At 39.5% G+C, this 72089-nt stretch overlaps 2 non-coding genes across 2 annotated transcripts; both read left to right on the plus strand.

The window, feature by feature from the left end:
* The first annotated feature begins 48485 nt into the window (after window positions 1-48485).
* On the plus strand, window positions 48486-48558 carry TRNAV-AAC (transfer RNA valine (anticodon AAC)). Its single transcript has one exon. It is a non-coding gene; the product is annotated as a tRNA-Val (tRNA).
* Window positions 48559-48754: 196 nt separating this feature from the next.
* TRNAV-AAC (transfer RNA valine (anticodon AAC)) lies at window positions 48755-48827 on the plus strand. Its single transcript has one exon. It is a non-coding gene; the product is annotated as a tRNA-Val (tRNA).
* Window positions 48828-72089: the final 23262 nt, after the last annotated feature.

Consider the following 72089-nt stretch of genomic DNA (forward strand, 5'->3'; position numbering starts at 1 on the left):
TTTCTAATCAAATTGAAGCACAGCGCCCTTGTATTGTGAAACCATCATTATATAACTCCCAATAAACCAAAAGCAATATCAAATACCTTCTCACCATCCGCCAGAAGAAGGAGCATAAACTTAAGGGTAGGACCTGGGTGGACAAAATACACTTCGGACCATCGCAACGCACTTGGTTTGCCTTATTATGATCCCCTTTTATTCCCACCGCCTGAGTTTCCGATTATACACCATCGAGAACACTGTCACGGAAAAAAACAAGAAGGGTGCAAATAAAAAAAGTCACCGTAATGAAAGAAGAGACTGTTGAAATAAATGATTCCCTACGAGTCCAGAGAGCAGGCAGTTTCATTGTCTGACCCCGAGGCATATTCCATCGCACCGCAGAGTTCCCCGCTGAGCAGGCGCTTCCTTATCTTTAACTTCCGAATAACGCCGCTGAATGTAATGAATTTGAGAAGTTGAGTCAGTTCTCGGTCCCATTAGTAAAAAAAAAACAAATTCTCGCAAAATAAATCCCTCGGAATTACAGTCCCGGTCATTTACATCCGCAGAAACTTATTTCGGTCGCAAATTTTATAACGCGGCACGATAATATGTTTTGGTGGGAAAGTCACGGAGCCGAAATAAAGCGGTCTTTTGTATGAACTCGTGACAGACCCTCCTCTGGAAAATAAAGCATCTCATTTCCTCCAAATACTCAACCACTTACACACTTTTCCACCCTCTTGGATTATTATTTGACTGCAATAATTTACGATTGTTTTAACTGCTCCGGGCAACCTGATTACCTTCAACGCACTAGGGGAGTGTGATCATGGTGGAAGGCCGAAATTTTCGCGCGCATGCAAATCCGGAGGGCAGCACTAACTAACCATGAAGAAAAAATCATCAGTTAAGTTAATGTGGGAATCGGCATAAATATAAAACGTAATACACCTCGACCGGACCAAGGTGGTCTTTCAAGTTTAGACAGTGATTAGTATAGTTTCCTTTAAAGCCTTTGGATACCATATTTACCAGGCATATTAACCATATGAACAGGGCTGTAAATTACTGGATAAACTTTTATTTCGAACAAGCATTTCCGTTTCCTATTGATTTATAGCCCACTTATAATTACCCAGTTTCAATGAAATAATTAGAAAATGGATATAGACCGCTTTTTGAGATAAAATTACTTGTGTGTGAACTACAAATAAATCCCATACCAATCCAAATCCATTTTTTTCAAAGCTTATTCTTGATATCTTTATAATTTTCTAAATATACTTGAATTCTATGAGGTTACTATAAATTTCGACTCGAAATATCTCTTCAGCGAAAGAGTGTTATATTTCCTGAATTTAACCTCTCTTTGGTAAAAATTATCATTGCGTTAAAGAGTGTAATTATGCCCAGGAAAGTATTAAAAGAACAGAAATAAAAATTTGAAGGAAAAAAGGAAATACCATTACAAGGTTCTTGCGAAAGATATTATTTTGAACAGGTACTTATATAATGTTCAACTTTTTACCCAACTTTAACATTTTCATAATGAAGATGAAACGATCTGGTATGCTTACGTATGATCACAACAACACAAGGAAATAAAACGAAATGACACGTAAATGTAATCATAGGTATAAAATTAAAATTTCTCAAATGAATACATCTATTGTAATCTTCATTTATTTATGCTAAACTCATCAACATAGTGGGTTATATTTTTATATTCTACCGTTTAAAGTATGCTATCCATTTCCTTTCCCTAACTGGCTTGCCTGACGCTCTCCCATCTCTTATACGTACATTCTATCCCCAATTAAAACGCTCTTTATTCACCTTTCCTTCCTCTTTTGAATTTTTCCCAACAATCCTCTCACTTCCTTTACATCCATCGTTCTACTTCTAGTATATCTTCGTTTTCCGTCCATTTTACCATTTTAATCCTTTTCCACACCCTCATATCAAAAGGCAAATCTCCAAGCTACGCCTACGCTTATTATCCTACCTAAATGGTCGTTTCCGAATCTTACAAAACTTCGCCCTATACCAAAGATTTCCCTTAGCATCCTTTCCATAGTTCCTGTCAATCTCTCCTCCTTGTAAAAACTTTGTATGAATAAATAAAAACTATAAAACATATTACACGGTATAGCATGTGAGGCTATTAAAAAACTCTTTAGGGTTTGAAGCTCTTTGACACACTTCAGCGTCCCAATATTTCCTGTAATTGCAACAATTTCAAATGTAATCCGTATACTATTAACTAATGAAGGAAATTTCATTTCGTCAATGTCTGACGGATTAATCACTATCCTAAATCTTCAGCAAGATTCCGTATAGCCCTTATCCCTTATCCAAATATTATCTTTCCTTTCGAGCCTCTCATCGATTTTCACCCACGCTTCAAATTCTCGAGAACATGCTATTTCCTAATGGAAACGGGGACCGCGAAGTATTCCCTTTGCGGAAATGGGACTGGACTTTCTGTGTAAACTTATTTTCTGCTCAAGAAGGCTCAATATGTCGGTTTGAAAAAAATGACTGAATGGCATTTCTCCAAAGGGTATTTTCTGCGAAAATATTGACTCTTAGTTTGATGCCATGTTAGAATTTTTCCTTGGAATAGAAAAAGAGTGAGTGTGCGATAAAACAATTTTGATCAAAAAATGCCCCAACTGCGTAAGGTCCATACATAGGAACTAAGTACATGTCGTTCCTCCATGTTCCTGTGAAGTAGGCTCTACAATTTTTATTATTAGTGCAAACCATCACTCAATTACATTTTATTTAACGTGATTAAAGACTAGATTAAATGCTTTTCTCTAGAAAGTATAATTATGTACCTATGTGTGCGCACTTTCATTGTTATTCTATTTACACATACTACTAAATAAGAGAAATTAGATAGTCACATGTTAATTCAAAATCTCTATTGTAATCTACCTCTTATTGCAGCATGTTGTTGTTTGTACAAAGTTCCTTAATTTCATTTTAGATGCTTAAAACTTTCTTTTTTCATGAATGAAAGTAATTTTGTTTTGTATCAAACGCGGTTTTTGTTCAATAACAAAGGTAATCAAAATTAAGTTAACGAGCAATATCCATATCAAGTTTCCCTCTTACTCTTTGAAGCTTTGATACTGGAATAAAAACCACAGGAGTGTTTTTGCTAAATGAAATAATGAATTTTAAATTAACCCTCTGGCATCCTCTTTTCACCTCCCTCTTTCCACCATGTGTCCTTCACCATTTCACCGCCGATCCGTGACATTATTTTATTTTCTATTGACCACCCTTGAACTTGCTCTTTTTTGACCATCCATTCTGCGTAATCCCCAAAACACATCCCCTCACCTGTTTTCTTCTTTCGGTCCGGAATAAATCCCCCGTTCTCATCATCTTCGGCCCTTCCACACCGGGTCCCTAAAACCCTCCCCACGTCCATTTTCCTGAAGGTATTTAAGTGATTGCTTTCAACAAATTTTATTCACAATGCTTTGAGAATGCCATTCACAGGTTGAAACTGCGGTTGGTGCTTAATAGAATTCTGTAAAAAAATATAATTGTTTTTGTTATAGTTTATGGATCAGCTTCTTTTCAGGGGACCAATATAAAACGATTAGTAAGCCGGTTTTTCCTTTCGATGTGCTGCAAGTAAAAGATTTGCTGGACACCGAATAAAGTTATGTGAATAGGGATGGAACAGATTTACTGCTTTCGACAATTTTTAAATCTGTTTATCCCTGATTATTCAATAGGAGTAACTAAATTCCATGGCTTAAATTCTCTTTGCTCAATTTTTAACCTTATGCGCTTGTTATTATATAATCCTCATGTGTTTCTCTGATGACAATTTAATTTTCATAACTGCGCCCGAATCAATCTAAATGATTATTTCATATTATTTAACGTGTGTAAATAATTTAAGGACATTTTATAATTCTCGAATCACTAAAATAAGGTCCGTCACTTTTTAAAATCAATTATTTCATCTTTTATTCTATCAACAAAAATTGATGGCTGCTTTGTTCTGGGTGTTTTTGATGACCGAAGACTTTCCTCTGACGCATTTCCTATCCCCCTTCCGTTTTAATCGGCCAGCTCTTCTTCAATCTGACATCTCCATCCGTTTTAACTTTTCTCTCTACTGTTCATCCGCAGCATATACGCGTATACCGTATATGAACAAAACATCCTCCGTCATTCCCTAAAGGTTGCACTCTGACAGCATGCGCATCCCTATATTTCCTATTAAAATAGTTCCTTTGTGGGTAATCGTCATCATATGAGTTGACCAGGGGTCTGTAAGTTAATATAATGTTTACCAACTAGAAGAATTCACTATTAATACGTGTGTATCATGGGTGCGGAGTTAGTACATTGGTTTAAGACGAGCACACGTACGGAATTTTGCCTTTTTAAAAATATTTTTTACGGTGATAGAATAGGAATGATATTGCCATGGAAGCTGTTGGGTTGCTTTAAATTGACTTTGTTGTGACCACTAATTTTTCAGAGGGTAAAGCAATTCTTTAAATTTTCCAGTAGGGGTGTCAATGTCTCTCAAAAGAAAACCCTGGCGGTTTATTTTGTAGAAATAAGGTGGGGTCTGAATTGTTACATCAGTTTCAAAATGAATTTGAGTACCCCGCACTTGTCTTAAAGTTTTAGTATTGCGTGCTTAATTAGAGAATGGAACGAGTCCCAAATTGATCTGTATTTTCTCATTGCCCTTAAAAGCCATTCCTCGTAGCTGTTTATTACAAAATCTAGTCGATCTTCCAAGATCTTTATCTAATTGCTTGACTGACGCGTCCCTAATTGTTGTCGCATATCCATAATACGACTAAAGGTGACTGTCATATCCTCTGTCTGACTAATGACACTCATATGCATACAACGTGTTTGCTGTAATTCCGGCTTCTACGCAAAATCAACATACTTCAAAATACTTTAACAGAATTCACCAAGATAAATTTTTTACGAACTTAAGTTAGAATTACACGAGGACTTTAAGAGAAAAACACGATGATTTTTAAGCCATTAAATCTCCTCGATTTCCCATTGCTCAAGATTTATGAAGGCACAGGCTTGATAATATCTACTGAAGTTTTCTTATCTTCTTTTTCCGCCGTGGTACTAGCTAATGGTCTGGTTTCCCTTCCCAATGGAGCAGATGATTTATGCCTTAACGAATTCTGCATGGTTTCTGACCGATGTGAGATTACCCTTTATGCCATTTTCCTTGGTCTGCCCTTATACCTTAGCTTGGGGCACATTTCCGGATATGTATCGCATTCGCATGAACCGCAGCGTTTTCCGATTCCCTCGGAGATTGTTCTTCCGGTGATACTGTGATGGTATTAATTTTTCATGATTTATCGCCCAAAAAAATCGTACACAATCACCTTAATCCATCCATTTGATGTTCGAACACTCAAATAATATTCGATAATAGCAAAGAGTATTCGGTTTTGACCAACTTTCTTAATGATACTTTCTTAAATATTGACACTGATGAATCATTTCTTTCATTCTTTCATTTATTCATTATTCTAAAATAAAACTCAAACTTCATGGCCTGCCGGAAGGTGTTGAACCCATTTTTTCTAAAATAACCATCTGCTCAGTGCTTAAGTTGAACTTTATATCCCCCACTACACGATTGATCGACATTTAATGTATTTTCAAACAAAACGGGATTTTTTCTTACTACTTCGTACATAAGCATTCATGGATTATATATCATATAAAATATGTCCTGAGGAGAGAAAAAAGTATGTTGGATTGAAGAAGGTGTAATTACAGAGTCGGTTGTCAGGTTGTCTTTTGTAAAGGGGGGTGATGCTAAGAAATACATCGTTGCTCAGTCAATCTATCATGCGAAACCTACCTTAAACCACCGAATAAGCATTAATATTATGTGCAAAGTATCAACTACCCTTCACAAGCCAAATTAGACTTCCTTGCAATAATCTCTTTCAGGATGCGCTTAAATTAAATGAGTACCTGGTGGAATAAGAGTTTTTTTTAAAGCGATTATGTTAAAACTTTTATGAAGAGTGAACGTAAATCCCTGACGACTGCTTTAAACAAACTACATAGTTACGTAATTAAACTAATACGGTATTAAACATAGCTATCGTAACTTTTCTTCATGTTTTTGAAGGGCATATCAAGTTAAAACATTTTTAACATTAGACTAAACACTAAGTGGAACATATCTTCCCAAGTCCGGGTCTGTAAAATGAAAATATTACGTACATTTGTTTTTGATGAATTACCCCAGAGTTGTAGGTTCCATAAAATTTGCGATGCGACCGGTTTAACCACCTTTGTGACATCTTGTGGGTGCTTTACGCTGTCACAAATGTGATGAAACCTGTCGTACCGCACTGAAGTTTGATAAAACCTTCGAAGTTTTTTTCTGAGTCCTCAAGATTCGATTTCACAAGATTGAGCCTGATGATATTAAATAGCAAATATTTTTAAATCCACTAATAACACACATTCGAAAATAAAGCCACTTCAATTATGCTCAGAAAATATCGCTTACAACTACCAATCTTTTCACTTTTTGAACGCCAGCGCATACTACTTGCAATCATTTGCAACGTCTTCCGTTGACCTAATCTAATAAAAGACCCTGGACAAAATGCTAAGTTGAAGGCAAGACGTCAGACAAAAAAGAAATAATGGAAAATAATTAGTTCCCGTTGAGAGAGGAATTATGCCCGTCGCGATACACGACGGGGGAAGTAACATAGGTCTTGAATCAACCCCTCCTCCTCCACCCCCGTAACCATTTCACCTTCCCAACTGGGACGAAATTTTCCTCCCCCCATCACACACGCAAACCACACGGCACGCGCGGTGCTATATAATTTACCGCTCCTATTCATCGATAGCTACGAAGCCGACAACAGCAAAACATTACCCGCTCCGCAATTCCCGAGAACGTGGAAGGCCATTGCAGCCAGCCGAGGAGGGTGAAGTCGGCTTAAATAGTTTCCCTTCACCGACGTCGTGGTAACAGTTTGCAAAGCAACACTTTATATGCGAGGAATCTTCGCCGACGTCACATGGCGGCGGGCACGAAGACACCCAGAGGGAGGATGAGAGAGAGAGAGAGGTTACGAACGGACGGTGGCAGGGGGATAGGTGTAAGATGGTTACTCAGGCACAGATGACGTAATTGACTCCGGGGAGCTGATACCCCGCCCCTATCGAGTCCCCCACTATTACCCACACAACCAGCCACAGAAATCACTCCTTTTCACCCAGACCGACGGCGCGAACAGCACGCGCGGGTCGCCGACACGCCTGGAGGAGATGCATCGCCCCGGGCGCACTCCCGCGAATGAATTGATTCGCTGGATAGGGGGGCTAATGAGGAGGGAAAAAATCCCGTCGTCATTTCCTCTCGGTGGGTCTCCTCCTGAGCGGGTGGCCTCTAGGAAGATGGATTCTACCTCAAACCACCCCTCTCCCCTTGCCCGGGGTAGCTGCGGGGAAGAATGGGCTCATCGCGGGTGATTACTAAGTTACAAATGTTCACTCGCTTCGCTCCGCAAGATCGCGTGATCCGGCGAATTACTTGGACGGGGAAATCATGAAGGAGCACATTTTCATTCCGACCTTATATAGAATCCTATCCGTCTTAATGCGATTCCACGGCGATGCGGCACTGCTCGCTGGAAATCCATTTTCGAATGTTCGAGGAAGAAAATTAATAACATTTCCCCGAACAAGTACATAAAAGGGTAATATTCACTTGCCACCATTTCCTTGAGCTTCGTCTGCTCATTTATTAACTTGAACATCCAAATTTTCCCAAATATGTGAAAGATATTCACATTCATTCAAACCGATCAGCTAAGGCACTACTTGAAGCAATTTTATGCATTGTATCTGCGCGTTTTGTTTTAATTTGACACGAAATATACAATTCTTTCCGAAATAGTTCCTCCAAGATTCCTCTTTTAACATATATCATTCAAACGACACACTCTTTAGCAAACAGAATACTTAAGATATTCATTGTACACAATGAAACAATTTCAGAGTTCAAAAATCACTTGCCTTGATCGGAACTGATTTTTAAACTCTGAAATTGTTGCATTGTAATGCGCATACAGTGGATGACTCTGTTGAAAGTTACTGTCACCGCATCTCCCGCAGTTTCTTGGGGTCCATTATATGATTTGCATGACCATAGAATAAACGGTATACGTAGTCCAGACATTTATTTGAATTGAATTTCTGCTAAATAGTCTCGTGATTTGAAAAATACCCACTCAGCCATGTATCTTACATAATTAACGCAGAACCCCTAAAATAAATTACACCTACTTTAGAATAAAAACAGCCTGCGCTCATTTAATATGATATAAATATAATATTCCGAGTGGGTAAAAGAGTAACCCTGATTGCCACTTAAATTTTCTTTGACAAATATAAAGAATTTTAGAGAATTTTTGAACTGTAGAAAGGATTACTAGCATAGTATATTGCCCGGGAAAACGTGCGGGAAATATAACTATATAAGCCCAGAAAATGTTTCACAAGATATGCTTCAATAGCAACTGACACATAATGTCTCATATATTTGGTAAATTTCCTCGGTTGGTGCAAGCAATACGAATATAAAATCATATCAGCGTCAAAGCGGAGATTTATGATCCCATCCATAGAAAAGAGCGCTCTGTACTAATAAGTCATCACTGTCTCCTCAATGTGATAGAATGCTGGGAATAATTCAACAAATCTTTGAAATGTGTTTTATGAATAGGTTTTTATGCAACTCTTATACGCTCTAAAGAAAACGTTGGCTAAAAAAGAAGTTAACGGATTCTGCATGCCAGTCAAGCGAGTGTATACTTCAGCTGAGTAATGAGGATGGTGTATCTTTTTAGATCCTCTTGTAGAGGGAATTGTCTTTTATTCTACAGAGCTTCCTACAGATCACATGTTGTACTAAGGTGCGTTATTTAAAGCGCAAGGAACAGCTCTTGCTAAGAAATAATTTTTATTTAATCGCGGTGATTTTAGCTGATTTATATTGGTCACAAACTTAATGTGTTCCCTTTGGGTATTAATGGTACCATTAAAACTCATTTCGTATTCGTCAGAGCCGACAGAGTTTTGATTTTCATTTTGCTCCTTCACTCGAGGGATGGTAAATTTTTCCATTAGGCTTTCCTGAAAATTCCTGGCTAACCTTTAAAAGCATAAATAAAAGCTTAGAATTCAGAGTTTTGATTGTGGTGGGGAAAGTAAAGCAGCTTCTCTTTCAGTGAAAATCCGGTGACAATCACCCAAAAGAAGCTAAAAGGGAAGGTGTTTAGAAATTTTATTCCTTTTTATAAAGAAGTCTACTTTTACTTTGTGGCATCGGAAGGAAATCCTGAAAAGTTATCAATTTAAATTTGTTTATGAGACAATTCCTTACCTATGCGGAATTTTAGATGCTGTGTTTTTTCTGGATCGAAAAAATACTTTCCACCGTAGAAAAATTATTTCATTAGACGATTTTTTAATTCTTAGTTCCAGTATCTCACAATACTTTACTTGTGAGACCTTAGTTCCAGGTCATCCATAAATAACTAATGATGTCTACCATAAAATTCACGCAGTGTAGAGAAAAATAGGTCAACGAAGCACGGAGATAAACCAATACTGCGCTCTACAATATGGAGGATGGGGTTAAATTAAAGCTCAAATTAATTGAAGGGGACAGCTTAGGACTTACTGATGGATTTTCTATCGATTCGTACACTGAATATCTAAACGCATGCGTTACGTTTTGATTATTTATTGAACTTTTTTAGTAATTAATCAGTAAACCATTCAGATTACAAGTCTAAAGGGTCACAAGTTGATACCAAGTTTTGAATAGGGTATCATTTCCTTTTCATTCCCTACCTTCTCTCTGATTCCACCACTTCTTCTTCCTCTATTATTTTTTTTCAACCATAAGCCATTGAATAGTGACATAATTATTTTTTATTTAGTCCCATACACTCGTATAAATTATAAAAGCATTATCACATAAATTAATTACATTGTCAATGGAGATCTACAATGCCATAGGAAAGGTTCCATACTTTGACTGCTCGCAATATTCCATTTATCTTGTGTGATCCATCATATAGAATGGGTTTAAACCGGTAGATAGCTAAAGACAATTCGATACTGTTAAAATAGGGTTTCTGCAAATTTATATGACCTAACTATTATCTTTTATGATTTTCACCACATTTCGTCTCCCTGAAAAACTGTATTTCTTGCAATTGTTTCTGGAAATCAGTGTATTAAGAAAAGTGATAAAATTGCTTTCGTCGATATAAGGTAGGATATTTTGTACAAAGAATATTATACTAATTTATTCAAATCACGAAGTTGAAAAATGATCCATGCAGTTAAAGGCGTTATTTTAACTCATCAGGTAAGGAAACATGAAGACGCCTGAATATTTCTACTTACGCTACCGTGCTTACGAAATTTTAATATCAGAATAACTAAAAGTTACCACCGCTTGCAAGCGTAATCTCTCGAAATTGCAAGGAAATTGCATTTACCGCTCATATTCCTAAGATGAACACCGTCAATCGTGATCAAACACTTGAGAGTTAATAATATTCATGTTGTTTTATTTTTCGATGAAAGTGAAATATAATTCTATTTTTTACATAATTTCCCTTATTTCTCGACGAAGTAAGTTAATTTTGTTGTTCCCGCCATTAGAAAGATATCGGAGTTTTATTGAAATGTGACCCCTTAATGAGATGATATATAATAAACGTTCGATCTTTGAAATAACTAATAGCTAATTACAACGGATAATAATCTTACGCGCCAATTGAGATACGGTTGGAGGCGGTTTGAAAATATTGACAGCAAATTAGTCATTCAACTCGAAAAAAAAACTTCGACTGAGCTCGCTGAATGGTGCATCATGATGAGATGAGGGGTTATCAGCATCCATCACTCTTCACCGTTGAGAAGACGATCAAACCTGAACCCTGCCAGAATCGTTGGATCCTATAGCCTCCTAGGGACTCCCATTCAAAATCCCTCGATAAACTCCGACGTGGCGAATGATTAAATTAGATCCTAGCCCCATCCCTCCCTTCCACTGCTCTCGCAGGAGCCGTGAGTGGGCTATGAAGGAGCTGAATTGCCGTTCCCTGAGAGGGGTAGTTCCCGCCACCTCCTGCTTTCTCTCTCTCTCTTCTCTCTCTCTCTCTCTCTCTCTCTCTCTCTCTCTCTCTCTCTCTCTCCCCCTCTATCTCTCCCTCTCCACACCCGCCCCCTCCCCCAGGCCCTTACGAGATGGATGGAGAGATGAGCACGACTCCCACCACTCCTCCCCTATTTTTCCACTCCACCCCACTTCGCAGTGGCGCTCGTACTCCTCCTTCCTATCCCCCACTGCCTTGCCCATCCGCCTCTTCCCATTCGACCGAAAGAGGAGACCACACGCCGCCCATGGGATTTCGGTTTTTCCTCGCAAAATTCTTGCCCGACCCACCCCCTTCTCCCTCTAACCCCGGAGGCGAGTTACACTGACAGAGAGGGAGAGACAAATAGCACACACAAACTCGTGAGCACTATAACAAACGCACACACACGCCAACACACACGCGGAGTACACAACTCGAAAGATATCCGCGGACCCAAGGGGGGAGATGGGGGGCACAAACAAACCCCACGCGTGCATGTATGGAGGATGGAGGGAGAGAGGGTATAGGGGTCATATACACGAACATGAACCGAGATGAGTGAATGCGACCCAGTTATTTAGGATTTAGACTAGTAGGGGTGGCGGAGGGAGAGATGGAGGACACCCGCGGGGGAGATGTGATTTACTACGAGAGGGATTATGAGAGATATTTATGTGTGTGTATATATATATATATATATATATATATATATATATATATATATATATGCATATATATATTATATATATATATATATGCATATATATATATATATATATATATATATATATATATATATATATATATATATATTTATATATTTAAACACATACACACACGCATGTACACATATCTTCATATACACGCACACACATCTACACATGCATAATATATAAACACTGATAAACATGTGTTGTGTGCATACAGGAATATATGGATAAGGAGAGGGAGCAAGCAAAAAAAGGCGTACAAACGGTTTTATCGGCTTTGTTTACGTGACATCAGGGGTATATCGCTCCCCTTATTACATTATGCCTGTCGCCGCTTTGACGAAATATTGTTCGGTTTCTTTCTTTCTGCCTTTCCCCCTCTCTCTCTCCGCTCTGTCTCTCGGTTTTTGTTTGAGGGAATGAGTAAATCACTTTGTTTGTTTTGGGAACAAACGAAAACTTCATCATCAGTGATAAAAGCTGTTCAAAAGAAATATTCCACGGATGACCTCAAAGGGATTCGGAGCGTCGGCGTCAATTTTCATTCGTAATGTGTATCTGAGGGTACACAAATATTTAACTACTGGGTTCATTTTCGGGACATATCAAATCAGACATGTATAATGTACTAATTTATTCATGTGCTCGCTAGTATATTTTTCGAAAATACCTTAATTACGGTGAATTGTACCCTCAAGGAGAAAGGGGATCAGTATTTGGCGGAAAAAGCAAAAAAAAAACTAATGAAGTTGCGATGCTGATTTTATTATTGGTATGCCCCCAACAGCTGCGTCAGCATTATTGACCTAAATATTATAAGTAATTTCTGTGACGCGTACCAAATAACATAGATAATAAAATAAGACTGATTTTATTATTGTACATAAATAGCTCGTAGATAATAAAAGCAGCGGCCTTTTGAAAAAAAGGAACCGTATTACCATTCGGCTAAGATTGCAAATATGTATTTTGAAAATGAACACAATCTATACCGTATTTTAGTTATGAAACATTTGTATTCAGGATTTTGATCATGGTAATAATGTAATTACTTTTTTACGGAGGTTATAATATGAATATGAAAGATTTTCAAGGAAGAAATACGATATTTTCTACATGTGCTCCCTTTTCCTCCGGCACGACACACGTTGTTGAGGGGAGATATTAATTACGATTAAATGAAAAATTGCTGAAGGTTATTAGCAAAATTTATGAGATTTAAACTTTTCTCTGTGATCTGCTTTTTGCCCTAAGATATTTCGCTTCGATATCAAAATGAAAGACAAACCTATTATGCACAAAAATAAATTAAATAGATATTTTTGAACATTATTTTATCATCGTGTATGGTAAATTAGGTTGAAAAATAATTCCAGAGCATGAAGATGAATTCGATAATTACTATAAATATGTTTATATGAAAGAACGTAAGCAATAGCATAATAGTGAATTTGTTGTTTTAATATTCTTTGGCACTTATTTTTTATTACCGGTAGTTCCTTCAAAATATTTTAGACTGTATGGTCGTTTCAAATGAGGCAATATATTTCTGTGAATTACGAGGATTTGACCGACCCTCTTTCGAATAAAATATCATGATGGATGCAACACTATCACAAGTACGTTGAACATTAAGTCGAAATGACGGCAGATAATATTCTGCTTGAGATATACGTATTTTAGGCTGTGGTTGTCTATGAATGACATTGCGATGATTAGTGGAAGATTATTTTTTATCTCCCGTTGTGTATTTCATGTTATTTTCATAAATTCATATTTTAGATTACAATCAAAGAGTAGCAAATATTTTTCAAAGGGTTAATTTTATCCATTCATTTATATTATTTTACACGCAATGTTTCGCATGCTAATTTTAAACGTCTGGCATATTTTGATGAGGGTTAATTTTTGTTGGGTTAAAAACACTGACGTTTCAAATATTAAGTCAAGATAAAAAATGTTACATCATCCTATTCCAGGCCTACTTTTCATTACTATGGCGCCATTAAAAAAAGATAAGTACCCATCGTCAGTCACATTTTTATGACCTCTATCCTTCCACATTTTCCTCCACTACTTGGAAATTCACCAAAAAGCCAAACTAATCCAGCGTACTGCTGCAGAGATAATTACACCGGGCATGGAATAGTATAAAATTTCTTTCTCTAACATTTCTAAATTTTTTACTAAGTAAAGATAGATAAGAATCGGAGCAACTTTACTCAGGGCAGGATTTATATTTTACCCTCCAAATCCGAACATAGTGAAATGACGACTCTTCAAGCATGAAAGCCGGATTTATACCTAGCAATTTCTTTTAGATTCCTAATATGGTTTTTTTCAATGTATGATACAGGATTAAGGATATCATAGCCTTCCAAAGTATCTTTGAAGTCAGTGGAGTGAATTATGAAACAATATAAAATCATTTGGCAATACAAAAATCACAAAACTAAAGGGAATCGGATACTGCAATCATCGCAAATATAAAATAAGCAATCCCTTATATCGGCTACAAATGGGGATGACACGTTAGAAATATCTGCAGAGCTGCTTTAAGGAAAATTGGCTCCATCAAACCAAACCTGGTATGGAGATATTAGATAAAAAATTTAAGAAAAGTTGCTATTTCGCGCTGATTAGACCAAGTATTGAAGAAGCATTTAGTATTTGGTGTCCAGAATTTAGGAACCTAATCTTGTAAATGAAAAATGCACACTTGTTTCGTGTAAAATTCTCTGAATTGAAGACGTAGCATCTCACAAATATTGGAAATCTTGGGTTGGTAGCATTTCAAAAGCGAAGCTTTCATCCACGACTTATAGATAAATACAATTGCATAAGTTTAATGCTGATACATAGGAAATATTTCTAGCCCCGTGTACCATTATTAAGAATGAAAACTACAGTAGTTCAATAAAAATTGGCTTTTAAGATATTAATATGAGTAATACTTTAACCTTTGCAAATTCAAGGCTGCAACAACAGAAAACATCACCAACAGCAACACAAGCTACTCGAAACTTAAGCAATATGAAATACTATTAATCAGCATTTATCATGACTACTGATGACTTAAACATCCCCTGCCACACATCGTGAAGATTTGAATGATAATATGTAGATTTAAAGTTTCCCATTTGTCTTTACTTTCATCGTCAGCCAACGCTCTTGTTGGATATACTCGTACAGCCAAAATCATCCTCGTTTATTAGCTGAAAAATTGCAGCACTAACTGGTCATAGTTTAAGATTAATAAAATCTTAGCGAACGTTCTATTGAACCTATCAGGGGTTATAGTTTCCGTAATCTCAAAGGATATCACCTTTAGCATATTTATCTTTAATTCACATTGCCCCTAAGCTTTTTACACGAATTATCGGTCATTTAAAAAATGCAAATTTCCCATGAACATTTTTCACATAATTATATTTTTGAACTTCCAATTCTTTTACTCAACATATTTGTTTCAGCTTGTCTTTTCTCGTTAAGTCTAGTATACAGCCCTGGGCTTGAGGGGATAGGGATCGGCGATGCCCGATCCAGGTAAACCTAATAATAAATACATTATCTCACCGTGTTTCTCTACTTTACCTAATATCAACAACCCACTGTCCAAGAAAACCAATACTCAAGTTACGAAAGTAGGCGAAAGAGGGTGGTAGAAGTGAGCCGCTACTCTATCAACTGCGACGTAAAACGTTTGCAGTGAATCTTGTAATGCTAGCAAATATGAAGATCGGCCTAAACAATCTGCGCCAAGGATTTTTACGCTGTGGATTTTTATAAACTACAGCTCGACATGTAATGAGCACAAACATTGATTTAATCTTATTCCAACTCTCTCCATGCGTATTTTTGATAAGCAAGCAGCTCGACGATTTTATGTATACGAGCAACAAGGGATTTACATCAGCACTCGTAGGAATGGTCTGCGCCTGTCTTATCACGCATACATGTGACCAGAATTCGCTCATTCACCAAGCCACGCGCCGTGGGAACTTGAACACTGGATTAACACCTCTCACTCCTACCTCTATCTATCCCGTCGGGGCGTAATACTACCTCCCTCTGTCTCTCTCTCGGCCTTATCTCATCCCCAACCCATGCGTTCACCATCTCCTATTCCCGTATCACCCTTGAGAAAATTATTCCATTCGTCCCAGTGAGCAAACTGTCTTTCAACATAAGATAGCATAAAGAAGCAACAACGATTGTGCGACGTCTTTTGCCGTCGAAACGGAATGGCATTTCATGCTTTGGGAAACACACTTATCTGTATTATTTCAGCAGCTCTTATTCTCCTCTTAAGCCGCGATTCGAAAGCTGAACATAGTGGGGCGGGGGGAGTGGAAAGAGCGCGGCTCGGGGAGACGCAAGACTACAAAAGAGCAGCGAAGGGTCTTTGGGATGGATTTTGGTCAATGAGGCCTGAGGTTGGAGACTGCGTGGGGTGAAACATAAGGAATATTAATCGAATGCGAAGAAACAACACTCATTTCCCCCTCGGAGTGGTGGGACAATATGAGGCGTTGACGAAACCCTACATTTGTCACGCGAGGAAACGTCACCGTCTCTTTTTAATGGTGCTTTTATAACGCTCGGAGCGCACCCAAGCCCCTTTCCTTGCCCTCTAAAAACTCTCACAACCCTCGCCCCCGGATAAACTTCAAAGCCTGTTTCCACCCACCTCCTACCCACTAACAACTCTCTCCCTCCACTGACACCCCCTGGCCGCAAAATACCCCTCGCCCACCACTCATCCCCCTCCCAACCACCCACACTCGTTTGTTTTTAATGATTGGGCAAAGTGCGGGCATTGGCGGGCATAATTAATGCAATCTCCGCGGGTCCTCCCCCTTCGCCCCGCGGCTGCATGGACTCCCGTTGCTTTTTATGGATATGACTTTTACGGTGTAGATAAAGGCTATGCGAGCGGTGTGGGTTAAGTAGGGGAAAGGGTGGGGAGGGGTGGTAGATAGAATGGCGGAGGTGGTGGAAATAAAATGACGTCAACTTGGGAGGCGCAGTCGTTAACTTTCCTTTTGCTTTAATGCTCCAGTCTTTGAGGCTCCCGAAGCGACGGGAAATAAATTATTAAGTGGTCACTTGCTACCCACTGGTGAAAAAAAATCTCAACGCTACCACTTTTATTGGATACGTGTCATTCTATCGTGTTTTTGCGTTCTGAGATGGATCAGTGTATCCGCTATGAATACATGAGTATCCTGTGTTTTCAAAGAATTTAAAGACTTTACTGTCTGAAATGCCACGATTGACTACCAACTATGGCTCAAGGTTGTCGGAGAAAGTTCTATTACATCGTATTTATTTTCTATTGATCACGTTCAAAAAATGAAGTTGTCATTATCTTGACATCATGCGGTATATACACCAATTTTCATTTATTAATTCACTATTTGGTTTACTCAAGTTTGCTTGCAATAAACCAGTTGTTCATTCATGAGACCATACTTTGCTCGTACGTAAATAAGTACCCAGAGCCAAACAAAAGTGAGCTCAGTGTCGTTTTTATACCATGTTGGCGAAATTAAAATTCACTAGAGCGATGTGATATGTTAAAATGTGTATTAAATGTTTTAAAATTACCCCTCCAAAATCTTAACCCCACATTAACAGGGAATGAAACAATAAGCAAATATTACCACATCCAAATCGAGTGATGATGTCAAACAAAATTTAACTAATGAATAATATTCGATAGTTAAAAATGTTCTTTGTATGAAGATTGCTCTACGTAGCCTGGTCAAAATCTTACAGAGCGTTTCTGATTTCAGCCGGAATAGTTCCGACGAATATTTCACATGAAAAATGAAGTTCACAGAATTCTCAATGAAAATTGGTTTCGAATAAGTGTGTATGAGATGATATTTCCAAAATCTGTCTTGAAAAATAAAAACATATAGTATACTGTGGTTAACATATACTAAACAAAGTGGCTGACTCTTTTTTACATGAATTAAATGACTTACTAATCATTAGCGTGCAATTTATAATCTGGCGAAATATTGAAATATATTTTTGGCTACCTTTCTGTGCTCATGAGTGAGAAGTTGTGTTTAGATAACGAAAAAAATATTAGGAAACGTAATTATGCACAGCAAAAAAATGGAGAATTTACCAAATATATTAACCATCAACGCGATTATTGGATATTCCACTGTAAATTGTTGCAAAAAATTTACTTTGTTTGCTCAGCTATACACGTACATATAACAAAGTTTTCTACTATGACGGAGTCCAATGCGTAAATCCATAATAACATCGGAGGGCGAGGGAAAATAAATATTTTGTTTAAATGTATATATATTTATGTGTGTATATATATGTATATGTATGTATGTATATATATACACACATATATATATATATATATATATATATATATATATATATTTAAACAATATACAATATAATTAATACACACACACACACACATATATATATATATATATAAGTATTTGTCACACTGTATCCCCAACAGAGCTTGTCGCCGTTATCCAAATGCGCGTTTGGATTTACATTTACATTTACGTTTACATTTAGATTTACATTTTAGCCATAAAAACCTCGCTCCGATTTATTCATTTTTTAGAAACAAAACGAAAAAAATATCAAGAGAGATAACTGAAAATTGTGGCAATAAAATAACTCTTTTGAAAAATTTGAATTTTTCTTCGATCCACGAAAACAATGAAAGCCCAACTGTTAGTGAAAATAATTATTCTTGGACTACTGGGAGAACCGGACTACTGAGAGAAATCGGAGCATCAAGTCTTTGGTTCTTTAGCATTCCATTAAGTTTTAGATCATATCATCCTACTAATTAGTCGAACGAACGTACAAGGCTTTCTTACAAGAGAGAACACTTTTTGGGACCTGTGTGCATAAATAAAGAGTTTACACTCATTCCATAAATACTACTAATTACTACTTACGATGGTCTATCCTTATATAATTAATGGTTGACGGAGGTGGCTATTCAAAATGTAGTTATATTAAGGATGTTACATAATGATTCTCACACGCTATGGTTTCACTGCTCGCTTTGCGGAATGAAGGTCAATGGTGCGTGATGAAGTCAGAAATTTCACAGCTGGAAGATAGCCTCTCACCCGGAAAGAAATTGTGCCATACTCACGAAGAATTATCAACAGTTTCTTGAGTTTTACAGAAGAATGACGAAACTTAATAAATTGACGAAGATGACCATCAGGGAGAAAATTCAGTTAAAACATGCAGAAAACAGAAACTGTTAAGACGGGGTACCTCATTGGATATATCTCCTTATATCATTAGAATCAACTAAGAAAATAGAAGCGGCAGAAAAACTAAAGTTGAAGACTAGAATGATAGACATGAAAACAAGAATCGATGGAATATAGGGAAAAAATGAAAGGCACATACGAAGCGAGTGGAAAACCGAGAAAATGAGGGACAACGTATACTCGTAAAAATGTGGCAACCTCAATTCTAAAATGCAATAAAAATTTCATTTTTAATTGTGTTGATGATTGGGACACCAATTTTACAAAATGAAGAATAGCAATCCAAATGAATGGTGGTTGCAATGCAAAACTTTCAGCATTTTTAATTCCAGGCGAAAACCAACATTCTCAAATGTGAGCATAAACTTTCTTCCAGCAGCGATTCAAATGTAGCGGATTATATGAAATAAAATTTGCAATCTCATTAGTTGTCCTGATTAGCTTTTGTCAAAAAAAAATAAACTGAGAGTTTCGGTCAGTATTTATATGTCTCTCATATGATAGTGTAAGGGGATATTAAAGTTGAAGAAAATTACTCCGTTTCGAAAAATTAATGACTGACTCACCGCATTAGTTCTCCACCCGAAGGCTGATTTTTGGCAGTTGAAACAACAGCTCACAAAAGGGTAAAGTTAAGTTGTGTTAAAAGAAATGTTTTACACCGAATTGCAGAACGTTTTCACTCGGTATATATTTCCCTTGATTTTTCATAACCAGGATACTCAGGGATCCGTGTTTTTCTCCCTTCGAATTTGAAAACTCCGCTACCTACCAATATTTCCTCCACTCACTTCTTCCGGTAGAAGTTTTTGTGAAGACGAATGACGAAAAAAGTGATTAGATCATTAGTTATAGGTCTGTAGTTGGGTAAAGCTAATTTTTTGAGAATGCAGGAAGAGTGAAAAAAATTATAATTGCCATCAAGTGACCTCAAAAGGATTCGTTGAAGCGGAAAACGCGTAAATGTGCAAAGGTTTATTTAATCGCGCCCATTTTCGGCGGATAGTGTAGTGCACATGAAGTGATCTTCATATGGCACTCAATTAGAATTTGGATACCTCTAAATGATTCTGTCACCGCCGAGATTATAAACCAGGGCCCTCGGGTTGTGAAGACAGTACACTATCCATCAAAACTTCCTAATCCCTCCACGTATTCTGTCTGCCTTCTTCGGATTCTACCTAGCAACTTCCTCTTTTATGAAAAACCAGTAGATTAGTCTTCCTCTTTTCCAAATGTAATTCTCGATCTCCTCTAATCCATCTTCATTCTCCTGTCGCAAAGACCAGGTTTATCATTCATGCAACGTTCCATATTAAAATTCCATTATTAGCAAATTAACTAAAAATTTGCTTCTCTTTCCATCAATGTCATTCAAGGTAATACTGAGAAGCTTAAATTTATGCAACATATCTATCATATTTACATTTATTAATATTTCATTGGAACTTTAAATAAATAAAATTTGTCAATTTCCTATTGAAAAGGCTCTTTTCAATAACTGCGTAAGTTATAAAAGTAAGTAAGGGAAATATCAGACTGTACATTTATAAAACCTCATAGTAAAAAGAAAACTATGGCATTGTGTGTCGTCTAATATCTTATTTTTTTATCAAATATTGGAAGATTATGAAGGTTTATTAATTTGAGTTGACACCATTCCATCAAAGAGTACATTAAATTGATAATTTTAAATTCAATTCAACTTCAGCTGTTAAAATTCCCAATCGCATCATTAATTCCTTGAAATTATACGAAAAAACATTATTATTAATTTTATACTTACCTTAATTGGAAAAAAATTGATAGTATTTGATTCTACAATATAAAAAATAATTGAGTTTTCTACAATATAGAAATAACTTATGCGTTATGTAAACATAATTTTTCTTCATTTAATTCATGAAAGAATACGCTCAAAACGGTTTTTATCGTTAAATTCATTTCAGTCATTATATTCCAGGAAAATTTGGAGCGGGCTCTAACAAGGTTTTGATGACACAAACTGTGTCCGGCATAATCATATATGCCATGAAAGAAGCTAGCCTTTTCTCAGAAGCAGTAACGATGCCAACATTTTTATCACTAATTAAATGACATAAAGCGGAAAATTTGACACGATTAAAACAGCCACGCACTGTTTCGTAGAGTTTTTCAGAACAAAAAACGCACTAACGCGAGGAAGGAGGGGCAGAATTAAAAAACTCGGAAGGGATGGTTTTATGAAAATAATTGCGATCTTGATGAATTAATCGAGTTCCGAGTAGACTCTTGATGATTTTGACATTTGTTTCAGACAGGTCAGCCCCGCCATGGAAGAACCAAACTATAAACAAAGAGACTTTTGAAAATAATAAAATGCGTCATTGAATAAGGAAAATAAAACTGGATGAAATTAAATATTAATTTGATGAAAAGAATACCCTTTTCCTAGGGGTCTAGAAACGAGGGCTCTTGACAGACATAAACTCAAACTTCAAGAAAAAAGATAAATATTCATCCATAAACCCTAATGGGATACTCGTTTGTAGCAATAAAATGCAACAGTAAAATCATTCACTCTCATATATTCGGAAAAATAGCATCCGGAAAAGCACTCCGCTACAAACATTTACGGTTTAGATGTGTTCCCCTCAATCCATGCGATTGCTTTGCTTCAACCAATCTTTGAATTTAATACTGCTCTGTCCAGTATTTTCACTGTTCCCTTTTGAAACAATAGATCTTACAGGGTTCGTCCGGAAAATAAGTGTACTGACTCCTGGGCTGGGCGCGCCGCTCCAGGCGCGCCCAGCACCGCTCTGACGGGCTGCGATTGGAGGGGGGTATGTTGGCAAGCGATGCTGAAAAAAGCAGTCGGCTCTGAGATGTGGTGTAGTGAGGAGCTCTGTTAACGCGAACCTCCGCGCTTGACCCACGTCACGGAACGCGATGCCGAAGTTTTTGGAGCAGCGTTATTCCATCAAATTTGCGGTAAAGCTTGGGAAATCGTCTACCGAAACTGTCGGTATGATTAACCAGGCTTACGGGGAGTCAGCCATGTCCAGAAACATGATCTTTCGGTGGCACAAGATGTTCGTGGAGGGCAGAGAAGAGGTCGACGACGTGTCTTCGAGAGGTTCCCGATGATGCCTTCGCGGGAGCGTTCCAGGAATGGGAACGCCGCTGGAACAAGTGTATCGACTCACAAGGATCTTATTTTGAGGAATATTAGCTTAAGATATGTAAAAGTGTAATAATTTTTTTTCCTGAGCTCAGTACACGTATTTTCCGGACGAACCCTGTATACTATCCCTTCAAAATTCTAATTTCCTCTTTGGTTGGTCTACGAGTACGTCGACGCCACGAAGAAACTTTACAAGCTCTTTCTACCAAAACGCTCCCGACTACTTTCAAAGATTTATCGATTCATTAATTTTTATTATCCGAACGATATCATTTGAATATCCTTTTATTTACTATCCTGATGAATTTACTATCCTGATGCGACCAGTTTTTCTTAGACGTTGTTTCCTGGAAGAAGTTCTCCAGGGATGTTCCCTGCACCACTTTTCTAATTCTAAAATACCCGATTGTTTCTGACCAAAACTGTGACCCTTATGAAAGTTTTCCCATATTACTCTTCTGTTGCTATCAGTCCTTGGAATCCAGTCAAAACTTCATAACAAACGCTTTCTTGTGCCACTCTGCACTGGATATTCGTCAAACAGTTAATCTCATTCTATGCTACACTCAAGATAGGTAAAAAAATCCGACTATTCACACCGTTTTTCTTTAAGTTTTATCTTCCAGATGCATGATACGAGTAGTATTCTATTCCTTCAAGTTCAGATTTAACGTCCATGGTACAAGGACACCTGAAGTCCAGCTTGATTTTCAGTAATAATACCATTTGAGAAAGGGAGCACATTTTTTACTCATCCACCTTTAAATCCTTTGATTCCAAATCATTTTATGGTTTCTTTCGTGTGCATTCCATATTATTAGTGAGAGGTTGGTTGCATCTTTATTTATTTTTGCTATCGATTTCCTTTCACCTTAAATTAACGTTGATTCCACTTGTTTCTTGGAGCGTTGATTAGATTGATTTTCTTCCGTTGCAACCTTTTTCAAAATTTTTCAGCTCAATGATTCTATTTCCAATATTTTTTGTCATAGTATACAGACTTGCCCACTCAAAGTTTTACGCTGAATCAATCGTTTCCTAAATCACAGTTCCTCTCACACATTATGGTTAGTGCACTTACTACTACTCCGAAGACTCATTAAATTTGTTCAAGTACCTACTACTTTTTTTGTCTAATTTTCCGCTTATTAAGGTATTTTTATGTTTACTTACACTATCTGCCTGTGATCAGTCTTCTCAATTTTATGATGAGAGTCCTATTGTGATTAGAATTACGAGCATGCCCTACTCATTTTCTCCATCTTGTCATCCATTTTCTGGCATGATATCTTTTGGTTATCCTCTGAGAATATAAATATTCTAATCTAGTCCTTAAAGCTGTATTTCCCGGTCAATTACATTCCCTAACCTTTAGGATGCTCAAACTCAGTCTGGTATTCTCTATTTTCCCATTATTTAGCTTCCTATCCAATCTCAGGGATCTCACGTTCCATAGTCAAGCCTATATTTGTCCATTTTGATTAATTTTCCCCAAGTGAACTCCTTCCACAGGTCGCATTGGTATCATTTTAACTCCGCTATTGATTACGGGTAACGAGATCACCCCTCCTCATCGACGTTATGGAAGTGCTTGTACATTTTGATGACCCATAGAGCTGAGCTGATGGGAGCAACGATAATTGGGACCGGTATGATCGCCCATAGGTCGAAGAGCTGGATCCAAAAGAAAAGTAGTTCGTAAAGAGTCTGTTCCTCAACGGGGCGAATTTTTTAACCAGAGCGAGATGGTCATTTGAGTTATAGTTAATAATGGATATACTAATAATATGATAATAATGGATAACTATGGATAGAAATGATGACATAGATTTGATGCAGATACAGATTTAAATAGTAGTCCTAGCAACTACAGGACTAAGCATACTGGACCGTGTGTCGTGGAGAGGAAAGGGATCAGTGGACATCATTTCACGAGATTAAATGTAAAGCGAAATCCAGAGCAGCAGCACAGAAGACAATAAAGAGGACCGAGAGGGATATCTCCTTACTACCTCCATTCCACCCAGCATGCCCCTCTTTTTCTCCTCCTCCGTCCTCGTCTGCATAACGTCTCTACAATCACAGTCTTCAACATACCATCGCCAATTAAAATGTTCTGCATCTACATTTACTGCCTCCTCCGGATTTCTGTCAACAGATCCCTCTCCTCCTTCACCATAACTAGCATTAGTGCCTTCGTTTGTTTTATTTTCCATTTGTAGGCGGAATTTATGAACAGTTTAAGGCAGTATCGGATACAAGGTTGTTTTGTTAGTAGAGAGAGTAGGGTAATAATCTATCATTTTCAGTCGTTCTACATTCAAAATCTACCTTAATTTGTGTAATACCATTAAATGTGCCCATGGCCCCAGTGGGGGTGAGTAACGTCCTCGTCGCTCATCCCAAGGATCGCGGGTTCGATTCACGCCTGGGTGGGTATTCCTCCGGCCTGGGTGTTTGAAATTGTGTCCGTTGCAAAGATTGTTAGAAGTCCCATGTAAAGACCAAAAATTGCTGTTTTCAGACCAGGGCTAAGTAAATAAATAAATTTAAAAATGCATGCAAAAACTACTTTCTTTATGAGGTAATGGATAGATTCGTATATATTCTATGCAAGGAAAGGCGGTTGTTTCTTATTACCTTCAATATCGTAGCGCAGAAAATGATTCCTTGACATCCTTTCGCCAACATACGAGGCAGGTTCGTATGTGGCAGTTGACACCTGAAAGTCATGATCTTGCCAATACCCTAAACCAGATGCCTTCCTTATCTTTATCTTGGGAAACCTTCATATTGTTACCTTACACCAGTGATCAGTGATACGAGATCTGATCAAACGTTTCCCGATCTTTTTGAATAGAGACTCCAGTTTGTTATTTTTTAATCCACGGGAAGACGTTGCACCCGCGGTATTCCAATTAACCTCCTTCAACCACATTGTCGATATCTTGTTTTGACGATTGATTACAGCCGTTTATGTGAAGGTAGATGTGTTTAAGTGATCGTGGACTGCGGCGAAAAATAGGATCCGCAGAAATGAGCTCTTTAGAGGAGCATCTTTGATCTATAAAATTCGGCATGAAACTCCAAAAATCCTTCATGGAAATTTTTGAGTTGATTACCAAGGCTTATGGTGAGGATGCTATGAAACGTATCGCCTCTTATAAGCGATGGTTCAAGAACGGACGGCAATCAGTGGAGGACGACGAGCGTTCTGGACGACCATCAACGCCAACCGATGACCCCCCACATCGAGGAAGTGAACGATCTCGTTTCTACAAATTGACGTTTGACTATCAGGATACTTGCAGACGAGTATGATAGCTCGTTTGGCTCGTGCTATGAAATCCTGACTGACTAATTGAAGATGCATCGAGTCGCCGCCAAATCCATGCCTCGTCTGATAGCAGCGGACCAGGCAGACAACAGTTCAAGAGCTCAAGTCTCTTAGGGACTGTTTGATCGAGCCGAAGAGGATGAAACCTTCTTGTTCAAGACCATAACAGATGATGAGTCCTGGGTTATAGAAATGACATCGAAACAAAACTGCAATCTTCAAAATAGATTGTTGAAACATCCTCCAGCCCCAAAAAACCTCGATAACTTCGCTCGAATGCCTAGGGGATGTTGACTGTTTTTTTAGATGCAAAGGGATTTGTGCATCTCAAATACCTACCTAAAGCCCAGACAGCTAACTTGAGTGCTATCTGGGGGCTATAAAACTCCTAAGACAGATAATCAGGTGAAAACAGTCTGAACTTTGAAGGAGGGGCGAGTAGTTTTTCACGTCAACAAAGCGCTGGCTCATTAGTCTCTCAAAACTCGTGAGTTTTTAGCCAAAATCAAGACCGCTGTGCCTCCCCACCAACCACCATACTTACCAGGCCTGGCCCCATGTGACTTTTTCCTGTTCTCCGATCAAATACCCAACTCAAAGTAAAAAGATTTGCCACCATTTCGGAGATAGAAAAAAAATCGACGGAGGAGCTTATGAGCATTCCGGAAGAACCGTTACAGGACTGTTTCAAAAAGTGGAAACACCTTTGGGATAAGTATATACGTTGAGGAGGAGATTAATTTGAAGAAGAACCTGACCAATAACTTGTGAGTGAAGTAGTTTTTGCAACATAAACGTTCGGGAAATTTTCGAAGAGACCTCGCCCAGCAGGAAACAAGCTGTGGCAGCCATGCTACTTTTATTTTGTTCCAGAAAATCAGAAAATGATACTTTTTAATGACATTTTTTTGCCTTACGGATTAATCTTGGTTTCAATTATTTATTCATTTAAAAATTTACCGTTGTTTTCAGATTAAAATGTGATATAAAAGTAAGAATCGTAATATAAGTATATTACGATTCTTTTAAATATACTTATCGTATAACGTTAAAAAGTAGCCAAAAAACCCTTCAAATAATCGAGAAAACTGTTCACTTTTCATTTTTAAAGAGGGATAAATATTACCTCAACATATTTCCGCAATGACGTATCCAAAACGTTAAACAGGGAAAATTCACTACATAATATATATGAAACATTTTAAGCAGGCTGAAGAGCATAATGAGGAGAACATTTTTCTTTCAATGCTCACGAATGCCATATTTAAGCAAAATTGCTACTGATTTTGACAGGCAATTATATTTATTTAGAGTGAACCCTTGGAGTTAAATACATTCAGACAAATTCAAGCCCGTTATTTCTCTATGCGGGGACCAAAATTAAAAAAACATCCTGAGGGTGTTTGAATTTAATTAATTGAAAAACCAACGAATTCCGTTTATTATTTTCTATAAAACATACGTGAATGGATGTTGGAAAATAACATCTTTTATTTTTATCTATTAACGTTTTTAAGTTCAGTTCTTAAGCATTTCCCGTAGGTATAGAAACATAAAAAAGTGCATTGAGCATTCATAATTTGAAAGCTAATTGAATTAAGACAAAAAAATCAGAGTTAAAACTCAAGCTCAAATTACTTAAGAGTGGGAAAAACTTTTAGAGAAAGAGTGACGAAATTTACTTTGGTAGCAAATTAATTCGACAAAATAAAAAAAATGAATGGCAAATAATGCTGAATGGACTTCCATTGTTAGCTCTTGGAATAAAGTAAGGGAGGAAGGCGAAGAATGGAGGTTTCCGGGAAAAAAATGATTTTACTGAAACACTCTTAGCAGGCCTCGTAAGAGACTCGCAAATTTCATGTGTTGAACAAAAAGCTCAATTTTTATTATTTCTCACTAATGGATTTTCCACGAATAGAACTATTTTGAATGGATAATTCACCCGTCGTTTCCAAATCCAGGGATAGTCATCCATCCGTTTCTGTTTGTATTTCCAGCAATTTAAATACTACGGTACACTGGCACCGAATTAATGGAACTGAAACCATGTCAACATTATTTGACATTAACGCTAGTTAAATTACTTGATAATTATATGCAGATATAATAATTAGGTTCACAACGAGGTTTTACTCATGTTTTACTCATTTAATCATCTCATCTACTAGGGATGATGTAACAAATATATATCAATTCTTCGTTCAGGCGCTTTTATTCCCCTTTCAGTTTTCTGATAGCTTATCGTATCAATCCTTGCATTTGTTAATAACGTCGACGCTAAAAGAACCTCAAAAGATATGTAAGCTGAAAAAATTTGAAATGGAACTAACAACCGAATTAAAATGTAACAATTTCAAAGCGTAAAAATCATTCCATTATTTTTACTCTTTGAAATTTTTTCATTGTCATGCACATTAGCGGATGACTCCGTTAAAATTTACTGTCGCGGTATCTCTGGAAGTTTCTTTGAATTTTTTAAGGTAAAAAAATCGAACTGAACTTAAACCGGTCGCCTATCAATACATCGAAAACCCTGAAAATTGGTTTCCTTTTAAATACCTTGCTTTTGATCCCTATTAACAGTGAGATGAAATAACGACAAATATATTGGATGTTTTCAGTTTTAACTATGTGGAAATCCATTATCACTTAAGTAAATATAACAAGGTATATTTGTACTCAACTTTATTCGGTACAACTAGTTTCCACTATTCAACCCCAATATATATATATATATATATATATATATATATATATATATATATATATATATATATATACACACACACACACACACACACACACACATAACCGACCTGTATGCGTAACTCTGTACCTGAGGATGAGACCGACGCGTCAAAACTAATTGCATCGAATAAAATTGAATGTAAATACTCATTATTTATTTTACTTAAACAATCAAATACTAAGAGGTGAAAATAATCTTGGGCAAAAGCCTCAGTAAACTCTCAATATCCTTGCGACACGGTATGTGGAACATAATGCGCAATTAGGGAAGCCACGGTAACGAACGGGCGCAATCGTCGTCTTCGAAATTTTAGATCTCAATTTTAGAGGAAGCCAAGGTCGAAATGCTGGCTCCAAAAACCCTTCCGACGGCGGACCGGAGATGTCGAGAGAATGAAACAAATGGACCCGGCGTGGGAAGTAATACATTCCGAAATGAGTTATCCAATCTTCCCGTGCCCCCGCCTCCCTTCCGACCAGCCGGGGCACATCTCCCTCCACCACACCGACGAATTTCGGCCCCGCGGGTAGAGGTGGAGTTGGGGGAGGGGGATTTTCTCCGGGAGAGACGATCGCCGAGCGCCGAGCGAAACGGTTCGACTCCCGTACGGGCCGGAATCCGAGAAGGGATTGGTGGGAGTAAAAACCGGCCGGGGCCATTCGTTACCCTGCAGCAAGCGTACTATGACCTCTTTTCGCTCGGGAAAGGGGTGAGGGAAAATAAGATCCTAAAAAAGACACACACACACACGAACGATGGAGACCGGTAAAAATGAGGGGAAAATCGCCGTCAGATAGGGAAACAATTCAGTCCTTTCAACTTCATACGTTCCTTTTTAAACTTTCTGGATAAATTCCAACTCCAACCTAGACGACATAAAAACAAGTCTCCAGCTCCCGATCCCATAGAATACTGAAACTGCTTAATAAGGGAACGAGTAAGTAATATAAAAATATGGAAGGTTGGTTAGATAACATATTCCTAGATCTACAAGATATTAGTATTGAAGAATGAGTTCAAAAGATTAGTTTGATATTGACAACCTCCAACCAGAATCAATTCATACCTCTCTCGAGTTGACATCGTACTTTACGCATATGTCGCTATTATCAGAAATGGTTTTATTCTTCAACTGTTCTTCTAATTATGCTCTTTGGCTATGATAGCAAGCACGAACAGGGACAAGGAGAAAGAAATAACGTCATATGTCTTATTTACTCTATTATATTTGTCTGCTTTAAGACTGTGAATCAAGTTTTATTCTAAATGCTAATTCATCCAACGGAAAGATTGATGATACGGAGATTCTGAAATTCTAAAGAACGGGGAACATATAACTGATGCGTAATAAATAACGCACATCTTTTTACAGGATTGGAGAGAGTTTTAATTAAATGGAATAATTTCAAAATTCAACACCAACACCCACCAACCACAGAGCAACTAAATTAGTTATAAGGACCATAAGTATATGCAGCAATGAAGAAAAACAATATTTTAACTATAATTTCTTTTTTCTACTCCTCTGTGTAGTTAGTTATCGTATTTGGAAAGGAAATATTGCGTTATGTACTAATTCTATCGCTGTAAAATGTCCTCCTAGGAAGAAAATTACATCTCGCGCTCCATTAAATATCTTTATATCAGGAATGTGACATCAAATCTCAATATTGTTAAGCAACCAAAATCCCCTTTCTTTAAGTAACTTTGCACACCCACCCATGTCGTCTCTAACCAGAACACATTTAATATAGTTCCATATGCCTAAAACGCTCGAAAATTCAATTAAATGGGTATTTTCAAACAGTGTGTAACGAGAAACATTCTTTGAAAATAAGAAATTTCACGTTTACATACGCCTAAGCATATCTTTAGTCGTGCTAAGAAAAGGAGATAAAATAATATGAGGTATTCTTACTTTATTTTAAGTTAATGATTCAGGATTTGTTGCTGATATCATTGAAATATTAAAAGGAAGGTGACCGAGAACATATTTAAAAGTTTCACAGGTCACAGAATTACATTTGCGGAGAATTTACGGCATTGAATTTGAAAATTTAGAAATTATAGACGTCTTTGGATAATTAATTCTTGGAAAAACCTCATCTTCATTAGGGGATTTTGACCTGATTATTTGAAATAGACATGAAAATTGGATTAACATCATAGGATTTCAAACCGGTTTTTTCTGTTTAGCAACCGTTCAAGTTATCTCAATATTTTCCAAAACAATTCCTTCGTATCTTCGATCAAACGTTTTACATATGTTTATCTTCGCCGACTTTTAATAATTTCCTTTCCTTATTTAATTCTCTATCTATCTTTGTACACATTCTCTTCTATATTCCATTCCATTTCGATCTTCAATAAACTAATTAGTGTTGGCAAGTGACCGATAAGTTTTTCTCATTTCTCGTGTACGTACGCCCTCCATTGGGTTTTTTCTCAATAAAGTCTTTGAATGAAGTCTTCAATAGCCAATCAGTAAGCTCATTTAATTTAATCACACTTCTCAGAGCGCTGTCGCATTCGATCTTCTTCACTTCGCCATTCTGCTTCCATCAACGTCTCACAGTTATTAAAATACAAACTCCACATTTAAGTCTTCAAATACCACTTACTTATGACTGCAGCAATTCTGTCAACCATAAGTACTTGGTTCTTCCTATAGCATCCCTTGCTTAAGCTAATCTTTAATCTCCGTGCTAATTTTGTCAAAAATTCAACCTGCCTCTTTACCACCCAAATACTTCTCTTGTACTGTTGATAACATTTTGCTTGAATTACTTTCTATCTAAAAATTTATAAATACTGAATTTGTTAGTTGGTTTATGACTTTACATGTTTTTATAATTGTTTGGAGATGGGCTTACCCATTGCTTTTTCCTCGATCTAACAGAATAAATCTCCAAATTAAAATTGGAAGTTGGTCTCTTCAGCGATCTTGCTGGAAATGTATTAACAGTCATATCGTTATACGATAGGAGAGTTCATTGAAATAAGACTAAAGAGATCAAATGTAGTACCAACAGATAAAAGATGTAATTTTTACCGCAAAGGTACAGGATAAGAATCATTGTATCCGGCCGCGCTAGGAGGGGGAGTACTTTTCCTTTTTCATTCTAAGTAGCTTATTATATTACCATTATCTCACCAAACCTCCGTTTATTGGCAATGTTTTACCTTATTCTTAGATAAATATAGATATTGCATTGCATGTACCTGCATTAAACAGTAACTCCATTTTGCAAAACTATTTTGTATTTTTTATTAGTAGCTATCGCAACATTTAAACAAAACTTAATATTGACACTGGTAGTGTGGAATCGCTCCCTGCCACTCACCCTAGATTTGGCTTGGAGGGTATCGTATAGATGTATATCTAGATCATTTCTATTCTAGCAAAATGTTATTCTTCTCTTCCCGCGCGTAATTATTCTATCAGTAAACTTGCAGCAGGTATATCTCTTAGTGATTCTTTTTCCGCAGTTATTTTCATCTAGCATCACGAATAGACATGCCAATCATTTGGAAACGGGAAAGTGACTGAGTGAAGCGAAATCAGTCAATTTCCATTAATGGAAAAACTATGAAAAGTTATATTTCTTGTTTCCTTTTCATATCGAATCCATTATCTCGAGAAGAGAATGAAACGGAGCTTGACGTCACGTCATGGTATTTATTACATGCCGACCGAGTGTTCAACCTTGACCATTCAAGCAACCATTCTTCACATAAACCTCCCTTTTGTACAATCCACCTGATATAGTCATTTAGAAAAAAAATTAACTCGAGTAAATCATTTTACGAGTGGTTATATAGAATGGTTATCGACATTTCCAATACCTTTGGCGATGAAATTTAGTAACTAAAGCCTTAAAATTATTTTCACCGTTCTGAACCTCAAAAGAATGGGTCACGTTCGTCTGCACGCTCTATTTCATTTTCTTACATGAGTGTTTCCACATTTCTCATCGACTTCATTTGGTCACTTTCGGGTACATTACATTATAAAATCATTAGATTGATATTTTCAACTGTGAAGGTTCAAGTGAGCAATTTCAAACACGCCTGTATATATTACAAGTTAAAAAATAACGATATGGACGTTTTCCGACTGTTGCTCAAAATAACCGAGAGGCAGAATTTTTGTAGTTAATTACGTAAAAGAGTGTAATGAGACTCATAAAAATTATGTCTTTGGCATGGTTTCAGAGAGTGAATGACAAATTCAAATATAATAAAATTGGGAAATTAAGCGAATCAAGGGCCCATACTAAATCTCAGTTGAAAGCACACTCCACCCTAAGGTGCCAACAGTTCCTTTAGAAGATACATAAATTTCCATTACTATTTAATATTTTTCTAATTTTAGATAATGATTAAAAATTTTAACAATACATCTGAATCTATCATATTCTTTATTCTTTTTAAACAACGTTCGTGGTAAATTTTGTCCATCCTTGCCCCTGAGAAATATTTGTCACAATTATCGCGATTATAGTCCTTAAACGGTTCTTGTTAGCTGTAAGGATTCAATTTTATTCTTTGCCTTAAGTCCTTAGTTAAGTTTATAACTTTGTAATGTAAACCCTTCAATAAGTGGTAGTTACATTAAGATTTAAGGTCATCATGGTACCCGTTTTGGTAACTGAAATTGAATCCATCACTCGTCCTCAAAATTTTCTTCTGTGGGTGGATTAGCCTTCGGTGTGAAATACGCAGCTCATAGGAGATAGGGTAAAATCAGATTGGCATGCGCAAACTAAATGCTAAAATTGACCAAATACTTCTACTGAGGGAATACAATATCATCCCCAGGAAGAGGGGCCTTTTTTCATCTATTCCGAAGCTTTAATTGGCGAATGACGATTTTATCATGTCCCGATTATGCAGATAATAAAAGAAGAACATGAAATGATAACTACAGCTACGTAGATTTTGCATTAAAAATGAAAATGGTCGGAGGAGATGAGATGTTAGGTAGAAGGTGAGAGGAAATATTGAAACGTCAAATCTCTTTGTGAAGATAACTCCTTGAAGGAAAGAGCTTCTTAGAAGATTTCAAGACCTTATTTTGACGTAAAGCCACTGGACGATCTTGTCTTAGGGGGGTTTTGTCAGTGCCTTAACTAAAGCACTTCATCACGTTTCTGACCTTAGGTCGGCTGGAGTGGCTATGGAGGCCAACCTATGGGGCTCGGGGTCTTAGACACCCGTGGAGAAAGGTATAAGGATCAATGAGGTTTACAAACACGCACTCTGTCTTATCTGAGAAAATGAGGGATGCAGGGGACTTTCTGTGTCGTGCTCCCGTTGTGGAAGTTCGTTCTTTCTCACGTTACTCATTACTTCAAAGTCACATGTTACACATAAAATTACTGGCATATAGGGAAAATAATATAAGTCATTAACTTTCATCAGCGTATATTCACTAATGGATATGAATGCCTCTCACCCTTTCCGTCATAGAGAATTCATGCAATTAATTTTAAATTTATCATAAATGTCTGCAGTCACAATTAAGCGTTGTATCAACCTTTTTAAGATTCACAAAAAAACGAATGTTAAATTTTTTGCAGTAGAGGAAATTTGACGCCATCGCAACACGAAAAGTGCCAAAAACAATTGAAATCGAAACATATATATACAAGTATTCTCCCATTATTATTAGCAAACTAATCAGATTTGGGGCTAAGAGATCATAGCCTGATGTTAATTAGTGAAGTATATTTAGAAAATGAGAAGTGAAAACTAGTGTAACCATAACTCACCCAGCGATATTTCCAGAGATTAAGGAAAAATTATATGAACGAAATATTTTATCCGTTCATTCTGCAAGAAAATTTAGCGCCTATTTAAGGTGTGGGTAACTGCTGAAAAGAAACGTTTTTAAGCATAATCAAACAAAGCACCGGATCATCTACTTGCTTAATGCTTCCCCTATTTGTAATAGATTTCTCTTAGGTCCTCATCAGGTATTTAAATAAATTTACTGCATGAGTAGTAAAAGAAAACAGAAACATAACATAACTTGGAAAAGAACTCATGCATATTTTGTCGGCATTACGTCTTTGGACGAAAAAAATGCTCTGCGTAAAATTGGCGGATAGCTAGAAATGAAATATACAAGGGTAAATAAGAAAAGTTTAAACTAGATAAATGAGCATTTATGTCGTAACGAATCTGCGAAATGAAAATTCCAGTGTTATCTTTCCAAACAGATTGCATTTATTCTAACAGACCCGTGCTTGTGAGTGAATTAATTCCTACAGGAATTTGGCGAAAAATAACTTTTTAAAGTGATTTCAAGGTAAGAGATAAGATAATTGTGAAGTTGGTGACTGAAATATGTTATCAAGCTCAAAGAGAATACCACCCTAAGTGGTGCAATACAATCTAAACGACAGAGAATCATTCTTCCTGTTCTCACCCTTTGATTTCATTCAAACGTTTTTCAGGATATTTACATTCCTTCTCAGATACATCTACTGATTGAACTATTGTAGCTATAGTTTTTGTTGATGCCCTTTATGGAAAATATTCTTACCAAGAGCAAATCAATTCTGCATTTAGATGGCAATAGAAAAATGTTAACCTATCAGAGAAATATGCATATCAAATTTAATGAATTTTATAAAATATTTTAATATATTCTTTGATTGCTCGTAAAAACTCGGTTAAATAAATTTACTTTCAGTGAATCAACTTCTAATAAATGCAAAGTTTGATGACTCCTGAGCTTAGTTAAATTACAATCAATGGTTAGATAAGAATTAAACCGGCATAAAAATATATTAATTCAGATGTTTATGCAATGCTATTATCATATCACCTTTGTTTACTTCAATGCTATTGACATTTTCTTTCCTTTGAACCTTTTAAAAATGACCGTATAATGTGAAATTTGATAAAAGAGTTTTAATGGGTCACTGCAGCTCTATTCTAACAGATTTTACTTTCATAGATATGAAAAAGGTGTCTCCAGGGAGAAATATGAGAAAATGCGAAAAATTAACGTGGGTTTTACGCTGAGAAATCGGGTTTTCTCACGAGATCGTGCGATGATATACCTTCACGTCAGACCTTTGATGTCTCTCCCAAGCAACAGTAGATATCACTTTTAACCGATCAAACAGTGAAGGCCATAGGGTATCGCAAAACCTTGGGGACTAATCTTAGAGCATGAATAGTACCTAAGAGTGAGAAGGAATTTGAACCCTCAAACCTTAGCCTGCCAGGTGGGGGCGTAATCGACCTGAATATCGCATCTGGTGTTTTCCGAATCACAAAGAGTTTCTCTTCGACGAAGATAGCACCGAGGAGTACGGAATTGCTGAAAAGGAACCCGACAAAAGGAATCAACTCGCACCGTTGAGCCGTTCTAGGTCCGTTGTATCCAATTACACGTGGTCCAGAACAATTGCAGGCGCACTGACGAACCTTTTGCCATCGGAATTCCCCCGTCCGGTCCCTCTTTACGTTCGCGGAGATCCGAGCTCAAATTCGCGTAGCGATCTCAACAACTGAGCGGGAAGACAGCAGACGAGAACGAGGCAATAATACGCTTTTGATTCGAATCAACCGAGTGAGATGAATTTCGAGACAAAGCTAGAGAAACCAAGCGTTCCGCACATTCCGCGCCTGCACCGACTCCGAAACAAAGAGCCATTCGACCAGCACGGAATTTTTCAACCCTAACATGACGTTCGCGAAAGCGCTGAATCTATCGATTGTGCGTAGCAAGTAAACCACATGGAACAATTAAGCCAACGGCGATAAGCGCTCTAAAATCTGCTGCATACAGAAAAATCTGCTGCTTACTTTTAAGACAGGGCAACCAACACAGTGAGAGACAGAATAAAATGTCCATTAACTTGGTTGCAAGAATTCCAGAATTGAGGAAAATTGATCTGCTATCCCTCAATTTTCAGTGCTTTAAAAAAGAATCAAAATAATTGCATTGAATTTGATTTATTTACCTTTCTCACGAGGCAATTATTTTAAAATATAATTTATACTTCAAAGGATATTTCCACGGTGCGACCGAGGTGAAGTCTGTTGTGGAGTGGTTGGTTGCAGTTAAAGGTATCAAGATACGAAATTTTAAAATATAATTTAATAATGACGGAGCTAATTGCGTGAGAAAATTTCCTGAACGCTTCACGTCCAAAAGACTAACATGCTCTCATATAGTTGGAAATATAAAATGTATCCAAATAAAAAAATATGCTATTAATTTTCTTATGAACATAACATTGAAAGCAAAAAATTATAATTAGCTAATAGGAATATGTAGAAATATGGCGAAGTTTAGGAATATATTCGAATGACACTGGTCATTGGCCAAGATATCACAGTTAAATCACGTAAATATTTCCACGTCCTTCGACTCGAGGGCACAAGGCCACCTCAAGTTATATCCTTGGTAAATTAGAGGTAAATTGCGCCTAACGACTGTTTATAGAGTGATAAAGATAAAAATCTTCGCTAAATTACTCAGATAAAAAAATAGTGGATTTCAGTTGGCAAGTCGTTTCCTAAACTTCCACTTTTCATTGATTTTACTTTTTTCTTCCTCGTGGTTTGGTTCAGTTTATTGCTTCTCTTTAGTTTCTTTGCTTTCCTCGTGGCGATATTTTTCATATGCTTTTGGTACTCGATTCTTGATTTATCTGAATAGTAGGATACGGTATCTCAGTGTCTAGGACCTAGTCCAGACTAATGGCTATAATCATGAAACGAATGGGGTATCGTAACGAGATTTAGTGCCGTATCGTTATTCATCACTTAAGTGTAGGTGCGCCATTGCCGCAGATTGAAAGGAACGAATTATGTCCTAGTCACTCTTTTATTTTTAGGACCTTTCGACTCTTTTGTCTTCATATCTAAACATCAAGGATGACGTGACCTTAAGTGACGACTGACGAAGGAAACTGGGGGAGTGCTCGTCCAAAACTGTGACATATTTTATATCAGTAGCTTTTAAGTAACGTCTGACGATGCAGCCTTTTGAAATAAATGTAAATTTAAATAAACTTTTTCACATTACACACTTTAATCTCCTGCAAATTATGTTTTTACACAGTTTTCAACATATAACAAATTAAAAACACTGATGAAATAAACAGAGGTAATTACTTATAGAGAATATAGTGGTCTTACAGTAAATGAAATAAACGCTATTCGTGGAGTTCGTTGATGACCAACAGTGATCTGGCGTCACAGAAATGTTTTCACGAATCATTTCGTAGAGACTGGAAGGGAGGGGGGGAAATGAAACCCTTTCAAGCAAAATACCACTCAGAAGGATATATCAGAGGCGTAAAAAACCTTACTGCTGAGAAAGCCCCTGTTATTACCCGCGAAAATTTTAATGTTCCGTTCCGCAAACGCTCCCGCAAATGCCGTTTATGCCTCTGGTAAGACAATCCTCCCGTGGTAATGCATCGGGAATCACAAAAAGAGCGAAGGGGCGCGGAGAATGAATGGGCTTCTTGAGGACCACAAAGCGTGCCGATGCACAATGGTCAATCAATGGCCAAAAGGTAGCAGCGCTATTCATATTTGGATGAACGGCGTGATATATGATTCCTTCCAGTCCAGGGAACCTTCTCTTTGCTCTTTGAGGAAGAATCCGAAAGAAAAATAAAAGACCACCCAGGGAGAGGGGGTGAGTTTGCGGTGAGTGAGATGGAAAATAAAAAAACAACGGGAGAACGGGAAAGAAATGCGCTTTTAATGCGCGTGGGTGGAGAGAGACAGAGAGAGAGAAGGGGATGAGGAGTGAACAGAGAGGGAGAGAGAGAGAGGAAGACAGGGAGACTCACAAGAGGTGAAAAAAGCACCTCTTTTCATTTGTCCCTGGCGCTCGAGAGAGAGGTGCGGGGAAGGGAAGCCGCGGGAGGGGTGCCGAGAAGGATTTTGGGGATGAGGGGTGGACATTTTTCGACTAGGCGTCATAATTCTTTCGAGTGAAAGGAGGGAAAGGACGCTTTTGGCGCGCGGATAAAGCTCCTTACCGAACGAAAGGTTATCATTATTATCATTATTTTTTTTCGTCCCCATTGAGGTCTCTCACCCTCACCCCCCCTCCTCCCGTGTTTGCGCTCCCGTCTCTGCGGCGACTTTGTTCGCGTGTTAAGACTCAAGCAAGCGGAGAAAAAGGGCGAAAATTGTGGCGGCGAGTGTTTTTCGAGGCGTGGATCCTCCCCGCGAGTTTTTCGACGAACCCCCCCCCCCCCCTGCCCGTTTTCGGGTTGAAATGGACGATGAGAGAGTGGTGCGCGGCGAGCGAGAAGGGAAAGGGAAAACCTTCTCTCCTACTCACACTCACCACACACGCGAGTTGAATCCGCCGGGAGAGCGAACGTCGGAGAACGGGAACCGACGCGACGGTGACGGCGGGAACTACTGGCAGTTCCCGCATCGGTCGCCGGACTGAATGGAGGCAGCACCGCCGCTCCTTCCCCTTCCCCGCACAGCCCTTCCCCTCGCCGAACGAGCACTTCCCCGCCCTCGGTGGCAAACGAGCCCGAAGGAGCAGAGAAAAAGAGTGCGAGAGAGGGCTTCGGGGGAAAGAAGTGTTGGGAGGTGGAGGGGGGGGAGACCGAAAGAATATCTTTTTCTTTTTTCCTTCCCTTCAAAAATCGCTCGACTGGGGTGGAGAAGGGCGGCAGAGGTGGAACGGGGCGGGGGAGAGCCCACTTCGTTGGGACTCTGAGGGATTATGGAGAGGTTGCCCAGAGAAAGGCCCGGGATGTTGAATGGACGAGGGTGTGCGTTGGGGAGGGGAGGGAGTGGGATTGAGAGAGGGAAGGAGAAGAAACGAGAGGAGCACGGAATGATAGCGAGGGAAGAAAAGAGGATAATGAGCGGAAAGAAGAGGAAGGGAGGGAAACGAAGAAAGGAAGCTGGCGAGAGGAGTTTGAAACGGAGGTTTTACTGGAATGACTGAGGGGACCAAAGTGAGCATTTAGGGATTGCAGTCAAAGGGTTTTCTAATGGGAGAAATTCTGACCCGATTTGGCCGAATCCAGTTCCCTCTCATTACCAAACGGAAGGGAATAAATTGGAAAAAAAATGTTTCACCAATAAGCGAAAATTCTTTCATTTTATGAAAAAGTTTTAAATACATGAACATCAAAACATAGCAGAATGTTATTTATACGTTTTCATGTCATTTAAAGGAGAAAACGAACCAGAAAAAGCGAATCGATGAGATTCTCTAGATTTAGGAAAGCTAAGCTAACCTTTACAGAAGGATGCATTAACCAAAAGCATTTGGAGAATCTTGTTTATTTGGGCAATATTTTAGAGGAAATTGGTCATGGTAGCGGGGACAATAGGAGAAGAAAACCGCTGGCTAAAGAAGATTATGTAAGAAGGAGGGAACGTATGATAGATGCAATGAGTATGGATGTGAATAAAATATCAGCCGAAGATTTAATGCGAAGCGTAGGGCTTACTGTACCGACCTGAAAAATAATCTTTGAGGCAAGAGGATGAGCATTGAATCGAGGTTACTGAAAAGTTGTTGCGAAGAAGAAAAGAGAAAGCATCTTAAGTTGGAAATAGAAAAAGACTGACGATGAAGTTTTAAATATGGCGAGTAAAGAGATTAAGGATAAAACTCGAAAACGACATAAGTAGAAATTATTTAAAAAGATATTGTCGTTGGAGGATATATTTGAAGGTAGTTGGACGTTGACGGCCTTGATAGAAGGGAAAATGATGGGTAACTGGGATGGATGAGGGAAGAAAACAGATTTCTGTAGACAGCATGTTGGCACGAAGGATACGAAGGGTGAGGGTAAGAAGAAATAAAGAAGAACATAATGTAAGGCAAGAAGGAGGAAGCTCTCGCAATACTTAGCAAATTACATATAGCCGAGCGGGATCATACAAAAACCTACCTTGAATAGGTAGGATATTTTCAATCCATGTATTGTATGAATGCTATTTAATAACCCAGTGTTACGCGGAAACCGTATTTATTCTCATTTTTGGAACTTATTTCGGCTTTAAAGACATTTGTATTTAAATTGGAAATAAAATATCACGATCTTCAGGTCGTGAACGCTTAAAGTGGATTCTTCCGCTGCCTCTTTGTCTAGCACAATAGGAAGAGCCTCGTTGATGATGCTCTCAGAAAGAGGAGTGAAAAGTGGAGTATTTTTAAATAGTCGTAACGTATTCCGAAAGAATAAAGTGATAAGTACCATAGCAGTATAAAAAAACTCTTTAAACCTTACCAAATCCTACATTTTCATTGGTACCGAGTTGTCCTGTTAGATTGAGTTAATAACAGGTAGGAATATTTTTGTGACTTACTGACAAGATGAGTATAGTATTTAAAGGTGACTTAGTATCAATACTAGGTCACCTTTAAAGAATCTGAATACAATTATATTCCGTTTATTTTTTATCTCAATTTTGCTTAATATTCTGCAATTGAAATAAAAGTAAGTTAGAACAATATAACGTGCATCCTAGAGCTTTGGAACGTGCTCGAAGCATGATTTGTTCGTTTAATATTAATTTTCCCTGCCTAAAATTGCAGACCCAGAAAAATCTTTCCAACATTTTTTACTGCGTAATATTATACGCAATTACTAATTTTAACATTGCATATTCGATATTTTCTATTATTGCCCGTTTATTCGTAAGAAATCATGCTCAATAAAAAAAATACTTTATATAATTGAAAATCTGAAAATGCAGAATTAACTAATCAATGCTTTCTTGTTTGCACGATGGTCTGCCCTCCCAATGCGGTTTAATTTCCATCTACACGATATGGAGGAAGTTATTAAAAATGGGTAAGTTCATTTCGAAAAATAAAATCAAACTTTTCTGACTTTGCCTACCCCAATAGCGAATGAATGCATGCACTACTGAATGCTGCAAATACATGCTGTTGAATGGTGCCTAACGATATTAATATTAATTTCATGGAATTAATGAGAAACTAACAATATCTCTTGAGCAAAAGAAAATGTTTTACTAATTTTAATGGTACTGATGAATTCCCAAGTTAATTTTCTTCGGTCATATGAAGCGTCACGTCAAGTTCCACGTCTTCCTTAATTTTCTCAACCACAACAGTACACTTTTCATTAATTCTGTGCTCTACCATTCATTGCCATTTCCAGTACTGCGCTTCCGGGTCTATTTGCGCAAATTATTTTACATATTTATGAGGAAGAAAAGAAAATCTTATTACAGTCCACAAAAAACTTTTTTACTACCAAAGCTAAGTTTCAACTATTTAACTAAGTAATTTTCATACCGGGTAGCGACTTATTAAGTTTGGGTAGGAAGAATAATAGGGTTTTTGGTGGACACTATAAAAACTCTCTTCTTAACACAAAACTTCAAGTGTCACATTGTGATACACAAATCGTATTCCAGGAAGTATAGAGCTAACTTATTAATTTTTTAACCAGTTTTATGTTATATAGAGTAAATTCAGTAGTATAATTTTTGAAAATATGCCAAACATTTTCTAAGTACACCATTTTCCGAGTGTTCTGCAAACTTTTATTGAATATTGATCATCAATCTGTTTTTACTCCAGCATACCTAAATTCTCAATTTTACAGAACAGACATAATAAGTCATATAACAAGGACTTTACCCTCACAATCGAAATATTTCCAAATATTAAGAAATAAAGTATAAAATAAATATATGTTTAATCTACAAAACATTAGTCTCCAATTCATTCACTTTAGGTTTTAACGGTTTTCTTTCCGAGTCTTAATTCTTCGTTTTCGTAATTAAACATTGATTTTTTAACTAACTATAAAACATCATTAACGCAAAACGCTCATAGATCGGGAACTTCTTATGAGCAGGCAAGCAGACGCCATTGTGGAGGAAATTTACGATCGGCTGCACTATTTTATTTATTTTTCCACCAATGAATTTTTGTTGGCTTCTTCACTTCGGATCCACTAATTTCGTGAGATATTTTACGTAACAAACCGAGCACCTTGAAGGGGAGACTGACAGACACGATAAACCGCGGAAAACTGGGTCAACCTTGATAACGGCGAGATAGATTGAATCAAATCTCTGCATAACGAATTAGTCTTAATGCACACACCTCGTTTTCGCGTTGATGCGATTTCATCGGCAGCGCCCAACTTTATTTCTTCTTCTTCCGACATCTCCCTCTCGTGAAAGGGCTGGAGTCTTTAAGTGGAAGTTTGGATGAAGCCAACCGATAGAAAACCGAAGGCAAGAACTCACCGATAACTCTGAAACGGATGAATTTTCTGAGGTCACTTGACTCATAAAAAAAAAGATTTACGGATGCCCAATTGCTGCTTGTACAGTGGAATAATGACGTCCTTTCACATGAAATTCAAATTCTCTACTCATAGATCCTTGCGATAGAAAATGTAATGAGGAAAGAGAGGTGCAAAAATAAGAGTAGGTATGTGAAGAAATGCTGTTCCCGTTATGTCTCTTAAATCCGACAAAAATTAATTTCTCGTGCGTGCTCAAAGTGATCATCTAAAATTGAACAATTTCTGTTGAATGAAAAATAATATACAATTTTTCGCTAATTATGAGTATTTTTTTAACAATACTTGAGTATATGAATAGGAAATAACAATAAAATCACTTACAAGAGGAAAAGAATGCCCCTCGCTGTTGAAAGTACAATCCGAATGTATTATAATTTTTTTATACACTAGTATTTTCAACAATAACTTCATTATTTATTGTTTTCATAAACTTCGTGAATTATACGCATTTTTAATTACTTAAAATACTTCAATATTCAATAAGCACCCAAAAACGCTGCACTAATTCTTCACCTGTCGACTAATATGCAGCTAAAGATGTTCTCAGGATCATCAACAAAAGTATGGAGAACATGGTAAATGATACTCAGGGGATGATAAGTTTGTTTTTAGGAAGGGGAGAGGCATGCGCGATACCATTGCAGTAATGTGATCTCTAATCGAGAGGAATATATAATAAAATCAGGACGAATTTGCATGTTTCGTATATTTTGGAAAGCTATTTGATTGAGTGAAGTCCGCAATTTGTGAATGTCTCAGACTTCTCGGGTGCGAGGGGAAGACGGCAAGCCCGGATAGGTAGTATTAGGAAGAGATGTAAAGAGAGGTTGTCTATTATCACAAAACAAACGAAGTACTAGGCATGGTGGGCGAGGGGAGGGGTATGATGGTAGAAATCCTAAGGAGGCAGGAACAATCGAGGAGAACATATTTATCGGCAGTGGGATGTTGAAGACTTTAATGCACGTAGATTGGAGAATGTTAGGCAAACGTGGAAAGGACAAAAATAGAATAGCGATGTCAAGGAGGTTTAAATGCTTTCTATTTAATGCTCTTTTATAATTTATATTTTCCTAAGGAGATGATGTATTAAAAATATATTTAATTATCCGCACCACATTTAGTCACAAATGTTTCAAATCCGCCGCTTTCATGAATGCTAAATAGTACGCTCGATTACCTTTGATATACTCTACTCTTGATTTGTATTTCTCTGTGGCTCGCTACCATGAATGTCATTAAAAATTATTAAAACGAGAAGAATTTATATTTTCCTAAGGAGATGATGTATTAAAAATATATTTAATTATCCGCACCACATTTAGTCACAAATGTTTCAAATCCGCCGCTTTCATGAATGCTAAATAGTACGCTCGATTACCTTTGATATACTCTACTCTTGATTTGTATTTCTCTGTGGCTCGCTACCATGAATGTCATTAAAAATTATTAAAACGAGAAGAAACACTTATGAATGCTATTTTAGAACATGATCGAGTGCTTTCATTCAAGCCATTAACTGAAATATAAAAGTGGCAATTCTATAGACACGCCACTAATACGATTAACTACTCATACTTTACCAATTGATGACGTTAATTACAAAAATAATGCCTACCAATTCAACTGCAAAATATTTTTCTACTCAAAAACTATGTATAGTCCTGTATCCCTGACTTCGAGTTGGTTTTCAAATGCCTCTTGTTTTTACTTTAATTGTCTTTGACTATCAACCAATGTTTGTTACTAAAAGCTGCATATACTTTTTGTACCTTGGTAACGGTGATGCAAAGAAATACATCCACTTTTTATAGACCAATTGAATTAACTGTCACTTTAATCTAACATTCCTAATACTTGAAATTTCGTTTTTGGCGGGCATTGATTGATGACTTCATGGATTAAAACACCCAAGTGGCATCGGGCAGGCGGCGGTTTAAATCTAATACCGATCAAATTATTTTTTTTTAACACTTTCCTCACTCATAATACACTTTTTACAGATTTGTGATATACCTTTGAACCCTCGGAGTACCATTTAACTTAAAGATAATTCTTGAAAGCATTTCCCAACCGCTACGGTTATCGCTAACCTATGCGTGCGTCAATCAAAGAAAGATACGATTACACAAGGTCAACGTATTGCAATACAAAGGTTTTCCACTTTTCTTATAACTTTAAATAGGTTTTTTGAAATTTCTCAAGGCCCTTCTTATCATGAAAGATTCGGAGTGAAAAATACCATGGGCACGTAAAAACTTCTCCAAAGTAAAAAAAACCACCAATGTTTCAAGATGAGCTTATGAGACGTTGACGAGAAGAGATGGAAGTATCCGCGAAGAGAGTGGGAGACGAAGAAGTTCATAAGGTAAACATACAGCAAGGCCCAAACCGGCTCAGCAATGATGCCAGGTTGATGGTCAGGACCCATAACATATGCATGCACAAGTAGAAAAGATGAATTGTGGGGGTTAAAGGAGACTAAGTAGGGAAGAGGAGGAAACGGAAAATGAAAAATGCAAGGGGGGAGGACGGGAAGTGCGAGATTAACCAGAAGGGAATGACGGGGAGCAAACTGCGGAGAGGGTCACAAGCGCGGGGAATAAATTGAGTCGGGACAGGAGAGCCAACCCGACTGGTCTAAACTCTTGTCTCATCTTCTCGAGACGCCTCTTCAAGCATGCGACGCGGCGTGCTGGCTTACTAGCTGCCGGCGTGATAATAATAATTTCGGGTCGACTAGTCATCGCCACGACCTTAGATCGTTGAGTCCAAATCTCGATAAGAAAATCGTCGGACTAACAACATGCTCTACTGGGAGCTTTATGCTTAGCTTCACATGCATACACCCTAGCCATCCAATCACGCATTCCATGAGAGCGAGTTTCATTGAACAAGCATGATGAAGGGGAAAGAGGATTATGCCAATGGATTAGGAGCTGCAAAATCGTTCTTATCAGGTAATCATCTCGGTTAAGTACGTCCTCAAATCCATTAGTTCGGGCATATATTTCTCCAATTCCATGTCGCTTTTTAAAAATATATGCTCTCTGACGAATACATTTTTTGCGCTTCATGGAAGATCTCGCGTTGTGCAAATTTAAATTATGCGTTACACCGTATTTTTTCTAATGATTCCATGCAGAGATTTTTAAAGTATAAAACTGGTACAATTTCATGATAAACGAATCAGGCATTTATGTCAATTTGCTTGACGATATGACATTATTTAAATCACTGGATTGAAGCATCAGAAGTATCACCGCAGCCATCTCCTCCACTTCACACTTCCTTTTTTAGTGATATGAATTGTAGCTCATCGTAGATAGGTACTTGCACTGTGGATAGACACATTTAAGTAACCTAAGCTGGAGCAAAATACTTTCAGGCAAGGGAGTTTTTAACTCAACGTCGATGCCTATGCTTTTCTAGGTCTATTTGAGGAATTTAAAGCAAATCATACTTGATAATGGACTTCGTGCGAGTCCTATGCATTAGAAAGAAGTTAAATGGAATGACGTATAGGTCAGATATGCGTGTATCAGGCAAACAACTTTGATTTACATTTTATGATGGAACCCAAATTAACGATGCTATTATAACTTGAATCTGGCTTTCGACTACCTTTATTTTTTAAATAAGACCGACTGTAATTAAATTCTAATGTTTACATCACATTTACATAAATAAATAATTCCGTACATTTATTTACAAATATAAATATATAAAATATGATACCATTCATCATGTATTTTGCAGAAGGTGAAATCTTCAGAAATATTTCAATCAAATGAAAATGTATGAACACGCATGCTAAATTATACCAACATTATCAATCATTATCAATGACCTATCAACAAAGTATAATATATAATTTAAATTAATTTTACCTTCGGTATGACTGATAATCTACGTGTGACTTTTCTTTAATTGATATTCCAGTGTTCCAATAAATAAGGGTCTGCTTAGCTAGTCTGAAATAATTACTTTATAAATGTTCATATACTGTCAAGGGTTGAGGAAGGTCGCTGTTTGCCTATTGAAAATATTCTTCAAAGCACTCGCTCGATACAAAGGCGTAACTCTGCAGAGTATGCTTTCGACATCAAGACTGACTTCAAAGAGAAGATGAGGGTAACCACGCCACTACCATCTACCATAATTTTTGAGCCAGGCAACAGGATTGATCATGGACCTAAAACTTATTGCGGTAACACTAATACTAAAATTACAATATTTATGCACATTAAATTGATAGAAAATAGTCTAGGTCCAATCTAAGACAAATTTTCACGAAATGCGTTAACTGCCAAACTATTTCAGATTAAAATTACCCTGGTGTACATAGTCCTCAATCGCCCCCGCCCATCCCCTTAGAAGTTTGCCGGAACTTTCCATTTTGATGCTTAAAATTTGACTCCCCTTTTCTTATTTTACACCTGGTTTTGACAAGATTGTTGGAAAATGATGACTAGGCAATTACCGAAGCACTTCACCCTAACGTCTCTTTCACTCCCCTAGTCTTTGCGGAGCCATATGCATCTCCTTAATTGAGCAAACGACTTAGGCTCTTGAGGGGCCCTTTTGTTGCCCAAGGGAAGTAAAGGCAAATAAATGGAATTTTGTACCATGAATGGCATTAAACTTTAGAGCCCGCAGAATATCACGCATAACCCTAAGGAGTCTATTGGGCTGACGTTGGTTCCCGGTTTTAGGAAAAAATGCTAAAGCAACTTCCGGCTTTAAATTTCATCATTCTACGCTTCTGTTAATGCAATTTCCGAAAATTCGTTCATTTCTCAAATTACCATTGCCCATTTGATTGCTGGCGAGTTCGATTGGTCATCAAGAATTCGCAACATTGGTTCAGTTCTGGACTTATCGGAATGATAACGTTGGAAGCCTTTCATGAGAACCTTTTTAAATTTTAATCTTAAAGCAATATTGCAAAACAGGCCTAAGATTTTGGATCGTTATGGCAGAACCCAGCGCGAAGGTAGCCTTAGGAGAGGGGAGAGCCTTGAAAGAAGGGAGAGAGTTCCTCTCCTAGCTACCACATTTACCTCAGTGGGTAATACCAAGAAAATTACACTGGGTTTAGATAATATCGAGAGAGATTTAACCAGATATGACTCGGAGACTTTCAAGTCAATAGCTAGACATTATTTGGAAAATATGACATCCGGAGGGGAAGAAAATTCATTTCAAGGCGGAAACGAAGAATTAGTTGAAGATTTCACTGCCAGAAAAATATAACAAATTGCATATATGTGACTGCATGTATATTAACATTTTAATCCGTAATTTTGTTTCTTGAATTTCGATAAACCATGTGATAGGATTATTGGAATTCGAATAATAGTAAGAAAAAAGGCATCATTTACCACATCCTCACAGTAACTGTGTGGTACATATGTAGGTCTTTATTTGGAATAATTACGGGAAAATAATCAAATTCCGGAACCTAATTTGATAAAAATAACAATAATACGTTCCTGTATCAGATGGTTCGCTGTATATGCTCGAAAAAAAATTATAACACCATTGTCAATGAAATCTAACAACGTGAAAAATTCGCATACATACGGTACATTTTAAAGTTTGAGATCGGCTACTTATTAATGAAAATGTGACTTGCGGAACGGTACCAAAATTTTTAACATTATACTAGAACTAAGGGGAGCGCATTTCCTCTCACTTGTTTCCGTGGTGTAGTGGTTATCACATCCGCCTAACACGCGGAAGGTCCCCGGTTCGATCCCGGGCGGAAACAGTTTTTTTTCTCTCACTTTATTTCGAAATTACATAGCTAATTTCGCATGAATGGATAATTTTGCAATGGAAACTTATTTATAATTTTTGGTTCTACATAATTTCCTTTTCGAAAACAGCCAAAATTCTGCTCGATTACAGCGTTGATGACATTAAACACACAACATGAAGTTGTACAAGTTAAACATATTTTAAGTGTTTCCGTGGTGCAGTGGTTATCACATCCGCCTAACACGCGGAAGGCCCCCGGCTCGATCCCGGGCGGAAACATTTTTCCTCCAGAAATTCCGAATTAGACGCTTCAAATCTGTGGAAATCATTTTTCGCGCAGTGTTGTATTTTAGGCCGATTTTATGTGCAGTGTATGTAGGGAAGGACCTGGAGAAATTATATTGTTAAAGATGACCCGACATGGAAAAGCAAATAAAAGTATAATACAGGATTGGAATGTAGCAATTGGGAGTGCATGCACCATAAAATGCATTAAAATATAGAGATTGAAAATAAATTCAAAGACACGATGGATGAGATTAAATATGTGTGACAGCGCTTGAATTTTAGAATATTTTGAATGCTTAAAATGCGCATGATTAGCTTAAACAAGAAATTAATTTGAAGACCTATTTTCTAAATGGATCGGAGCTATTGAAAAACGTCCGCATGAAAGTTATTCTCATTTTCTCTTACGAAGGGGCGTAATAGTCCAATGGGTAGCGAAATGCCTATGAGGACATCGAAATCTGACCCGAGGTCGAGAGTTCGAGAACGGATGACTACTCTGGACATCCTCTACCTTACACACACTGTATGAATTTTCTAGTTCCAGGACCATTGGGAAACCTCATGCGGCACAGGAAAAGGAACTGTCCCCCTTATCCTACTATGTGATTTCACATACCAATAGACTTTCAGTTCGCCTGACGGAGTTAGGTGAACTCTTCGCTCGCCCATCAAACCATTCTTTTGGCTGACGTTATCTTTTGTAAAGTTAGCACTAAAATTACTGAAAACGTGTGATACTATTGAGGTAGCGAAATTACATTCTGCTAGCCGACCTCGTTTCTTTGTAGCAGGATAATCAAAGAATACGAATGTGGAATACTGTAGTTGCATTACACCAAACATCACATTCATGGTGAAGATGCAACTAATGTGTTTACAAAAAACAGTACAATGTGAATATCTTTGTCTGGAATTTAATATCCCATGGATAAGAATCACTCCAATACAATTTTATGACTATTTCAGTGAATGTACATTTGAAAAAGTAGCCAATGATTATTCGGAAGAGCATTCGGTTTGCAAAGCTTGGGACTATGGAAGAATCAATGGAGAAATGAGGTGCTGAAAAAAGTTGGAAAAAGGAAATAACTGTACGGAACCTCGAGATGAGATGTGAAGAAAAAATTGAAGGTAAGAGCATAAGAAGGCCAAGGGAATTCATCCACTCAAGTGAACTTTCATCTTTGGCTATGAAACGCTTCTATTCATATGTGCATACCCCTCGGATCTTGATGAGGTTTTGCTTGACGTCGGTTTTCCTGGACACCCAAGACTACTCGCAACAACGTTTCTCGAGGCAATTCTTTGACCAACGACCTCCAGGGCATGGTGACGAACGTGATGCCACTCAGCTGTAGCTGTCTGAATCGACGTAAATGAAGAGGTGAGATTCAGTACTTTTCTATTAGTATAAGACTCCAGCTGTTAAGGGAGCGGGAGAAACAGCTTTATGAACTGAAAAGTAGTGATTCTCTTACAACACCCTATTTGAACCGAAGAGCCTTTGCGGCTCTATCGGTCAGTCAGCGTTATCACGTCAGCACTGCATGTGGTAAATCGTCCGATCGATTTGGATGGAAGTATCCTTCTGCCAGACCAGATTTCATTTATGCACATATTTGAAAAACTGTTATACAGGTTGTACTTACTTACTGTACCAAGGTTATACAAGTTGTACTTACTATACCTGTACTTACTTGGTTGCATGTTATATATAGATATATCATCAACGTTATATATTTAGTGTATTTTAATCATGATTTTCCAAATGCACCTCTACTTTTTGAAGAAAACTCTCATTTCAAGGAAAACTCAATGTTTCTCATATTTCGTGCCACCCAACTTTATGTGCTTTCTCTATGGCAATGCCAACTTATTCGAAATGAGAGTCCATCTCATGATACTTTAAGATGACGAGGAGGCTAGGAACGCATTTTTCATAAATAAATTGGTAATATGGATCGTAACTTTAATATTAATTACATCAATTAATCAATGAGACGAAGGTTTTTTTATGAATAAACTAGTAATCACGTTTTGAGGAATACATTTATAACGGCCCTCTTATTTAAAAAAGTCTTTTTGGAAGGGAAATTGAATCCGTTTATGTGACTTCATATTCAGGTGCGCTGGCAAACTGCTACAGACTGCAATCACAAACCAATAAAAAATTTATAGAAAGGTATATGAAACATGTTATGTTCGACCGGCTTCATTAAACTACTTTAATTAAGCTTTATTCATAAATGGTTTCCATGAAATGAAAATTGTATGGTTCCTAACAATAAATTCATACTCTTGACATCGCGGCGAATAAAAATAAAATAGGATTATTATCCTTATGACTCAGTTTTTGAATGTTAATACAAAATGAACTATTGATAAATTGTTTTGCTTTTTCGAAAACAAAACAACATTAAAAAAGCATCCAACGTTAAAAAACATCGCTATATCGAATGACTGGCTTCCATAGCGTGGAATAATGAGGCAATAGTGCACATGAGCAAGCAAATTATGACGTACGAGTACATAATGAAAGCATGTTTGCTTTCGTAACAAAACGCTAACAGAAAATTTCAAAAAATAACTGATTCTTCCGAATTTTAATAAGTAGAAATCTCAGGCATTTTAAATATTTTTTTAATTTTCGACATCTATTCAGGTATTTTCATACCTCTCGCTGTTTCTATTTCTACTAACTTCAATACGTGTGAGAACTATGCCCTGAATACACATACACCTTCTCCAACTGTACCAAGGATCAGGATTTTAATGCAATATGTAATTTCTAGAAATATCAACCCGCTTCACAAAATTGCAGTTTATTTTCAGTAATTTTAAGCTGAGTCATAAAACAAGCTGTAAAATTAAGGACAGAATAATCAGTTAGGCTATTGATAAACAATTTTGTTCGGTGCTATTTCCATTGATTAGAAAATATCTTTCAAGTAGAAGCCGCAACTTTAAAATGGATAAATTTCATTTTTCTGTAAAGACGAAGTAATAGAGCTATTATAACGAGAGCAGAGTACGCTAAGAAATAAAATTATGATGTTGAAAAAATAGACGTAAAACACCTTGCTTAACGTTCTAAGTTAAAAGAAAGACTGAAATTTTAGTAATCTTAACACTCTCCGCCGTCCACTGCATGCGATCGCTGCTACCAACTGCTTAACATTAATGACAATGCAAGTGTACACATAAGTCAATACTTGTATACTGGTATGGCCAAAATTAGGTTCCCCACAACCGTTGAAAAGTATCTAACTTCGTCTAAATTACTATTGTTTAGTAATTACTATTTTAATGCTAAGCTTAGCCTTTCTCATTCCTTAAAACCGTATAAACTCTTTTTATTAATTATGGCTCTCATCCCATTCCCTATCGTACTGAATTTCCATTTCACTTAGCAATGCTTGCTTCCCCTTCGCTGACTGAAAAACTAGGGCTTGGTCTTCAGCAAACCTAACTGATTTTACGTATTACCCACCAACTTTCATTCCTACCCCCAGTTCTTATATATGTATGTATATATATATAAATATATATATATATATATATATATATATATATATATGTATATATATGTGTATATATATATATATATACATATATATAGTCAGTCAAACATATAAACCATAAACACAGTAATCAACCCTAAGGTCAGTTTGGTAGGTGATGGTAGAGTATACCCAGTACTAAGCCCGACGGCGTGTGAATTTCACACATTGGGGAAAGGGGTCAGTTCCCTTCTATAGGCCGGTTATGGTTTCCCAGGAAGATCTGGTACCCGAAAAATCGCATAGCTTTAGCTTGGGTGGAGCTGCAGGTGCCCAGAGAGGCTTGACCGGGAATCGAACCCGGGCCCTCCGGTCGGTAGTCCAACGACCTACCCCTAGACTACCACGACCCCCAGTCATAAATTATGTAAAATATATATAAACACAGATGTAGATTTTTAAAACATAGAAACACAAAGAAAGAACACTCACATGTGTAGTTTTGACGACACATATTATATATAATATATTATAAAAATAATATATATTATAAATAATATATATTATATATAATATATATTATAAGAAATACACATTATATTTATAATATATATTATTATAATTAATATACAACCTAGAAAGCATTAATTTATTAGAATGACATTCCCCTACGGAGGAGAAGAGGAATGATTCAAAGAAGTACGAGTATTTTAAACCCTATGAGATCTCTTCATTCCACACCAGCTCTTTAGCTGCATTTGAATGCATGGAAGGAGCCCTCATTTCGTCCAGGATTAAGTGGAGTTGGAAGACCCACCTTTTCTTTGGTTTTTCAAGCAAATTACCTAAAGCGTACCTCTAAAGGCTAGACTGATTCCAACACAGACTTGTCCACATTAATCGTCGGATATCGAAACACAATGGCTCGATAAGATAAATTTTTAAGGACGCGTAAAATTGATAAAATTTGATAGACATCTGCCGCAAAATTATGTTTAATCCTCCAGTGACCAATCTGTGGTACATAATTTCATCAAGACTTGGAAGAAGTAATTTTTGTGAAAGCTGTAATGAAACATCAGCCTTGCTGATCTGTCCGATTTTCAACTTCTGTCAATTTAAAAATTAATCGAAAGAAAATTGATAATTTCGGATGCTTTCCAATTCTCTATACTCCAGATGCCATAAAAAACGTGTTCGTAGTTGAATTGAGGATCGGTACTGGAAAACTTTCCTTACTCAGTGAACATATTCGAAGATAAAATACCATTAAAGTACAAAGATGGGAAGGACAAACCCTCAACAATGTGATCTAATCTTCAAGTTTGTTCTCATTTTTCAAATAGTCAGAGAATAATGTCAAATCTTCTGCGGAAAAAGATTCTGTTAATTTTAAATCAACGATTGTAACTAAACCCTTATTTGGGTAAATCTTCTAATTTTGATGAAATATTTTTAGCAAAGTGTGTATAGTTTTTTCATTTAAAAAATATGAAAAGAGCAGGATTTTCTCTGATGATGAAATGCTCTCACTCAGATTCTATCGATAACGTGAACGGAAAGACCCAATGGTGTGGCTTCGATTAGGCCGCCGCCGCATACTTCTCTACCTTCCTGTTGTTGGGTTGGTCGGGTCATTGGTTTCCGAACACTGAGGCGATATACTTCCAGGAATCAATAAATGTTTTACATATTCTCTTCCAGTAAAGCTTCCAAGTATGCCCTTCTCATGACGAAATTCAGGGAGAGAGGACGAAATCTGCTTTTCTCGTATCTCTGGTCTCGCAAACGGCAACCCTACGTCATAAGGATGCATAATATTTATTTAATTACTTCTTAATGACTGCCTCCATTAGATGTAATATCATGCACTCGTTTTTATATTTCAAAACTCATCACTGACGCCAAAACGTTACCAAATCTAGCCTCAAACTGCGATGTCTCCTGTATTCACCATGGTACAAATAGGCCGAGTGTAAATTTCAAAAATCTGAACCAAAGTTCAAGTTTACTTATAGATTCCGCGCTGCAACAACTCCAGTTAATGCAGCTTAAAGTACTCACGAGTGTAAAATGAGAGACAAATGAAAATGTAAATGAAAGCAAGCATATTTCATGAAAACGTATCCCTTTACGGCGCCCGGTTTTACGTTTTAACATTAAACGACAGTTGTTTTCCTTTTTAATAATGATTTTAACATTTTAAAAGTGAAAACAACGTAATGCCGAAAACAATTTTTATGGCATCAAAAACGAAAAAGTAGATTCTTCAAAAACAAATTACAATTAAATTACGTCCGCCTTTAACCGTGAATAACACAATTTTGGTCCGATGACCCGAGTTTGACCAAGGAGAGATTATTGAAGATAATGAAGTCATCATGGACGCATGGATGCTTTTCAAATTTATTCCTCACGTCTTTGGACAACTGAGGATTTACATCCGTCAATTTGCCATAGAGGGTAGTTATGTTATGAATCATACATGAGAGGAAGTTAGATCTCAACATTCCTCTTTTCTGGGACCAACAAGAATTAGCACATGGAACTTATTAAGATTAGTAACTTTGAAGATGTAGCTGAAGACCCTATCATGGCAGCATTTATTAATACGCTTCTGGCAATTCCTAGAAATAAGCGCGATAATACCGTGATATCTTCTGAATTGAAAGTAATTGCTGGAAAGCATGGAATCAATTATACGAGTAAAATACATATAACACCGATACGCCAGGTTGCTTCAAAATTAGTTGATTGAGTTTTGTTTATTTGTTAATTATATGTAGCTGAGGATTTGAGCCAAGTAAGTTACAGTAGGAAGGGAACGTACCAACTCAGAAAAATACAAAAACTGCTGGTTGAATGACGGACATTCAATTTCTTTCAGATGGAGGTAGGTTTTTATCAACACCCTTACAAAAATGCATAGGCGCTTCAAGGGTGTGTACGAGGCTTTTACCTCGGAAGGTACTACATGTGCTTTCAAATTTTGCTGACTTATTGATTTATATTTTCTACATTGACACATACTACATAATTTCAAGCCCATTCAAAGCAGGGTACTACTAACGGGTGACTATAAATTGAGTAACTCAACTTCTCATTGACGTTAATCACTTAGCAATGATATATATTGGTACTTTGGTATTTAGAGGAGTGTAAGGGACCATCGATTTTATGGAATTTAATCACTTCCAACTTTACCGAATCATTTTTCCTTTAACAATATATTTTCGTCGCCTCAAACAATCTTTTCCAAATCTTTAGAACCTCGCCTCCTCCTAGCCTCTACATTACATATTCTAAACAATCTTTACCTAACTGAAAATGCCTGCCCATTCATACGTGCATTGGCTTCATATGTCTCTTATTTCCACGAAGGAAGTTGATACTCAGTATTTCATTCCTCTGGGTAAACGGTTAGGGTCTGGTGCAAGAGTATACGGAATGGTTATTTCAGGTGAAAAAAAATGAAATCCACTGAGAATGGCCGCACGAAGAGAGGCAAACATTTCCTTTCTGAAATCTCACTGGAGGGATTGCGATTGTTTTAAAAGGCCGGCGTATCCTGGGGCATAGTGGAAGGCGTGACTGAAGGACGGCAATTCATGGAATTTGAATCGAAGGGCAATGCATGCAGGAAGCCGCAAAAATTTTGTAAACCGCAACACCGAGGCCAAAGCGCTGCACATGCAACTCCTCCGCGCGAACGAGACACCGCTGTCTCCCCCCCGGCCCTTTCGGCCTCCCCTCTCCATCCCCCCTTCTAGCACGCTTCCCGACGACGAGTGGCAAGAAAACAAACGCAGATAGGTAAACATAAATGCATGCATGGCCTGCTCCGGCAGAAGTCCTACCTCGGTGCAGCCAAGTGAAGAGAGCGGCTCGCCTTATGTGCAACGAAAATATTTTGCGGGAGACGGTCACGAAATTTGCATAAACCCTGGCTGTCGAGTCATCGCTGACCGAGGTCCCCGGCGAGCATTAGGGCAACAAAACAAGCCCTATGCGCTTGGGCATACAAACTGGATGACGCTCACGCAGGAGGTCCCTCTCGACGTTTAATGTTTATCTCTCCGGGGAGTCCGACTCCGCGGCCCCCTCGAGAGCTATGGACCCGGGATCGAGGGCAGTTAATCATTTCGGAGGGGAGGATACGGCTACGACGGGAAGAAGCGGTGCGGCGACGAGGGTCTCAGGGCCCCTTTAATAAAAATGAATAAAGAAATTGCCTGCTTGTAGCGACGTCCGAGCCACGCTCTTCTCCCGGCTTCCTCCAGCTCTCTCTCCCCCGTCTTTCATCCCGTCCCCCCCTTATCAAACCTCTCCCCCCTTCTTCCACTCTCTCCCTCTCCTCAAACCCACCCCCTAGCATCCGAAACGCTTCTCCCACCCGAATCCCTCTCCTACACCGCACCTCCCTCCCCCACTCCTGCCCGCCGCAGACTCCACGATCGAACCCGACAAGCCAGGCGGCTCTCCGAAAAACCGTCCTCCGCGGTAGCGTAGCGACGTGGAATCCATAGCGACGCATCGACGTCACCCTCTCCCCATCCACCCCACAGACCGGACGCACGCGGTCTGCCGGAATTCATCCCACACGTCCCGGCGTGTGTTCCCCGCTCACGGCATTCGGGGGGACCCCCGCGGAGGGACAGAAAACCTCGGCTCGGACCCCACCTTGTGCTCCGGCCCAAAAGACCGGACACCCCTCCTACCCCATAAAACAACCAACCCACCCCCACGTCACGGACGCGAGGGGGTTGGCAGGAGGATAAGCGTGTTCAAAGCTCGAGAAATAGGGGTGTTTTAGATATCCAAAATAAACCTCCCCCTAGCTTTTTCCTCTGGTGACCCGGCCTGGAGTGGGGAGGCCCCAGAGGAGAGGGGGTGAGGGAGCGAGGGGGAAACACGCGGCTCTAGAGGGACGGGCCGGGGGAACGGGGAGGCGTCGGAGCGGGAGGAGGGAGGAATGTTTTCGCGGGCGGGGGAAGAGGGGTCAGGGGCGATGGGGGTGAGCGGTGAGGGGGGCGGCAGGAACCGATGCGCGCAGAAGCAGAGGGTAGGTGGGAGGGGCCGACCCCTCAGTTCCACGGTTGCCAACAACGGTTGAAGACGTATTTGCGTGCGCTCGGGAAATAGCCGCTGCTGCTCTTATAACTTGTGACCACCGACCACTGGGGGGAGCGATTCACACACACACGACCTCCCCCACGTTACGGTGGTCGACGCGAGAGATTGTGGCACATGACCCCGGAGTGAAGGGTTTTGCGCGAAGAAGAGCGCGTCGGAGGAGCGGGAGATGAAGCCATACCACATTTGAGCCTTCGCTGGGAAGTTATCGAGCAGAAGTACGTACGTGCAGCAGGGGCTATATGCGCCTCCGCGGACTCGGTTTTTAGAAGGGCGTGTGTTTACGACCGCGCTCCTAACGTGCTGACGTCCCCTCACTTTACGGTCACCGTGTGCGGCTTTAACACTTTCTTCCATTTCTCCCTCTCCATTTCTTCCGAAGCTCTCAAACAACTCCCGGCCTTCTTTTCTGGCCGGCATCACCTCTCCCCTTTTTTCCTCCTGGAGAGGGAGGGATACAGAGAGAGCGCTAGAGACGACCTTGCCTTGTGATTGTGTGTGTTCTCGAGTGCGTGTGTATGAATCCTTGTGCTCCCATGCTCCCAGCCAGCCTCACACCGCGGTTGACTAACTGACCTTGACTTTCTCCTCCCACCAATCGAAGAGAGAGGAGGAGGGGGCGAGCCGCGGGGAGAGGGAGGGTCGCGCCGCGGTGGAGGGAAAGAGGTGTCGTGTGGGAGGAAGAAGAGACGGTATCCCGTGGTGAACCCGGTCCGAGTGATTCGAGGGTACGAGAGGGCTTCTGTGTGATGCGCCGGAGGGCAGGGGGGAAAGACGGCGCTCGTCACATAAACGTCTTTCCGTATCCTCGGGGAGACACTTCCTGCCTCTAATCACCCGAGTTAATTTTTTCCCCTCCCATCCTGCTCCCTCTTTCGTGTGCTTCCTCCATCCTGAGGTTGGGATAGGTCGCCGCTCTCCACTCCACCACGCCCACGCGACAAAAATATTCCTTCGTTCCCTCCTCCCTCTCCTCTCCCCTGCGCCCACCCCTCTCCCAAGTCCCCTTTCCCCACCCACCCCCCAACGCACGGTCCTCCTAGAACGACCTTCAGCTGTTTACCCCATCGGCCCTTTTGTTTTGGCCGAATTCTCATCTGTGCACCGACACGCCCTCCCCGGCTCGAATCCAAAACACACGCAGAGGGGGGGTAAGAGGAATAGGTAGGTAAACGGGAGCGGGAGTCGGGAGGAGGGGTTCTCTGCCTCGCACCTTTAAAAGTCATCCCCCACCACCACCACCCTCACCCCCAGCCCTCCTCAAAACCCCTACGGAGACGACGGAAATAACTGACGGGGGAGGGGGGAGGGAATCGAGAGGCAGCCCGGTGTTGTGTTTACGTGCTGGGCTAAGAAAAGACGGATTCCGTGGTTTCGGCCGCACGTGATGGCACAAACCCATCATCGCGCCGCGCCTGCCGTTCCTCCGTCGATGCCGCGTTGATAAAGGCAGGGCGAGGATTAAAAAAAAAAATATCGCGGTGAGCGAGTCCGCTGGAGGAGAGGATGCTGTTGGGTTGAAAAAAGCGAGGCCCTGCGGTTGGCAAGGGCGGACAGGGAACTCTCTCCTTCACTCTGCCTCTCATCGTACACGACAACCCTTCGATTAAGTGTGTGGTGTGGTGTACACAAGTACATATATACACATCTATATATATATACACACACCCACACACCGACGAACATTTCATTGTTTTCACGCGGGTCCCTTACTCTCGGAGACCCGTCGTCTCTCCTGCTCGTTTCTCCTCCTCGCTCATTGTTGCGGTGTTGTGTCTGAGCGCCGTGGGGTGGCGCTGCGGACCGGAGAAGAGGGAAGGAAGGCGAGCAGAGAGTGGGAGAGAGAGAAGGCGGCGAGCAAAGGCACACACACTGCCACGAAAATTGATTGCGCTCAGCAGTGTGCCGACTCCGCGTCGGGTTGCACGAAAGAGAAGAGAGAGAGAGAATTACAGGGGAAGCGGCAAGGACGGTAGCGAGGTTTTAAAAAAAAGGAATAACCTCGTTTTCTTTGCTTTTCCCCAGAAAGGAGAGAGCGTAAAGGAAAAGTAAGAGGACGAGTGAGTGACAGAAGGGTGAAACGCTATCAGGAGTGATAGACAAGAAGGCTGACGGTGTAGAACCGTAGAAGCCCTGAACTACACGAGGAAAGAGCTGACTAAGCCAGTGAATCGTGACGGGACTGTCAAGTTATAATACTGACTTGCCCAAATATGTACAAAGTTGCGCACACCAAATAGAAAACAGTATTTTCCCGTGATCATTCAACAGTTAAATTCCGCACAGCCCCACGTCATTGTGCCGCGGGGAGAGGCTGAGAACTACGAGGGAAGGATAAACAAGTGACTACCTAAGAGCGGTGGAGTGCGTTCCGTTTCGCATATTCCCTGCGCTTCCCTCCGTAATAAAGGTTTTTCTCGCGGTCCGAGGGGAAAAGGAAGTGGACCGCAGTGACCTGTGAAAGGAAATTTTTTCACCACCATCCCTGGCGAGTCGAATCCATTGTTGAATTTTGGCCCACCCCTTGGCATTCCACCACAGGTCACCCTTAACGCGCACCTAACGCCAAAAACTGCTGCGCACATTCATCGTTCCCATGGGTGGGAAGTGGAAATTGGTCAATGGTAGGGAGACGAACTGAATTCTTCATAGCGACGGCGACATTAGCTCACGTGCGTCACTTTCTTGACCGAAAATCTAGAGAGAAGGAAACGTTCAAATAAGTTCGCCACGTCTGTCGAAGCTTGAAAACGCCTTCGCGAATGAGCCCCCTTTCCTCGTCCCTGTCGCCCTTCGGGGAAATGCTGCCCGCTTCCAGCAAATTAACACGGAGTGGAGTGCTATAGGGAGGTGAGAGAAGTTGGAGCGGCGTCATTTTTAATTTTATTTAATTTTGGATCGCACCGAAGCTTGTTTTTTCTTCTCCTCTCCGAGCTCGTGGGAGGGTGCTGTTTAGAGACCCGGTGCAGGTGGAAGGGGCTTCGGCGGTTTTGAAATTGGATTGCGCGGATGCGAAAGATGAGAGTGGAAGTGGCAGATTAAAAATAGTGCCGTCGCAGGTGTTGAGGAGAGTGGGGGAGTTTCAAAGTGGAGGAGGGGTCGGGGGAAACGCGTGCAGAATATCTCACTCCCCCTGGATTCGGCGGGGGTTACTTGATCTCTCCTCCTAAGCGATCGACACGGGCACACCAGATGACAGGCATGGGGTAAAGAGAGAGGGGACGTCTTTACACCCTTCTTAACACGCCTAAACCTCATCACCATTACCCCCCCCCCCGCCCACCCAAATGGACAAATTAAGTCGACAACAATGACAGTCACTTTTGTTCTTGGTCTTACGCCCTCATAGGAAAATTTTGAGGTTTCCGCGGTTTTGGTAAATCGCGTGCTGTATTCATAAATTTTCGTCTCCCATTCGATTGCTTAGCCAGCCATTTGTTGCGACAGTGTTACCACATGACTCGAAAAAGTGATTAATATCTCTCTCATCATCGCGAGGCCATGGATATATGAGACAATCTTGCTATTTCTTGCTGCTTTTGAATTTCAAAGAAGCCCCATACATAAATTCACGCTTGGGCACTCTTGGAGAGCTTCCTCTTTAAAACCGAAGTGAAAATTCTTAGCATTAGCTGCGGATCTGAGCGTAAAGCTCTTTAAATTAAGAGGAGGCATTTGTAGATTTAATTTTAATTAAAATCAAGGAAGACTAGGTAAAGAGGAATATATAAACTAACGCGTTCCCTTACCTTTTTTTCACGACGCGTTATGAAAGATTTGTCTCCAAAATATTCTTTTATACCTCTCTACGGACATTATCGAGTGCTAGCTGAACCCGCTGACATAGATAATTAGTTATACTACTTCGTAATCTCAGAGAAAGACATCCGAATTCAAGGATTACCGATGTAAATACTGTGAACAAAAAATTAAAACCCTCTATGAGCGAAGTATTGTGAAATACTAAACATTTAGCACGTTTATGGCGTATTTACTCGGTGTGGAAAAATATTTTTGTATAGATATTGACATTTACCATCAAGTGTCAGAGGATACAGAAGAAACGCCGCTGATTACGGCTAGGGTAATTTATTCCTAATCCCATATCTCAGAGAAAAATCAAAAATATCTTCCAGAGCACTGCATAAAGACGCTTTCCATTTCCCACGTTCACGAAACTTCTGTCAGCTCTTTGGCAAAAGAGGGACACTTCTGCGTTGTACGCATAGGGAAATTATTGCCAAAGTACAACAGTATCGGAAGCCATCCATCATCAGAGGAAACGCTTTGAGCGATGAAAATTAACTTATCCCTCAACTTGGGGTCGAGGAACGACGAAGTAAATCTACTGGAAGCCCCCCATTTTAGTTCGCCTGAAATTACAGCACTCTTGACACAGGGATATAAAGTTCACGCTTAAAAAGACACTAATCCATTAACCTCGGCTACTTTTCCTTGCCTTCCCTTAACACTCTAGGCACCCTCTCCAAATACCACGCCAGGGACTCGCCTTCCCATAGTTCCCATTTATCGCGAAATTTGAGCGAAACAAACAAACACGCGGGAGGCGAGGACAAACATTAGCCGAGGCAGGGATGCAAAAGACTCGATTCGACAGCGAATAATAGCACAAACATTTGGACACCACAGGGCCCCCTGGTGCCCGCCTCGCTCATTGAAAACCTCGTGAGCACACATCGCGATTCATAGCAGCGGCTCCCACATACATCCCAATGCGAGTTCGCCGAGGATATTTTTATTTCCAGCTTGGAAGTGAAAAAAATACAACACCCTAGCGACGGGCAGGTCACAGTGGATCGACGAAGTCAGAAAGGACAGGCAGACAGGCAAAGAGGGATAAATAACGAAGAGAGAAGATCGAGAACACTGTTTTGAGACGGGCCTGAGTGATTTCATATCGACGCTGAGAAAAAAAACTACTTCTAGCACAAGGTGCAACAATCCCTCGAAAAAAGTTTCTGCCTCTCTAGAAGCAGTTCCGGAGGTGAAACGTATGTCACTTATCTTCTGAGACTTAAGTCTTCACCACCGTAAAGTTGAATTTGATCAAGATTATTTGATTGAAAAAAACAAATTTTATGTATAAATAATATATTTATATTTTCTTCAGAAAATATGCGTGTGTAGAGCAGCATCATCGTCCACGGTCCTCCGTTCATTTCTAGAACGAACGGGGCGAGGATAGGCGGGCACACTCTTCCCAGTCAGGTATATCTCTCTTCCTCTCCCCCGCTCTCTCTCTCCCTCCTGCTCTTGTGGGGGAGAGTTTAGAGGGGAAGGTGGGAGTAGTTTGGGATTGAGGGAGCGGGAGGGGGCGGAGGCGAAGGGGAAGGGTGGGGATGAGGCGGGCAGAGGGAGGGGGGGCAGCCGGCTGTGCCGAGAGAGAGAGAGAGAGGGAGTGAGCGAAAGAGAGAGGGAGAGAGAAGAGGGGTCCGTATCCACGGCGAGAGAGGATCAGAAGCATCGCAGACCTCGTCGGGTGAGGCAGCGGGAAAGTGGGTGAGAGTGTAATTCCCGTGCGCGCTAAACGTGTCGAGCGTCCGCCTGTCGATGCTTCTTCTGTTTCGTTCCAGGAAGAGTGTCGCGATCCGAACCGCGTGCCGTGCCGCCGTGACCCTCGAGATTTGAGTGTCGACCACCTCGGAGGAGTGAACATTTTAAAAGAAACTCCGTCGCGTCCCGAATCGGAAGAGGATTGTCTTTTTTTGAGTGCCGCCGCTATTTATTTCGCTTCGTTCGTCGCTTGTTGGGGGGGAAAGGAGTGGCCCACGTGGATTCCATCTCATCCCACTCCGAAAGATTCCTGTCCCGTGGCGTATTTACCGAGACTTCGCCCAGACGCCTGGGTCAGTTCCTCAACTCGGTGTGTGTCAAAGGAGAGAATCGAGGGTATGCATGCGTGCTGTATGCATCGGCGTCGTGAAGTGCGTAGTGATTAGCGGAATCAGAAATAAAAGGTAATATCTCACCATTTCAGCAGCCCCAACACCCTGTCAAGTCTGTGCCTCAAAAAGTCTTTGCGAGGTCAAAGTGCGAAGGATTTCCGTCACGCGAGGCTCTCCGGCGTCGAGATAGCCGAAGTTGGAAGGTGGAAGATTGCCGTGACTTCTGTACACACATTTTAATTCTCTCTCGGGAATCTTTCGTATTTCGATCTATTTCTTCTTCTAATACCTTACCATATAATCTTATATCTCATTGCTACCAGCCCGAAGGCAGTTCGAAGACTTACCGGCTCTCGCGGCTCCTTTAAAACCCTTCTCCCGCGAAAGATAAATCGTCTTCGCTTTAACCAGCCGTCGCTCCGGTAAAACGCGAAAGAAATTCAGTGACTACCCGGTGGGGAGTACAAGCGTGTTCTCGTGTGTTCTGCCCCTGTGTGCCTGCAACGCTTGTTTGTCTTACCTCCATAACAAAGTGCTCTCCTCCATCCTATAATATATACACTTCTAGGCGTTTATTTTATGGTACAAGTGTAGTGCTATTAGGCTTTTGGATCCCTCCGGAAGTGTTTATTGTGTTTGCGTCGAATTCCGTGTGATATGTATTATTTTTGGGCAAAGCCATCGTGGTGTGCGTGACGTAGATCAGCAGGAAAGTGATGGTTACGCTCCATCATTAAGGGTGAGTCTTATTTATTATTCTGCCACGGTGTGTTTTCTTTTAGTCGTCTATGTCCTTCGGGTAAAGTGGCACTTGCATTGGCATTGGGGAGAAGGAAGGCTTTCGGTGAATTTTACCGGCGTAAATAAAGTAAGGGTGCTGGAGATATTCGAAACATTGAGCCGAGGGAGAGTTTTGCGTTGAAAAGGTCACAAAGACGAAGTTCAATAAAGAACACAGCTTCCAGAGGAAAGTTTCATGACCTCTCTCTCTACCTATTTCCCCTTTCACATTGAGCGCTTCTTGAGAGCATTCTTTGGAGGAATAGGAGTGATCTTATGAGGAAAATCCACTGTCGTGAAGCACTGGATTGAGAGAGGAAAAAAATCAGAGAAGAACTTGGATGAAAACAACCATAGTGAGACGGAAAAGGAAGCATTCTTCGAGAGAAAATAATAAAACCAACCCCTCGTCCAATCAAATTCTCTCCGTCCCCTCCATGACAATGCTTGGTATGACCGTCAGCGGACAGTAGTGTTGAGTTGGCCGAAAGGAGAACGTAAAAAAAATCCCGTCGCAGTCGGAGGGAAAAGGACTGAAATTCCGAGTGCAAAAAAAGAGGAAGGAAACTTAGAGGAAAAAATATTTTAGGCTTTGTTTTTTTTCACTCATCGGCTGAGTAAAAGAGAGAGAGAGGAATAGGCGGCAGTCGCGCCAAAATTGTGCGTTAGTCCGTGGCCGTGCGTTCGTTAAGTAGCCACCAAGACTGGGAGGAAATAAAAGTGGAAAGAGGGGACGAAAGGGAGAGGGAATAGAAGGCACTGGGGAGTGGAAAGTGAAGTGAAGTGAGGAAGGAAGGGCGAAAGGAGAAGAGAGAAAGGAGATCGTTGAACTCAGGGCGAACGTGCCAGCATTGGTACCGCTTGAAGGCCAGAGGGGCCCGAGGCGTGCCTTGTGGCGGTCGCCCGCTAAGGGGGGAAGAGAGACCGGGGGCGGCGGAGGCTACGTCGTCGAGCTCGGGCGCACCGGCCCGCCGACCGGCGCAAGAGGGAGGAGACCGAGAAGGGGAGCCCTGAACGCACCAGGTAAGATGGATGACCACAATGGAAAAATACAAGCGTTCTTCCGTCTGGGGCGGAAATGACTGGTTCTCCCTACCGTCCGCTAAATCCCTGATGCCTCAGGAGGGAGAAGGGGGAGGCCCTTCTTCTCGACCCAGTCTCGACTGTGCCCCAGTGACGGCGGGCAAATTCCCTCCAGTCGCAACCTGCTCCCTAACCCAGTGACCCAAGTGGTTTCTTTCACGCAAAGATTTCAATAGAGCGGACCATATCGGAGCTGTCAAGGGACCCTCGTTTTTTTCCTAGCCAGGGCACAATGAAGCTCCTTCCCTTCGTCCTAAAAACGTGTGATTTACAATAGACGCGAAGTAATGAAAGACTTGTCGCACTGACGGAACAGCCATACTGCACCACCAATAAAAGTAAAATTTTAGAACTTATTATTCTTTCATGCAAACCTACTATATCTACATCACTACCCCGCAAGCTGTCGCAAGAACGTATGGCAGGGAGTGTTTAGTTAGCAGCGTTTCTGCTTCTACTCTAATATTTCCACATATACATTGCACCCCGCGATCCACCGAAAGGGCACGTGGACTACATTTCTATTTGGCACATATGCCTCAGCTATCAGATTTGCTGGCGAAGTCACTACATCTACATAATATTCCTAAAGTCACCGCAAGTGCGTATGGTGGGGGAAATACTCGTAATATCGCAACCAACCTTTCCCTTTTATTCAGAGACTTTTCCGCGTTTAATTCCTAGAGATCGATTTATGTTCGGCTGAATGCCGTCTTTCAAATGTGACAACTATTAATGCGAAGTTGATTCTCATTGCAATCAAGATTCATGGCTTCAACATCTCCAATCCATTTCCCTCCGCCTATTAAATCTTATGCCCATTCCTTTGTTTTGCCGTCACTTCACTAATTAGAACGCATATCATTTTTTAAAACCGTGTCATAAATTTAACGTGGATGCTATGAGCACATTGCTGAGGTCAAACTCCCAGTGGACGTGGTCCCTTTGTAAACAGACTTTACCCTGTGTAAGTATTTTTGCAGGCTGGAAATAGGTTTGCTCATTTAACGATTTTCTGGCAATTTTAACTCGAGCCAGCGCGGTCCCCTCGCGAATAATTATTTAACGAACAAGATGAAACGAGCTTCACACCACTAGGTGCGCATGGGTCTCATTAAAAACATTTTTCTATGGGAGTAGTCCGGTCAAAAAGACCAAGGAGGAGCATATTGAATGAAAGAACGATTAATACTTCTTGGGTAATTTTCGGTATGCCATACATGAAAGGGTAGAGGATAAATAATATTAATTTGCAAAAAATGTTAAAAAGAGCACATTCTTTTGGTTCAGTTCAATTTCGCATACAGAGAATCATTAATATTCTTAGTTGGAAATAGTATTTGAATGGCATCAATCTTATTCCTATCTGATTGTTTTTCGATATTCTAAGGTAGTTTAACTGCATAATGATAATTTTATAAATATTCTGCGTTAACAATGAAGGGGACCCAAACACGAAGGCTCTTTCAGAAGGGATCTGTTAGTGTGTCTCTTCAGTTGAAATTAATAGAAGGAAAGAGCTGCTCTGAAATATTTCGGAAAAGCATCTCCCCTTCTTCGTCGAATAATTTAAACACTAAGTTTGTCCCCGCAAGCAAGTATGCAAAAACTTGATTATACTCGGGAGTAGTAGTAGTTTTGAGGGGAGGCGACCGACAGCTAAGGTCATTTGCGCCATAGGGGATGGACAGGAAAGGATGAAGGGTGGAGAGAAACCTGGCGTCGGCATTAGATTATACTCGGTCAGGAGTATTGTTCACATTGGTTGTTCTAGAGGAGGGAATTTATGTAGTCTTATTTAGCCTTTACGCCCCGAAATCTGTATCACTTTGTCATAAGACATATTTTTAATCATGTAATTCAATGCATGCATTTAACCGAATTCGCACCAAATTCATTATGTGGATCCCACAGCATGGTTCAAATATGGGACAGACTTGCGAAGGTGAAATGAGCATCTGCCCTGCGATGATATGAGCTCGTAGGGGGAGAACGACTCAACATCTACTGAATTTTTTAAGTCCCCTTTTTCTTTTTTACTTGAGCAATGACAGTTGATGGACTTCCCTTCGTAAACATCTTTATGGATCCCCGCGAGCGCGCATGTTCCCGCGAGGGGCATCAAAAATCCCGCAAAAACTCTTCCCGCGGCCCGCGGGCGCACACCTAAGCCGACCCTTCAGCATTCCTCGCAGCATCTCTTTCCAGGCGTCCTAAACCTCCCCCCCCCCCTACACCCTAACTCTCACCCCACTCCCAATGAGCGAGAACGGAAATTGCGAACCCCGACGGAGTAAGAGCCCATTACCGTTTTTAACCCGACCGCCAGTGTACTCGCATGACATCATTGTGGGAGGTTTCAGTCCAGACGGTTTTCAATTTCGTGCGAGCAAACATTCCTTCGCATATTTATCGCCGTCTCCCCTAACCTTCCGCGCCAATGGCACGTGGCAGGGGCTTATGACGGCCTTTAGCGCGTGGGGAGCGACGGAAATGGGACTCCGGCATTTATTTTTTTTTGGTCCCCTTCCTGCCGTCTTAAGCGGGGCGTTATTAGGGTTTGTTCGTCGTACCTGGGGCCAAGGCCGACGGCGGCAAAGGCATTGAGGACTATCTGGGGGGTGGCGTCCGCCCACCCACCGGTGGTCGCGTTAAGGAAAGATTGTTTTCCCTCCAGAACATTAAATTGGTCCATATCGCCATGATAACAGGATACAGAATATCCGTGGAATTGATATTGATACGACCTCTGAGAATAATTTTCCCTCGTTTTCTCATTTCACGTTTATTTGCCCTCCTTGTGGACCCAATTCAATTCTGGCAAGTGGGATCAGGTAAGTTTGAACTTTCATCGGATTAATTATCAAACGATGAACTCTTATGAGATTCACAACTAAGAAATTCAACTTTGTGAGTGAAGAGGAATACATGAATTTCCTGATAAAACGCGTGAAATCTGGATCTCATGTATGGCACTGTAATGAAACATTTACTTCAGCAGCGTACGAGATGAGTAGTTTACAATGAAAATTTAGGGGTTGGTCAGATCAAGGAGGCGTTAAGTCAGATTAAGTCCATGCTTTTAAAGTCCATAAAATTTCAGATGAATTACAGCTGATCGCATGAAAATGAAAACGATGCCTTGACAACACAAATATGCCCTAGATCGAGTCCTATCTTCACTTATATCAATGCACATAAGGAAAGTGTTGACGGATTGACAGTTTATCGATATTCTCATTATCAGCGTCTTCATCAGGCATGCGCGTGTAGAGGCCTACGAGCGATTGATTTGGAATGCTGTTACCCGACGACTGATCACCTTTGAAAAATCTCATCCACCACGACGAGACATGATTAGAACGGGTTATTTCAATCCAGGCGTGAAAATTAAATAAATAAATTCAATTCTGGGCCACATGACAGCAGCTCGACGTGTGAAGAGGACGTGAGCAAAGAGCTGGCATAATTCAAATCAATTTACGATTCCCATCTGTCATCTCTGAATCATTAGGTGGCGTGATGGATTCCATATTTATTCCACAACGTGTGATTTCCATCAGAAGTGTCATTTGCCGACTTTCGTTTCAGGAATGTGATGCGAGCCTGAATTCATGTACCCATTGCTAAATAAATCCACTCATTTTCGGAGGTTCCGTGTGAACTTGGTTGGAAATTTGGCTTGCTCAATAACCGTTGGGAAGGAAATCCCCATCTGGTGCGCAAAAAAAACAGTCTACTATCTTGTCGTCCTTTATGTTGGGTACCAAGTACATAATGAACAATTCACATTCCTCGACGGAGATCCTAAATGGGTTTGGACAGAAATGCCCAGTAGCGGTTCTCATTTTTGACTCAGCGAGTCTCCTATTTTGCTCTGCAGCGGAAAGGTTATGACGTGCTCGAGATTCAGTGGTAGGATGTTATGGTTAATTGGCGCTCCAACGGATAGAATCCTATCTTACACTTTTACCCAAGCAAATAATTCTAGGACGAACACAGCAAACACTCCCCGGTTCATTGTCACTCGAACCCGTGACAATGAACCGGGTCGATTTTAGCAACCACAGGAGCAGCTTGTGCTTGTTTTATGTGTGGTGATTGTATACAAATATTATATTTATGTGGAAAGTTCTGAATTTTTCAAAGAATCCATGCCGCAGAATTTTATTTCTGCTCGAGAGATCAAACCTCAACCGTAGTAGCTTCTGTAAAATTGTAGTCGACCAAAATTCATCAAATTTCACTTTCAAATTTACCTGAGGAATTCGTAATTCTTTTATTCGATGGAAAATTGAAAATCAATACATTCTGCTAAATACTTTTTCACCTCGTTTTAGTTGTGAAATCCTTAGCAGTACACCTCTTAAGTAGAGAATTCTTTTACGCATTTTTACTGAATATCGAGAAAATATACGAGTACACACTAGGAGTGTGATGAAACTCCCTATTTGTGAGATCACTAATTGAAATGCTTTAATTGCCGATAGAAAACCGCACATTGACGCGAGGCAGAATTTATTTAATTATATATTAACAATTTAGGGAAATTTATCACAGTTTTATCATTTTTTAATATTAAAATTCATTGGGCACATTTACCTAAGAACTCTTTATTAATAAAATGATTTTAGCATACGGGAATACATTTAAACATAGATCACAGGCGTGATGACAACATGGCGTTACAACTGTTTGCTAATTGGCACTGGAAAATCAGTACTGCTGTCTAACCTTCAGGGAGAGCTTCAAGGACGCCTTAATCTCTGTCGTAGTCTACGTGAAGGAATGCTTATGTCCAGAATTTTCCACTAATCGCTGGAAAATTGCGGCACTTTATACGAATATGTTCTTATCGGAGGAAAAAATTCACTACGAAGTATATTTTACAATCATTAAACCCTACATAAGTTATTTTGAAAATGTAATGTACAGGCTTTCCTATAGTACAATATTTATTCAGACTTCTCAAGTTTTATCCACGTTTCCCAAGACCACGCAGATACCTTCAAATTAACTCTCAATTTTGATGAAATAATTCTCTGAAGTGATTGGGAGCAGTTTTATGCAAGTAATGTCAAAATAATTGGGAAGGAACGAACGCTGCTGTTTCAAATTAGTGACCACATTTAAAATCATTCAACCAAACTCCCAGCGGGTCCATCAGGATTTGACACCACCCCTTTGAGCTATCTGTCGTTAGCGACTCATTTCAATCTATCTCCGCAAGTGTTCACATAGTGCCAATGGTGTTACAGCGTCAGAGCAAGGCCAGAAGGCCGCAACGGGTTACGAGCAATCAAACGATCCCGGATTCGAAGAACTCGTATAATTGTCCGCCTTGATTAATGACTGAAGTGGCGGGCTTTACTCACTTCTTATTGGTTCAAAATGTGCCCTCCGCTCTTGCTGTGACACTGAAATCTTCAATAATATATTGCATAACCGTGAAACACTCCTCCTTTCGTAAAGATTTATATTTTTGCCGAGGTCGTGGACTCTTGTGGTGTACCATATATACCCGACTGTTCTGCATATTACGCGCTCGCGAATAATAGTTGTTTCGCGGATTCGGAGTGCTGTACGGGAATATTTTGAATAAAAAAAGTTGGTTAAATGTCAGCGGAGTGGGCAGTTCGAATTTGTTGAAAACGGTCTAGAAGAGCAGGAGGGTGAAACAGACGCATTGGACGTGGGCCTGCACTCAGTCAAGGCGTTTATACGTATAGTTCCCATGATTTGTCTTTTTGGCTGACCTTGAGGGCAAAAAGCGGAGCAAAATTTACGGAGAAATGGAGAAAAGTAGAGACAAAAAGATCAATTCAAGGGAAGCGGTGCAGGTGTCGGTGGCATCAATCGTATTATCATAGGTCTCTGGGCGACTAGGAACGAAGTCTTTTCTGTTTTTTTCCTTGGCTGCTCGCTGAATCACTAAGAGTTCGTGAGACGTGTAAAACTCATATTTTCGCGAAATTCCGCCTTGATAAATGCTCTCCTCTGGGTAGCAATAATAGGGAAATAACATATCTACCTAGGTGTGAAGGGAATAAAAACGGAATCAACGCCTTACTGTGATATTGATTTTTCAGGCCACGGTCGCCTTTCGGGCGACTGTTAACTTTTGAGCCCTTAAATTATAGAAATCCCCAATAAAGCTCGGTTTAGCGCAGTTATCTCCGCAGACCGCGAAACATATATTTTTTACACATGTGCATACGCAAAACCATGGGCGTCATTAATTTATTTCGTTCCCATTAAAAACTCGTTATTTCCTTTACCCATTCCCGTGTGTTAGTTAACAATCTGACGAATCTCCAGAAATTGAATGAAGGAGAGAGAGCGGAAGTTAAAAAGGGAAAAGAATGAAACTGAGCCAATATCAATCGTAAAAGTGACGCAAACAGGAAATTAAAGCGGAGGGTTGCAGATAAAAAACATATGATAATCATTCAATATTTTCCTCTATTAAAGATGTTTAATCTACCAAAACCGGAAATATAATCAATTTCCTTGATATTTCGGTCCCTGAGAGTCAATGCATGTTCATGATTTGTCTTCCTTCATCAATGCATTCACTTAATAATTAAAGGAACGACTTATGATTCTTAAAACTAGCAGCCGTTGCCAAGTATTTCATTTAACTAGTCATTATCATAGAAAAAACGTTGAATATATATTGGGTTATGACAGATTCACAACCGCATTAATTTGCGTGAAGATATGTTTTTAGTTTTGGAGGCATATTTTCTTTTTCTAAAAAAACCTTATTGTTAGTTTGTAAAATGAAGATTCCTTTTATGACCGGTTAATATACCGCATTTCGGGGTGAAAGGTCTTCAGTTTACTCT

The sequence above is a fragment of the Hetaerina americana genome, unplaced genomic scaffold, assembly GCF_022747635.1.
Source record: "Hetaerina americana unplaced genomic scaffold, ioHetAmer1.1.p SCAF_50, whole genome shotgun sequence".
Classification (NCBI taxonomy): Eukaryota; Metazoa; Arthropoda; class Insecta; order Odonata; family Calopterygidae; genus Hetaerina; species Hetaerina americana.